General features: G+C 42.8%; 4 protein-coding genes and 1 non-coding gene across 5 annotated transcripts; 2 read left to right on the top strand and 3 right to left on the bottom strand.

Moving 5' to 3' along the window:
- Window positions 1–16,268: 16,268 nt before the first annotated feature.
- On the top strand, window positions 16,269–29,562 carry LOC132898273 (monocarboxylate transporter 12-B-like). The gene is made up of 6 exons (XM_060939766.1): window positions 16,269–16,935; window positions 18,499–18,602; window positions 21,539–21,682; window positions 21,840–22,422; window positions 24,894–25,153; window positions 25,852–29,562. Exons 1-6 carry the CDS (start codon window positions 16,706–16,708, stop codon window positions 26,037–26,039), a joined length of 1,509 nt encoding a protein of 502 aa, XP_060795749.1. The 5' UTR covers window positions 16,269–16,705; the 3' UTR covers window positions 26,040–29,562.
- On the bottom strand, window positions 29,513–31,393 carry LOC132898274 (interferon-induced protein with tetratricopeptide repeats 5-like). The gene is made up of 2 exons (XM_060939767.1): window positions 31,261–31,393; window positions 29,513–31,135 (listed from the first exon to the last, which is right to left on the bottom strand). Exons 1-2 carry the CDS (start codon window positions 31,335–31,337, stop codon window positions 29,794–29,796), a joined length of 1,419 nt encoding a protein of 472 aa, XP_060795750.1. The 5' UTR covers window positions 31,338–31,393; the 3' UTR covers window positions 29,513–29,793.
- A 324-nt stretch (window positions 31,394–31,717) lies between these two features.
- trnal-aag (transfer RNA leucine (anticodon AAG)) lies at window positions 31,718–31,799 on the top strand. Its single transcript has one exon. It is a non-coding gene; the product is annotated as a tRNA-Leu (tRNA).
- A 6,387-nt stretch (window positions 31,800–38,186) lies between these two features.
- LOC132897616 (interferon-induced protein with tetratricopeptide repeats 5-like) lies at window positions 38,187–46,783 on the bottom strand. Its single transcript, XM_060938858.1, has 5 exons — window positions 46,479–46,783; window positions 45,259–45,870; window positions 45,019–45,160; window positions 44,264–44,396; window positions 38,187–39,643 (listed from the first exon to the last, which is right to left on the bottom strand). The coding sequence occupies exons 1-5, from the start codon at window positions 46,781–46,783 to the stop codon at window positions 38,187–38,189; spliced, it is 2,649 nt and encodes an 882-aa protein (XP_060794841.1).
- Window positions 46,784–59,470: 12,687 nt separating this feature from the next.
- On the bottom strand, window positions 59,471–60,940 carry LOC132897615 (interferon-induced protein with tetratricopeptide repeats 5-like). The gene has a single exon (XM_060938857.1). It carries the CDS (start codon window positions 60,938–60,940, stop codon window positions 59,471–59,473), a length of 1,470 nt encoding a protein of 489 aa, XP_060794840.1.
- Between the last annotated feature and the right edge of the window lie 10,277 nt (window positions 60,941–71,217).

The raw sequence follows: 71,217 nt of genomic DNA, 5'->3' as shown, positions 1-71,217 counted from the left end.
CAACCCACTCGCTCCACCTCTTTCGGAAAAAGCCAACCCACTCGCTCCGCCTCTTTCGGAAAAAGCCAACCCACTCGCTCCGCCTCTTCTCCTCTTTCGGAAAAAGTCAACCCACTTGCTCTGCCTCTTCTCCTCTTTTGGAAAAAGCCAACCCATTCGCTTCTCCTCTTTTGGAAAAAGCCAACCCACTCGCTCCACCTTTTCTTCTCTTCCGGAAAAAGTCAACCCACTCGCTCCGCCTCTTTCGGAAAAAGCCAACCCACTCACTCCGCCTCTTTCAGAAAAAGCCAACCCACTTGCTCCGCCTCTTTTGGAAAAAGCCAACCCACTCGCTCCGCCTCTTTTGGAAAAAGCCAACCCACTCGCTTCACATCTTTTGAAAAAGCCAACCCACTCGCTCCGCCTCTTCTGCTCTTTCAGAAAAAGCCAACCCACTCGCTGCGCCTCTTTCGGAAAAAGCCAACCCACTCGCTCCGCCTCTTTCAGAAAAAGCCAACCCACTCGCTTCACCTCTTTCGGAAAAAGCCAACCCACTCACTCCACCTCTTCTGCTCTTTCGGAAAAAGCCAACCCTCTCGCTCCGCCTTTTCTTCTCTTCTGGAAAAAGCCAACCCACTCGCTCTGCCTTTTCTTCTCTTCCGGAAAAAGCCAACCCACTCGCTTCTCCTCTTTCGGAAAAAGCCAACCCACTCACTCCGCCTCTTCTGCTCTTTCGGAAAAAGCCAACTCTCTCGCTCCGCCTTCTCTTCTGGAAAAAGCCAACCCACTCGCTCTGCCTTTTCTTCTCTTCCGGAAAAAGCCAACCCACTCGCTCCGCATCTTCTACTCTTTTGGAAAAAGCCAACCCACTCGCTTCTCATCTTTCGGAAAAAGCCAACCCACTCGCTCCGCCTCTTTCGGAAAAAGCCAACCCACTCGCTCCGCCTCTTTCGGAAAAAGCCAACCCACTCGCTCCGCCTCTTTCGGAAAAAGCCAACCCACTCGCTCCGCCACTTTGGGAAAAAGCCAACCCACTCGCTTCACCTCTTTCGGAAAAAGCCAAGCCACTCGCTCCGCCTCTTCTCCTCTTTCGGAAAAAGTCAACCCACTTGCTCTGCCACTTCTCCTCTTTCGGAAAAAGCCAACCCACTCGCTTCTCCTCTTCTGGAAAAAGCCAACCCACTCGCTCCACCTTTTCTTCTGTTCCGGAAAAAGCCAACCCACTCGCTCCGCCTCTTCTCCTCTTTCGGAAAAAGCCAACCCACTCGCTTCTCCTCTTTTGGAAAAAGCCAACCCACTCGCTCCGCCTCTTTCGGAAAAAGCCAACCCACTCGCTCCGCCTCTTTCGGAAAAAGCCAACCCACTCGCTCCACCTTATCTTCTGTTCCGGAAAAAGCCAACCCACTCGCTCCGCCTCTTTTCCTCTTTCGGAAAAAGCCAACCCACTCGCTTCTCCTCTTTTGGAAAAAGCCAACCCACTCGCTCCGCCTCTTTCGGAAAAAGCCAACCCACTCGCTCCGCCTCTTCTGGAAAAAGCCAACCCACTCGCTCCGCCTCTTTCGGAAAAAGCCAACCCACTCACTCCACCTTATCTTCTGTTCCGGAAAAAGCCAACCCACTCGCTCCGCCTCTTCTCCTCTTTCGGAAAAAGTCAACCCACTTGCTCTGCCACTTCTCCTCTTTCGGAAAAAGCCAACCCACTCGCTTCTCCTCTTCTGGAAAAAGCCAACCCACTCGCTCCACCTTATCTTCTGTTCCGGAAAAAGCCAACCCACTCGCTCCGCCTCTTCTCCTCTTTCGGAAAAAGCCAACCCACTCGCTTCTCCTCTTTTGGAAAAAGCCAACCCACTCGCTCCGCCTCTTTCGGAAAAAGCCAACCCACTCGCTCCGCCTCTTTCGGAAAAAGCCAACCCACTCGCTCCACCTTATCTTCTGTTCCGGAAAAAGCCAACCCACTCGCTCCGCCTCTTTTCCTCTTTCGGAAAAAGCCAACCCACTCGCTTCTCCTCTTTTGGAAAAAGCCAACCCACTCGCTCCGCCTCTTTCGGAAAAAGCCAACCCACTCGCTCCGCCTCTTCTGGAAAAAGCCAACCCACTCGCTCCGCCTCTTTCGGAAAAAGCCAACCCACTCACTCCGCCCATTCTCCTCTTTCGGAAAAAACCAACCCAATCGCTCCGCCTCTTCTCCTCTTTCGGAAAAAGCCAACCCACTCGCTCCACCTTTTCTTCTCTTCCGGAAAAAGCCAACCCACTCACTCCGCCCATTCTCCTCTTTCGGAAAAAACCAACCCAATCGCTCCGCCTCTTCTCCTCTTTCGGAAAAAGCCAACCCACTCGCTCCACCTTATCTTCTGTTCCGGAAAAAGCCAACCCACTCGCTCCGCCTCTTTTCCTCTTTCGGAAAAAGCCAACCCACTTGCTTCTCCTCTTTTGGAAAAAGCCAACCCACTCGCTCCGCCTCTTTCGGAAAAAGCCAACCCACTCGCTCCGCCTCTTTCGGAAAAAGCCAACCCACTCACTCCGCCCATTCTCCTCTTTCGGAAAAAACCAACCCAATCGCTCCGCCTCTTCTCCTCTTTCGGAAAAAGCCAACCCACTCACTCTGCCTCTTCTCGTCTTTCGGAAAAAGCCATCCCAATCGCTTCTCCTCTTTCGGAAAAAGCCAACCCACTCGCTCCGCCTCTTTCGGAAAAAGCCAACCCACTCGCTCCGCCTCTTTCGGAAAAAGCCAACCCACTCGCTCCGCCTCTTTCGGAAAAAGCCAACCCACTCGCTTCACCTCTTTTGGAAAAAGCCAACCCACTCGCTCCGCCTCTTCTGCTCTTTCGGAAAAAGCCAACCCTCTCGCTCTGCCTTCTCTTCTGGAAAAAGGCAACCCACTTGCTCTGCCTTTTCTTCTCTTCCGGAAAAAGCCAACCTACTTGCTCCGCCTCTTCTCCTCTTTTGGAAAAAGCCAACCCACTCGCTTCTGCTCTTTCAGAAAAAGCCAACCCACTCGCTCCGCCTCTTTCGGAAAAAGCCAACCCACTCGCTCGGCCTCTTTCGGAAAAAGCCAACCCACTCGCTCCGCCTCTTCTCCTCTTTCGGAAAAAGTCAACCCACTTGCTCTGCCTCTTCTCCTCTTTTGGAAAAAGCCAACCCATTCACTTCTCCTCTTCTGGAAAAAGCCAACCCACTCGCTCCACCTTTTCTTCTCTTCCGGAAAAAGCCAACCCACTCGCTCCGCCTCTTCTCCTCTTTTTGAAAAAGTCAACCCACTCGCTCTGCCTCTTTTACTCTTTCGGAAAAAGCCAACCCACTCGCTTCTCCTCTTTCGAAAAAAGCCAACCAACTCACTCCGCCTCTTTCGGAAAAAGCCAACCCACTCGCTCCACCTCTTTCGGAAAAAGCCAACCCACTCGCTCCGCCTCTTTCGGAAAAAGCCAACCCACTCGCTCCGCCTCTTCTCCTCTTTCGGAAAAAGTCAACCCACTTGCTCTGCCTCTTCTCCTCTTTTGGAAAAAGCCAACCCATTCGCTTCTCCTCTGTTGGAAAAAGCCAACCCACTCGCTCCACCTTTTCTTCTCTTCCGGAAAAAGCCATCCCACTCGCTCCGCCTCTTCTCCTCTTTTTGAAAAAGTCAACCCACTCGCTCCGCCTCTTTCGGAAAAAGCCAACCCACTCGCTCCGCCTCTTTCAGAAAAAGCCAACCCACTTGCTCCGCCTCTTTCGGAAAAAGCCAACCCACTCGCTCCGCCTCTTTTGGAAAAAGCCAACCCACTCGCTTCACATCTTTTGAAAAAGCCAACCCACTCGCTCCGCCTCTTCTGCTCTTTCGGAAAAAGCCAACCCTCTCGCTCCGCCTTCTCTTCTGGAAAAAGCCAACCCACTCGCTCTGCCTTTTCTTCTCTTCCGGAAAAAGCCAACGCACTCGCTCCGCCTCTTCTCCTCATTTGGAAAAAGCCAACCCACTCGCTTCTCCTCTATCAGAAAAAGCCAACCCATTTGCTCCACCTCTTTCGGAAAAAGCCAACCCACTCGCTCTGCCTCTTTCGGAAAATGCCAACCCACTCGCTCCGCCTCTTTCGGAAAAAGTCAACCCACTCGCTCCACCTTTTCTTCTCTTCCGGAAAAAGCCAACCCACTCGCTCCGCCTCTTCTCCTCTTTTTGAAAAAGTCAACCCACTCGCTCTGCCTCTTTTACTCTTTCGGAAAAAGCCAACCCACTCGCTTCTCCTCTTTCGGAAAAAGCGAACCAACTCGCTCCACCTCTTTCGGAAAAAGTCAACGCACTTGCTCTGCCACTTCTCCTCTTTCGGAAAAAGCCAACCCAGTCGCTTCTCCTCTTCTGGAAAAAGCCAACCCACTCGCTCCACCTTTTCTTCTGTTCCGGAAAAAGCCAACCCACTCGCTCCACCTCTTCTCCTCTTTTGGAAAAAGTCAACCCACTCGCTCCGCCTCTTTTCCTCTTTCGGAAAAAGCCAACCCACTCGCTTCTCCTCTTTTGGAAAAAGCCAACCCACTCGCTCCGCCTCTTTCGGAAAAAGCCAACCCACTCGCTCCGCCTCTTTCGGAAAAAGCCAACCCACTCACTCCGCCCATTCTCCTCTTTTGGAAAAAACCAACCCAATCGCTCCGCCTCTTCTCCTCTTTCGGAAAAAGCCAACCCACTCGCTCCACCTTTTCTTCTCTTCCGGAAAAAGCCAACCCACTCACTCTGCCTCTTCTCCTCTTTCGGAAAAAGCCAACCCAATCGCTTCTCCTCTTTCGGAAAAAGCCAACCCACTCGCTCCGCCTCTTTCGGAAAAAGCCAACCCACTCGCTCCGCCTCTTTCGGAAAAAGCCAACCCACTTGCTCCGCCTCTTTCGGAAAAAGCCAACCCACTCGCTTCACCTCTTTTGGAAAAAGCCAACCCACTCGCTCCGCCTCTTCTGCTCTTTCGGAAAAAGCCAACCCTCTCGCTCCGCCTTCTCTTCTGGAAAAAGGCAACCCACTTGCTCTGCCTTTTCTTCTCTTCCCGGAAAAAGCCAACCTACTTGCTCCACCTCTTCTCCTCTTTTGGAAAAAGCCAACCCACTCGCTTCTGCTCTTTCAGAAAAAGCCAACCCACTCGCTCCGCCTCTTTCGGAAAAAGCCAACCCACTCGCTCGGCCTCTTTCGGAAAAAGCCAACCCACTCGCTCCGCCTCTTCTCCTCTTTCGGAAAAAGTCAACCCACTTGCTCTGCCTCTTCTCCTCTTTTGGAAAAAGCCAACCCATTCACTTCTCCTCTTCTGGAAAAAGCCAACCCACTCGCTCCACCTTTTCTTCTCTTCCGGAAAAAGCCAACCCACTCGCTCCGCCTCTTCTCCTCTTTTTGAAAAAGTCAACCCACTCGCTCTGCCTCTTTTACTCTTTCGGAAAAAGCCAACCCACTCGCTTCTCCTCTTTCGAAAAAAGCCAACCAACTCACTCCGCCTCTTTCGGAAAAAGCCAACCCACTCACTCCACCTCTTTCGGAAAAAGCCAACCCACTCGCTCCGCCTCTTTCGGAAAAAGCCAACCCACTCGCTCCAGCTCTTGTCCTCTTTCGGAAAAAGTCAACCCACTTGCGCTGCCTCTTCTCCTCTTTTGGAAAAAGCCAACCCATTCGCTTCTCCTCTTTTGGAAAAAGCCAACCCACTCGCTCCACCTTTTCTTCTCTTCCGGAAAAAGCCAACCCACTCGCTCCGCCTCTTCTCCTCTTTTTGAAAAAGTCAACCCACTCGCTCCGCCTCTTTCGGAAAAAGCCAACCCACTCGCTCCGCCTCTTTCAGAAAAAGCCAACCCACTTGCTCCGCCTCTTTTGGAAAAAGCCAACCCACTCGCTTCACATCTTTTGAAAAAGCCAACCCACTCGCTCCGCCTCTTCTGCTCTTTCGGAAAAAGCCAACCCTCTCGCTCCGCCTTCTCTTCTGGAAAACGCCAACCCACTCGCTCTGCCTTTTCTTCTCTTCCGGAAAAAGCCAACCCACTCACTCCGCCTCTTCTCCTCTTTTGGAAAAAGCCAACCCACTCGCTTCTCCTCTATCAGAAAAAGCCAACCCACTCGCTCCACCTCTTTCGGAAAAAGCCAACCCACTCGCTCCGCCTCTTTCGGAAAATGCCAACCCACTCGCTCCGCCTCTTCTCCTCTTTCGGAAAAAGCCAACCCACTCGCTCCGCCTCTTCTCCTCTTTTTGAAAAAGTCAACCCACTCGCTCTGCCTCTTTTACTCTTTCGGAAAAAGCCAACCCACTCGCTTCTCCTCTTTCGAAAAAAGCCAACCAACTCACTCCGCCTCTTTCGGAAAAAGCCAACCCACTCGCTCCACCTCTTTCGGAAAAAGCCAACCCACTTGCTCCGCCTCTTTCGGAAAAAGCCAACCCACTCGCTCCGCCTCTTCTCCTCTTTCGGAAAAAGTCAACCCACTTGCTCTGCCTCTTCTCCTCTTTTGGAAAAAGCCAACCCATTTGCTTCTCCTCTTCTGGAAAAAGCCAACCCACTCGCTCCACCTTTTCTTCTCTTCCGGAAAAAGCCAACCCACTCGCTCCGCCTCTTCTCCTCTTTTTGAAAAAGTCAACCCACTCGCTCCACCTCTTTCGGAAAAAGCCAACCCACTCGCTCCGCCTCTTTCGGAAAAAGCCAACCCACTCGCTCCGCCTCTTTTGGAAAAAGCCAACCCACTCGCTCCGCCTCTTTTGGAAAAAGCCAACCCACTCGCTTCACATCTTTTGAAAAAGCCAACCCACTCGCTCCGCTTCTTCTGCTCTTTCGGAAAAAGCCAACCCTCTCGCTCCGCCTTCTCTTCTGGAAAAAGCCAACCCACTCGCTCTGCCTTTTCTTCTCTTCCGGAAAAAGCCAACCCACTCGCTCCGCCTCTTCTCCTCTTTTGGAAAAAGCCAACCCACTCGCTTCTCCTCTATCAGAAAAAGCCAACCCACTCGCTCCACCTCTTTCGGAAAAAGCCAACCTACTTGCTCCACCTCTTCTCCTCTTTTGGAAAAAGCCAACCCACTCGCTTCTGCTCTTTCAGAAAAAGCCAACCCACTCGCTCCGCCTCTTTCGGAAAAAGCCAACCCACTCGCTCGGCCTCTTTCGGAAAAAGCCAACCCACTTGCTCCGCCTCTTCTCCTCTTTCGGAAAAAGTCAACCCACTTGCTCTGCCTCTTCTCCTCTTTTGGAAAAAGCCAACCCATTCACTTCTCCTCTTCTGGAAAAAGCCAACCCACTCGCTCCACCTTTTCTTCTCTTCCGGAAAAAGCCAACCCACTCGCTCCGCCTCTTCTCCTCTTTTTGAAAAAGTCAACCCACTCGCTCTGCCTCTTTTACTCTTTCGGAAAAAGCCAACCCACTCGCTTCTCCTCTTTCGAAAAAAGCCAACCAACTCACTCCGCCTCTTTCGGAAAAAGCCAACCCACTCACTCCACCTCTTTCGGAAAAAGCCAACCCACTCGCTCCGCCTCTTTCGGAAAAAGCCAACCCACTCGCTCCAGCTCTTGTCCTCTTTCGGAAAAAGTCAACCCACTTGCGCTGCCTCTTCTCCTCTTTTGGAAAAAGCCAACCCATTCGCTTCTCCTCTTTTGGAAAAAGCCAACCCACTCGCTCCACCTTTTCTTCTCTTCCGGAAAAAGCCAACCCACTCGCTCCGCCTCTTCTCCTCTTTTTGAAAAAGTCAACCCACTCGCTCCGCCTCTTTCGGAAAAAGCCAACCCACTCGCTCCGCCTCTTTCAGAAAAAGCCAACCCACTTGCTCCGCCTCTTTTGGAAAAAGCCAACCCACTCGCTTCACATCTTTTGAAAAAGCCAACCCACTCGCTCCGCCTCTTCTGCTCTTTCGGAAAAAGCCAACCCTCTCGCTCCGCCTTCTCTTCTGGAAAACGCCAACCCACTCGCTCTGCCTTTTCTTCTCTTCCGGAAAAAGCCAACCCACTCACTCCGCCTCTTCTCCTCTTTTGGAAAAAGCCAACCCACTCGCTTCTCCTCTATCAGAAAAAGCCAACCCACTCGCTCCACCTCTTTCGGAAAAAGCCAACCCACTCGCTCCGCCTCTTTCGGAAAATGCCAACCCACTCGCTCCGCCTCTTCTCCTCTTTCGGAAAAAGCCAACCCACTCGCTCCGCCTCTTCTCCTCTTTTTGAAAAAGTCAACCCACTCGCTCTGCCTCTTTTACTCTTTCGGAAAAAGCCAACCCACTCGCTTCTCCTCTTTCGAAAAAAGCCAACCAACTCACTCCGCCTCTTTCGGAAAAAGCCAACCCACTCGCTCCACCTCTTTCGGAAAAAGCCAACCCACTTGCTCCGCCTCTTTCGGAAAAAGCCAACCCACTCGCTCCGCCTCTTCTCCTCTTTCGGAAAAAGTCAACCCACTTGCTCTGCCTCTTCTCCTCTTTTGGAAAAAGCCAACCCATTTGCTTCTCCTCTTCTGGAAAAAGCCAACCCACTCGCTCCACCTTTTCTTCTCTTCCGGAAAAAGCCAACCCACTCGCTCCGCCTCTTCTCCTCTTTTTGAAAAAGTCAACCCACTCGCTCCACCTCTTTCGGAAAAAGCCAACCCACTCGCTCCGCCTCTTTCGGAAAAAGCCAACCCACTCGCTCCGCCTCTTTTGGAAAAAGCCAACCCACTCGCTCCGCCTCTTTTGGAAAAAGCCAACCCACTCGCTTCACATCTTTTGAAAAAGCCAACCCACTCGCTCCGCTTCTTCTGCTCTTTCGGAAAAAGCCAACCCTCTCGCTCCGCCTTCTCTTCTGGAAAAAGCCAACCCACTCGCTCTGCCTTTTCTTCTCTTCCGGAAAAAGCCAACCCACTCGCTCCGCCTCTTCTCCTCTTTTGGAAAAAGCCAACCCACTCGCTTCTCCTCTATCAGAAAAAGCCAACCCACTCGCTCCACCTCTTTCGGAAAAAGCCAACCCACTCGCTCCGCCTCTTTCGGAAAAAGCCAACCCACTCGCTCCGCCTCTTCTCCTCTTTCGGAAAAAGCCAACCCACTTGCTCCGCCTCTTCTCCTCTTTCGGAAAAAGCCAACCCACTCGCTCCGCCTCTTCTCCTCTTTTGGAAAAAGCCAACCCACTCGCTTCTCCTCTATCAGAAAAAGCCAACCCACTCGCTCCGCCTCTTTCGGAAAAAGCCAACCCACTCGCTCCGCCTCTTCTCCTCTTTCGGAAAAAGCCAACACACTCACTCCGCCTCTTCTCCTCTTTCGGAAAAAGCCAACACACTCACTCCGCCTCTTTCGGAAAAAGCCAACCCACTCGCTCCGCCTCTTTCAGAAAAAGCCAATCCACTCGCTGCGCCTCTTTCGGAAAAAGCCAACCCACTCGCTCCGCCTCTTTCGGAAAAAGCCAACCCACTCGCTTCTCCTCTTTCAGAAAAAGCCAACCCACTCGCTCCGCCTCTTCTGCTCTTTCAGAAGAAGCCAACTCTCTCGATCCGCCTTTTCTTCTCTTCTGGAAAAAGCCAACCCACTCGCTCTGCCTTTTCTTCTCTTCCAGAAAAAGCCAACCCACTCGCTCTGCGTCTTCTCCTCTTTTGGAAAAAGCCAACCCACTCGCTTCTCCTCTTTCGGAAAAAGCCAACCCACTCGCTCCGCCTCTTTTGGACAAAGCCAACCCACTCGCTCCGCCTCTTTCGCAAAAGCCAACCCACTCGCTTCACCTCTTTTGGAAAAAGCCAACCCACTCGCTCCGCCTCTTCTCCTCTTTCGGAAAAAGTCAACCCACTTGCTCTGCCTCTTCTCCTCTTTCGGAAAAAGTCAACCCACTCGCTTCTCCTCTTCTGGAAAAAGCCAACCCACTCGCTCCACCTTTTCTTCTCTTCCGGAAAAAGCCAACCCACTCGCTCCGCCTCTTCTCCTCTTTTGGAAAAAGTCAACCCACTCGCGCCGCCTCTTTTCCTCTTTCGGAAAAAGCCAACCCAATCACTTCTCCTCTTTCGGAAAAAGCCAACCCACTCGCTCCGCCTCTTTCGGAAAAAGCCAACCCACTCGCTCCGCCTCTTTCGGAAAAAGCCAACCCACTCACTCCGCCCATTCTCCTCTTTCGGAAAAAAACAACCCAATCGCTCTGCCTCTTCTCCTCTTTCAGAAAAAGCCAACCCACTCGCTCTGCCTCTTCTCCTCTTTCGGAAAAAGCCAACCCACTCGCTTCACCTCTTTCGGAAAAAGTCAACCCACTCGCTCCGCCTCTTCTCCTCTTTCGGAAAAAGTCAACCCACTCGCTCCGCCTCTTCTCCTCTTTTGGAAAAAGCCAACCCACTCGCTTCTCCTCTTCCGGAAAAAGCCAACCCACTCACTCCACCTTTTCTTCTCTTCCAGAAAAAGCCAACCCACTCACTCCACCTTTTCTTCTCTTCCAGAAAAAGCCAACCCACTCACTCTGCATCTTCTTGTCTTTCGGAAAAAGCCAACCCACTCGCTCCGCCTCTTCTCCTCTTTCGGAAAAAGCCAACCCACTCGCTTCTCCTCTTTCAGAAAAAGCCAACCCACTCGCTTCTCCTCTTTTGGAAAAAGCCAACCCACTCGCTTCACCTCTTTCAGAAAAAGCCAACCCACTCACTCTGCATCTTCTTGTCTTTCGGAAAAAGCCAACCCACTCGCTCCGCCTCTTCTCCTCTTTCGGAAAAAGCCAACCCACTCGCTTCTCCTCTTTCAGAAAAAGCCAACCCACTCGCTTCTCCTCTTTTGGAAAAAGCCAACCCACTCGCTTCACCTCTTTCAGAAAAAGCCAACCCACTCGCTCCGCCTCTTCTCCTCTTTTGGAAAAAGCCAACCCACTCGCTCCGCCTCTTCTCCTCTTTTGGAAAAAGCCAACCCACTCGCTCCGCCTCTTCTCCTTTTTCAGAAAAAGCCAACCCACTCTCTCTGCCTCTTCTCCTCTCTTGGAAAAAGGTAAAAACTTCTTCCTGAACTGGTCCTGTTGTTACAGTTCACTACACAACAATAAGGCATGGGGTTTTTCTTTGGAAATTCCTGAATGCACGTCTGCACTCAAGCCGAATGGCAATGTAAGTAAATGGAAGTGGACTCAACTCAAGCGGTTTGTTTAGCTTAAATGACGTCACGCGCCAAGTGGTCACGAAAATTGCCAAACAGAAATTCGCCATGATCCGCGCTAACTTATTTTAATTATTACTTATTAACAATACTTCTTTGGACCAGAAGAAAATTACAGTTTTTTTTTTTTTTTACATATAAAGTTTCAAATGTGCATAAAATTAAAATCATTGCCTATGAGCTTTAGGGTCTATTGTTTTGTGTGATGTATTTGTCTTTTTGTGTTCCATGCCAGTGCCAAAGAAATTTTTCCATTTTATGTAAGTTTAATGAACAATAAAGTAGTCTGATTCTGATATTATTATTCTATTCGGGCTGATTTTGTGCCCTTGTAAATATTTTGGTCATACCTGTTACATATCTTTACTCTAGGCAAGGGAAGGCAAGTTTATTTATATAGTGCATTTCATACACAGTGGCAATTCAATGTGCTTTACAGAGGTAAAAGCAAAACAGTAAACAATAGAAAATAAATTACATAAAATAAAGGGGGAAGAAGAGAGAAAAAAATACTAAGAATTAAACAGTAGTAGAAATACAATAATAAAATGAAGTAAAAGTTCAGTAAAAAACAGCAGAATAAAATAGAATAAAAGTTAAGTAAAGTTTAAAACATGCAGAGACTGTAAAGTTTAAAACATGTAAAGATGATAATATTTATCAGTTAGCAGAAAGCATCTGAGAACAGCTTGGTCTTTAATCTAGATTTAAAGCTGCCAACAGCAGGAGCATTTTTGATGTCCTCTGGGAGTTGGTTCCATAGCTGTACTGCATAGTAGCTAAAAGCTGCTTCACCACACTTTGTTTTAACAACAGGTTTTACCAGTAAATTTTGCTGCTGCGATCTGGTAGATCTGATTGGGTTAGGCCGCTGCAACATATCAGAGAGGTAATTGGGCCCTGTACCATTTAGAGATTTGTACACCAGCAGCAATGCTTTAAAGTCAATTATGTAGCTTACTGGAAGCCAGTGAAGGGACCTTAGAATTGGAGTAATGTGCTCTGTTCTTTTTGTTCGTGTGAGAACCCTAGCCGCTGCATTTTGAACCAGCTGAAGTCGTTTGATGGTCTTTTTTGGCAGGCCTGTGAAAAGGCCATTGCAGTAATCAACCCTACTACACTCTAAAAAATAATGGGGCCAGTACCGGTTCTTCAGGGCAATGCCATGGAAGAACCTTTTTCAGGGCTTCAAAGAACCGTTCATGCAACAGTTCTTTAAAGAACCATTTAAACCATTTGTTTGAGCTTTGGAGACAGATTTGTGTAAACATAGCCTATGTGCATTGACCAGCAAATGGTAAGAGAATGCCAGGCTCTGAAGAACCATTTCCAATGTGAAGAACCTTTCGTATAATGTAATGGTTCATCACAGAGTTTTGACTCTCCATGGAACCATCCAGAGATTTGAAGAACCACTGAAGCACCTTTATTTTTTAGAGTGTAGAGATGAAGGCATGTATAAGTTTTTCCAGATCATTTTTTGACATAAGTCCTCTTAGTTTGGAAATGTTTTTAGGTGATAAAATGCTGAGCAGGAGCATTCTACCCCTTCTTCTTGTAAGAAGAAGAGAGGAGGAGGAGGAGAAGAAGAAGAAGAAGAAGAAGGTCCGTAGAAGTTTGGTCATAACTGTTCCATATCTTTACTCTACCCCTTGTTAGTTATGATTCTACCCTCCTGGGTTGTTTTCAGTCCAGCATTTTGTTGTAGAGTACAATATGCTGACCCAGTGCGCTCCCAGCACTGACCACTGAGGGGTGTCATACTGTTTCGTCAGTTAGTATGCAGGTTGGGAAGTGGTCCGGGAAACGCGCGAGCTCGAGTCGTGGAGTCCCACATCCGTCCCACACCATGTCCTGTGGAGTCGGCTGGACACAGCGGCATGTTTCCGCTGCTGAAAACTCGGGCGCCAGAGGAAAGCTGAGCACTGCGATAAAAGGATGGGGAATCTCACATGTTACACGATGTTGAGCTTGTGTATGAGGTGTGGTTTGGTTCCTCTAGAGCGGTTTGTGTTGTGGAGCCCGATGAGGAATCGGCGCACTGTTTAACTGCACCAGGCTGCGGTGTGTTGCGATGGTAGGCACATCACTTTGTTTTCATCCAGTAAAGTCAGATCTTACCAACTCTGAATGAAACAAATGTTATTCACAGCAAAGACTGTAATTTGTCTTAATTTGTTCATTTCAATCCAGGCAAAAAGGAGACTTTTTATATTGGACAAGGAATAATATAATAAGAAAGATTAGTTCAAATAAATACTTAATACTTCACTATAGAAAATTTCGTTGTACATGAAATGTCCAAAGACAGTAAAGGCATTCGATTCTACTCCACAGTGGTGCTTGAAAGTTTGTGAACCCTTTAGAATTGTCTATATATTTCTGCATAAATATGACCTAAAACATCATCAGATTTTCACCCAAGTCCTAAAAGTAGATAAAGAGAACCCAGTTAAACAAATGAGACAAAAATATTATACTTGGTCATTCATTTATTGAGGAAAATGATCCAATATTACATATCTGTGAGTGGCAAAAGTATGTGAACCTTTGCTTTCAGTATCTGGTGTGACCCCCTTGTGCAGCAATAACTGCAACTAAACGTTTGCGGTAACTGTTGATCAGTCCTGCACACCGGCTTGGAGGAATTTTAGCCCATTCCTCCGTACAGAACAGCTTCAACTCTGGGATGTTGGTGGGTTTCCTCACATGAACTGCTCGCTTCAGGTCCTGCCACAACATTTCGATTGGGTTAAAGTGCATATCACGGGTAAATTCAGGAGCAAGATCAATGCAATTCTCCTATTTTATATTAAACTTTGGTCAAATGTCTGTAACATTCTGCATTCTCTGCAATTTTTTTTACCTTGCGCAATACCAGAAAAATTCAGTTGAAATCAAGCCATTTGAGGCGAATTGGTCCGCCTCTGAAAAAACTTGGCATTTGGATTTCCCGGCAAACATTGATTTTCGTGACGTCGTGTGCGGGACGCCTCCCTCTGAATCCTACGTCAGCGCTGGTTTGTTTATGAGAAAACAACCTTGTGGTTTTCTGCAAATTTCTTCAAAGTTATTGCGTAATTATTAAAATGATTAACAGATGTATCGTAGGAGGGTGTAGCAACACCAATCTTGATGGGATTAGTACTCATTGTTTTCCAAAAGACCGGACAATGAAAGAGAAATGGGAGCGCTTGGTCTACACAGGCTGTGCACTGAAACTGTACAAGTTCGCGCAGCCTGCTGGCGCTTCCGCAGATAACGTCACGAATCTGGCTCCAGACTCCCTTGGGATTTTTACAGACGCGTTTTGTTATTTTATTTTTTTCTGCTGTAGACAGATGGCCTTGTGCAAAATTACCCTTCTGGATAAGTGTGTAAAGGGACATACTTTCATATAAAAAAACACGAAATTGGTCCAGAATATGCACTTTAAGATCAGGACTTTGACTTGGCCATTCCAAAACATTAACTTTATTCTTCTTTAACCATTATTTGCTAGAATGACTTGTGTGTTTAGGGTCATTATCTTGCTGCATGACCCACCTTCTCTTAAGATTCAGTTCATGGAGAGATGTCCTGACATTTTCCTTTAGAATTTGCTGGTATAATTCAGAATTCATTGTTCCATCAATGATGGCAAGCCATCTTGGCCCAGATGCAGCAAAACAGACCCAAACTATGATACTACCACCACCATGTTTCACAGATGGGATAAGGTTCTTATGCTGGAATGCAGTGTTTTCCTTTCTCCAAACATAATGGTTCTCATTTAAATCAAAAAATTATATTTTGGTCTCATCCATCCACAAAACATTTTTCCAATAGCCTTCTGGCTTGTCCACGTGATCTTTAGCAAACTGCAGGTGAGCAGTAATGTTCTTTTTGGAGAGCAGTGGCTTTCTCCGTGCAACCCTGCCATGCACACCATTGTTGTTCAGTGTTCTCCTTATAGTGGACTCATGAACATTAACATTAGCCAATGAGAGAGAGGCCTTCAGTTGCTTAGAAGTTACTCTGGGGTCCTTTGTGATCTCGCCGACTATTACACGCCTTGCTCTTGAAGTGATCTTTGTTGGTCAGCCACTCCTGGGGAGGGTAATAATGGTCTTGAATTTCCTTCATTTGTACACAATCTGTCTGACTGTGGATTGGTGGAGTCCAAATTCTTTAGAGATGGTTTTATAACCTTTTCCAGTCTGATGAACATCAACAACGCTTTTTCTGAGGTCCTCAGAAATCTCCTTTGTTCATGCCATGATCCACTTCCACAAACATGTGTTGTGAAGATCAGACTTTGATAGATCCCTGTTCTTTAAATAAAACAGGGTGCCCATTCACACCTGGTTGTCATCCCATTGATTGAAAACACCTGACTCTAATTTCACCTTCAAATTAACTGCTAATCCTAGAGGTTCACATACTTTTGCCACTCACAGATATGTAATATTGGATCATTTTCCTCAATAAATAAATGACCAAGTATAATATTTCTGTCTCATTTGTTTAACTGGGTTCTCTTTATGTACTTTTACGACTTGTGTGAAAAGCTGATGATGTTTTAGGTCATATTTATACAGAAATATAGAAAATTCTAAAGGGTTCACAAACTTTCAAGCACCACTGTACTTTATTCTACTATACTATACTGTAGAAAATTTCGTTGTACATGAAATGTCCAAAGACAATAAAGGCATTCTATTCTACTATACTTTATTCTACTGTATGTTACTATACTATACTATACTATACTATACTATACTATACTATACTATACTATACTATACTATACTATGTACATTGCAAGTGCATGCTAATAGCCTGCCCTCCATAAGACCTGATTCAAAACCTTCCATAGAAATTTCAGGCATATACACATTACTTTTCCTGCAACTGATAAGGCCTAAAATGCTGCTGCTGCAGAGAAAGAATTGAAATTAAGAGTAGAGAAAGGTTAATGGAAGCCATAATAAAAAAATAAATAAAATAAAGTGATGTTCACTTCGATGAACCAATATTACAAAGTTATACTAATATTTACACAATAGGAACACAAGAATGCCAACCCAGTTATAAATAAAACCAGATATTTAATTTTGTCCAAGTTGTGTACATAGAAGAATGGCCAAAAATTTGACACAGTTGCAAGAGTAAGCTCATTTTTGCTGACGTCGGCTGTTTGCAAAATCCTGCCCTTTGTGTACAAATCATTGGAATTGATTATCCATGTATTGTCGAGAAAATGTTTGTGGTGGAGTTGGGTAAGAGGAAGCTGAAAGTCACTAAAAGTGTTGTTTCAAGAATGGCATATCCAAACACACATCAAGCTTTCATCAGGGTTAGGAGTACTGGCTGGCGAGGACAATGTATTTCAAAGTAAATAAGGCAACTCCTGAGTTAGCACAGCCTCTGTGTTCATAAACACACATTATGAGGAAACATCACCTTTCTCAGGCCAGCTGTGAATCATTAGTGTGAACCATGTGCTGAGAAAACAAATGGGCTCCACTTCACCCAATTCTGTAGGATGACACAGGGCTATTGGCTAGATGTACGTAAAACACTGTCTGTTAATCATTGTAGCTCACCTCGTTACTTGTTTCCAGACTTTCTTCTAGTAGTGACATCCTGTGCTCAGCAGAGTTACTGCATGTCTCACACGACTGCAAAAGGAACTCCAGCACCTCCCCAGTGTGCTCGATGCCAGGTGTGAAAAGTTTCTGTGGGTGTGTATTGTGTGTGTGCATGTATGAATGCATGTGTTTTGGACTTGCTGTTAAGGAGCAAGAAGTGGATGTAGGTGCAGCTTCCATGGCTCAGGAAAAGAAGAGAAAGAAGACAGCAGGAGTGCTTCCTCCAGATGGCGGCTGGGGCTGGATGATCGTGGCCGGCTGTTTCATGGTCACTGTCTGCACTCGTGCTGTAACAAGGTAAAATCAGTTTGCATCACATTACTGTGGCTTGCTGTTGTGTTACTGTGCATTTTTTATATACCAACATAGCATTTTCTGTAAACTTTAAACCTTCTTACATTTTTAAACTAAAGACTCCGAAATTATATACAATGACAAACACAGTATATTAATAATTATGTGTTATTTTCTGTTGAGGGTGAGTGTTTGTTTCTTATGTCATTATTAGGTGCTCAAACTTACACATAGATACAGCAGATACTTTACACAACACTATTTAGTTCAGTCCACAGTGAGAATTCTTGAAAATAAACTGAGCACAGCAGGTATGTGGGGTTTATGTTATGGCCAGTTCAGGTTACATTTGCAATGTGGATAATCAATGTTTCAAGCTGTCAGACAAGAGGACACAGTTCTGACTGTCATACAAGCTTTACAGGTAATAGTTCACTGTCCACTATAATTAACACTAATGTACCTGGGATTGCACAATTTTATCTCTTTCTGTTTCATTGTGTACCGAGAACACCTTGTGCTTTGTGCCCTGTATTGTGAAATTTAGAGTTGTTAAAATGTTGTTACTGATGCTATATCTCTATCTGTGATACTGTGTACCACAATTAATGATGGGGTAATTACAGACTGTAGTTCATTAGCTGCAGGCCATGACTATAACCTGCACTTTTCTGAAGTTTTTCCATCTTGCAGAATTTGCCTATGATGCCACTGTTTTGCTTATGTGGTTGAGAAAAAATAGGTTGTTCCATTATAGTGCAAAGCAGATGAGAGAAGCAGGTTGATAATGCAAAACTACTGTCATGGTATCGCTCACCTTTAAAAAGTAAGAAACTGATCCCATAAGATGTCAGTATAATTTAAAAAAAACTTTAAAAGTGGAGAAGGAATAAATGAATGACAATAAGAATTGTCATGGCCTCTCACCCTATACAGAGATACCAGAGATATGTGGTAATAAACAACCTCATCTGGCTTAAATAATTCCTTGGTGAAAGTCCTTTTAGAGGTGAAAGGGCAACCTGACACATTTTTTTTTCTTCTTTTAGCCAGCTTTGCATGGTTGTGGTTAGGAACCTGAAGAAACACTTCGCACTAATCTGGCTGGCTCTAACCAACCTGAACAATAGAGTAAAAGACATCTCTCCCTCCGATGGCCCCCGGTTAGCTTTGCATGTGTGTTCTTTGGCCAGTCATTGAGTATGTGAGAGTGTGAGAGTCACCGACTGTCATATTCACTCTCAGTGATTTGACCCTGGTCTCCTGCCTGGTGCTTTCACCGTGTTTGTTCAGGTGCAGGCAGGCTGTGGTGAGGCTTGTGCCTCATTAGCCCTTTCCTAGCTCTCCAACTCAAAAGACCCCCTAGGACTCAAAAGCCCAACTTTTTACTGTCCAGCTAAGCAGCAGTAATTGCAGGATTCAGCGTCTCCTCTCATTTGACTGAAACTAATTACCGAGTGTGATATTTCAAGGGGAATAAAGCAGTAATCAGGGAGTATCATATGCTTTGATTTTATTGCTTGTATTAGACTTCTAATTATCATATTTGTTTTTGTTTTTTTCTAGATGCATCTCCATCTTTTTTGTGGAATTTCAAATGCATTTTGCACGTGATTACTCTGGGACAGCATGGATCCACTCGTTAGTAGACTGCACCACCATGCTGTGTGGTATGTGATATTTTTTGGAATTTAGTTACTGTATTATAGCCTTTTTAAACGATTAAGAGAAACTTGGCCCTCTATATAGATATGGCAAAATGACTTTATTTTGTCTGAAACCAGTTGAGTTCTTTTATTCCCGTTCAAGTCATAACGTACACAAATGTATTTCTCTTGTTTAGTGTTCATCATGTTTACCTGTTATTTCTCCTTAGATATGATGTTGTCATGTTGAGCTTATTTTGCATACCTTAACCATCTCCAATTATGCCATTCTTTTGCATACATTTGCAAACGAAGCAAACCCTTTACTGTGTGTGGCTTTCATTTGAATAAGACAATAGAAAGAAGATGACAGGAGGCTCAAACCCCTTACTTTCTTGAAAGTTAGCAAGACACAGCTTGATCTGAAACAGCAGGCCATTTTGTTTTGGTTCTACTCCCTAATGTCTGCTGTCACAACACAGAGCAGTTGTAGGGAACTTATTGCTTCCAAAAATAAAAACTGAACAACCCGAATCAATTCTGTTTACGTATTAACATAAAGTCTTCTTTTGCTGACATTAGCTGACATGATAATTTTCTTATCAGCAATCTGATAGTGTAGCTTTTGCTGGCCAAAATCCTTGTGAGTTCAATGAGTTGAGAAAAAAAAAAAAACCTGCAAGCTTTACAGTTAATATTAACAAGCGTCAGCAGTTAAATAGGAAAGGCCTTTGGCATGTGTCTCTTAAAAAAATATATATTTTAAGGCTGTGAATATATCTTCAGGTTTTGGTATCAACATATTTTATATACAGCAAAACCCAATTCTGGTCAAAACCTGATTTTTCATCATTTTAACTGTTTCCCAGAATTCAGATACAGTGAATTCTGCCAAACACACTACTAAATACAGTACTAGTTGTCCCACACTACTACATACAGTTGAGGCTGAAAGCTTATATCTAGGCTAAAGATATTCAATTTCAGTTTTTCCACAACTCCATGCATTTCCTGTTATCATACATTTTGTCTGGCAAGTCAATTAGAGCATCTACTTTGTTCACATCAGAGGGAACAAATAAAATAATCAATTAGAAACAGTTTATTTTAGCTTAACTCACTATATCACAATTCCAGAGGGTCAAAAGTTTACATACACCAAGTGTATTGTCTCTTTACGCTGTCTAGAAGTTGGAGGCATTAGGCAACAACTATGTACATCGGGCATCAAGAGAGACCTACAACACCATGACCTGAAAGGCTGTTTTGCAAATCTAAAAGTCAGAGTGAAGTTTGAGGTTACTAACCTTTTGGATGAGTGTTCTTTGGTCAGATGATACAGAAATTGAACCATTTGTCCATGATGATCAATGTTGTGTATGGAATTCAAAAGGTGAAGCTTTTAATTTGAAGAACACCATCCCAAGTGTGAAACATGATGGTGGCAGCATCATGATTTGGGGGTGTTTTGCTAGAAAAGGGACTGGAGCACTTCAGAAAACAGATGGCATAATGAGTAAGGAGGATAATCTAGAAACACTGAAAAAAACACCCCAAGACGTCAACCAAATAGGTAAAACTCAGTGATCTTAATCTCATTATCTCTAGCCGCTTTATCCTGTTCTACAGGGTCTCAGGCAAGCTGGAGCCTATCCCAGCTGACTACGGGCGAAAGGCGGGGTACACCCTGGACAAGTCGCCAGGTCATCACAGGGCTGACACATAGACACAGACAACCATTCACACTCACATTCACACCTACGGTCAATTTAGAGTCACCAGTTAACCTAACCTGCATGTCTTTGGACTGTGGGGGAAACCGGAGCACCCGGAGGAAACCCACGTGGACACGGGGAGAACATGCAAACTCTGCACAGAAAGGCCCTCGCTGGCCACGGAGCTCGAACCCGGACCTTCTTGCTGTGAGGCGACAGTGCTAACCACTACACCACTGTGCCACCCAGTGATCTTAATCAAAGTTATAAAAAAAAAATGGCTTAAAGGCAACAAAGTGAAAGTATTGGAGTGGCCATCATCCTGGTCAAAGCCCTGACCTGAATCCAACAGAAGATTTGTGGACTTGTCTGAAAAAGTGTGTCTGAGCAATGAGACCCTCAATCCTGACTGAGTTACACCTTTTCTGTCGGGAGGAATGGCAAACATATTGTGAGAAGCTTGTGGAAGACTACCCCGAACTTTTGATTCAAGTTCAAGCAAATAAAAGGCAACGGCTCCTAATATTAACAAAGTGTATGTAAACTTTTGACCCAATGAAAATTTCATTCATCTCATTACCTCTAGCCACTTTATCCTTCTACAGGGTTGCAGGCAAGCTGGAGCCTATCCCAGCTGACTACGGGCGAAAGGCGGGGTACACCCTGGACAAGTCGCCAGGTCATCACAGGGCTGACACATAGACACAGACAACCATTCACACTCACATTCACACCTACGGTCAATTTAGAGCCACCAGTTAACCTAACCTGCATGTCTTTGGACTGTGGGGGAAACCGGAGGAAACCCACGCGGACACGGGGAGAACATGCAAACTCCACACAGAAAGGCCCTCGCCGGCCCCAGGGCTCGAACCCAGGACCTTCCTGCTGTGAGGCGACAGCGCTAACCACTACACCACCGTGCCGCCCCAATGAAAATTTGATGATGTAAATAAAAGGTGAAATGAAGCTCTCTCTTAGCTATTATTTTAAAATTACTGCTTATGGAAATAAAGTAGATACACTAACTGACTTAACACAGGAAATGTATACTAACATGAAATGCCTGAATGCCCAAAATGTATATAAACATTTGGCCTCAAATGCATAGAATAATTTGAAATTTTATATCTTAATTCGCACCATGCAAATTGAGTTAACAAAACCATCAGATTAACTTTGATACTATGTTTGGCTTTATCAGTGCTTTGCTATGTTATTTGACTATTTTTATTCTAATGGCAGCTCCTCTGGGCAGCCTGCTTGGGAATCAGCTCTCATGTCGTGTTGCTGTGATACTTGGAGGATTCCTGGCCTCTATTGGAATGGTGCTTAGCTCTTTTGCCACCAGTTTAGAGTACCTCTACCTCTCTCTAGGTGTCTTAACTGGTAAGGCACCATAAATTAATACAGATTCATTCAGTCTCAGCTAATTTGAAAGTCTTTTTCGTTACTAAAGCCCAAGAAATGATGAATATATTATAAATGGGATAATATTATAAATGGCTGGCTGTTGTTACAGGGAAAGTGTTGCTTTTATTTGCAGGACTTGGCTTTGCTCTCTGTTACACACCAGCCATCGCTATGGTTGGCGTTTATTTCTGCGAGAGGAAGGCTTTGGCTTATGGTATTGCTATGTCTGGCAGCGGCATCGGCACGTTCGTGCTGGCCCCTGTGGTGCAGCTACTGATTGAACACTACTCTTGGCGCGGTGCTCTACTTATCCTGGGAGGCTTGGTGGCCAACCTGTGTGTGTGTGGAGCTCTGCTACGGCCTATCACTCTCAAAGAAGAGGAAGCCGTCCCCTTACCAGTGGACTCCGAGTGTGGATACAATTCAGCACCTCTCACAACTGATCAGAAAGAGACAAACAGCAAAGAGCCGAAAAACAGCAAGGAACGCTGCATGCATTTCATGCAAGACTACCATTTCCTGCTTATGCCTGACTTCCTGGTCTTGGCAGGCTCCTTCCTGTTCCTGGCTAGTGGCTGCAGCCTGCCATTTGTTTACTTGGTGCCCTACGCCCTAGATGTGGGTGTCAGTCACCACCATGCTGCCTTTCTTATGTCTGTTTTAGGCATCATTGACATTGTGGGCAACATTACTTTCGGCTGGCTCACAGACAGAAGGTGAACTAAGTGGATGCTTGCACAATATATACAGTAGAAATAGTTCTGAAAACAACAGATTTTGCTGAACTTAAACATCTCCTTTTACTTTTGAACATATTTCAACCATAAATTACAGTATTGCAATATCTGGTTACCTCAAACAATGAAAAGGGGGGGGGGGGGGGATTATATTTAAAGATTTTAGGTCCATCAGAGACATTTTGACAGCTGGCATCTCATCACAAACTCAATTGGCTTATGTATATTTTGACTTATGTCCATTTCACTATACAACAACTTGATCAAAGCATGACATTCATTTTCATCTTGAAGCAAAATAACTGTTTTTACCATCACATTTTTTAAGCTGACATCTTGTCCAACATGATCTTTGCAGGAAAGCCAAACCAAGTTTAAAAAGTTAATAAAAGCATTTCTGTGTCATTTTGGTAAAATATATTATGGCTTCTTAAAGTTTCTCAAAGTATGTTAAAAGTGGCTTTTTGACCACAGTTACATCCGATGGGTTTTCCCAGACCACCATACAATTAAAGTGTCTTTTTCTTATTAGCCAAGAAGCTGATTACAGTGTCTATACTTGTGTCATTCGTCTCAACTGATAGATTAATAGGTCACTTATGTCTAGTTGTAAGAGTAGTCCAAGGATTTATGATATATCATTGATACAGTGTCTTGAAAAAGTATTCATACCCTTTGAACTTTTTCACATTTTTCCACCTTACAACCACGAACTTAAAAGTTTTATTGAGATTTTATGTGATAGACCAACACAGAGTAGCACATAATTGTGAAGTGAAACGAAAATGATAAATGGTCTTCAAAATTTTAAACAAATAAAAATCTGAAAAATGTGGTGTGCATTAGTATTCGGCCCCCTGTACTCTGATACCTCTAAATACAATCCAGTGCAATCAATTGCCTTCAGAAATCATCTAATTCGTTAATAGAGTCCTACTGTGTGTAATTTACTCTCAGCATAAATACACTTGTTCTGTGAAGGCCTCAGTGGTTTGTTAGAGAACACTGAAGAACAAACAGCATCATGAAGACCAAAGAACTCACCAGACAGGTCAGGGATAAAGTTCTGGAGAAGTTTAAAGCAGGGTTAGGTTATAAAAAAAAAAATCCCAAGCTCTGAACATCTCAAGAAGCACTGTTCAAGCCATCATTCAAAAATGGAAAAAGTATGGCACAACTGCAAACCTACCAAGACATGGCCGTCCATCTAAACTGACAGAGCGAGCAAGGAGAGCACTGGTCAGAGAAGCAGCCAAGAGGCCCATGATCACTCTGGAGGAGCTGCAGAAATCCACAGCTCAGGTGGGAGAATCTGTGCACAGGACAGCTATAAGTCGTACACTCCACAAATCTGGCCTTTTTGGAAGTGTGGCAAGAAGAAAGCCATTGTTGAAAGACAGGCATAAGAAGTCCCGTTTGCCAGAAGCCATGTAGGGGACACAGCAAACATGTGGAAGAAGGTGCTTTGGTCAGATGAGACCAAAGTTGAACTTTTTGGCCTAAATGCAAAGCACTATGTGTGGCGGAAAACTAACACTGCTCATCACCCTGCACACACCATCCCCACTGTGAAACATGGTGGTGGCAGCATCATGCTATGGGATGCTTTTCTTCAGCAGGGACAGGGAAGCTGATCAGAGTTGATGGGAAGATGGATGGAGCTAAATACAGGGCAATCCTGGAAGAAAACCTGTTGGAGGCTGCAAAAGACTTGAGACTGGGAAGGAGATTCACCTTCCAGCAAGACAGTGACCCTAAACATACAGCCAGAGCTACAATGGAATGGTTTAGATCAAAGAATATTCATGTGTTAGAATGGCCCAGTCAAAGTCCAGACCTAAATCCCATTGAGCATCTGTGGCAAGACTTGAAAATTACTGTTCACAGACGCTCTCCATCCAATCTGGCTGAGCTTGAGCTATTTTGCAAAGAAGAATGGGCAAAAATTTCAGTGTCTAGATGTGCAAAGCTGGTAGAGACATACCACAAAAGACTTGCAGCTGTAATTGCAGCAAAAGGTGGCTCTACAAAGTATTGACGCGGGGGGCTGAATACTAATGCACATCACATTTTTCAGATTTTTATTTGTTTAAAATTTTGAAGACCATTTATCATTTTCGTTTCACTTCACAATTATGTGCTACTCTGTGTTGGTCTATCACATAAAATCTCAATAAAAAACTTTTAAGTTCGTGGTTGTAAGGTGGAAAAATGTGAAAAAGTTCAAGGGGTATGAATACTTTTTCAAGGCACTGTATTTTGCCACTTACTGTATATGAGATGCTTTTTAGTTCCAAAAGTGGTTGTGAATTCCAAATTTCCAAGTGATTTTTAAAAATAACCTGACTGAAAACCTTCATGGACTAATCAGTCACTAATTAGACACAGAAAATAAATTATGAATGTACATTATATTTACATCATCCTCTTCCATCCTATATCCTATGCAGGTGCCTGAAGAAATACAGGAGCATTTGTTACATGGCTGCTGTGGGGATGGAAGGTCTCTGCTGCTTCCTCATTCCTCTCCTACATACATTCGCCCTGCTGGTGCCCTTCTCAGTGCTTTATGGCTATTTTGATGGTGCCTATGTTGCCCTTATTCCCGTGGTGACATCAGATGTAGTGGGGACCACATGCCTGTCGTCTGCACTTGGTGTTGTGTACTTCCTACACGCTATTCCCTACCTGCTTAGCCCCCCTATTGGAGGTGAGTCTCAGCACGTATTTACTTACATGTATTACATTGCATCACATTAATGGCACCTATAATGTAATGTAATACATTACATGCAGGTTAGGCTAATTGGTGGCTCTAAATTGACCGTAGGTGTGAATGTGAGTGTGAATGGTTGTGTGTCTCTGTGTCAGCTCTGCGATGACCTGGCGATTTGTCCAGGGTGTACCCTGCCTCTCGCCCATAGTCAGCTGGGATAGGCTCCAGCTTGCCTGTGACCCTGTAGAACAGGATAAGCGGCTACAGATAATGGATGGATGGATGGATGGATACATTAATGGCATTTAGCAGATGCTTTTATCCAGGGCGATGTACAACATACGCAGACCAGCCTGGGGAGCAGGTGGAGGTTTGGTGCCTTGCTCAAGGGCACTTCAGCCATTCCTGCTGGTCCAGGGAATCAAACCAGCAACCTTTTGGTCCCAAAGCTGTTTCACTAACCATTAGGCTTCCCCTAATATTACATACACTCTCCATTTTAAACCACTAGCTGTTCTGAATTTGATCCATTGGTACTGTTTTACTAGAAAACAAGTGCCACAGTAATAGACATAAAAAACACTGGAGCAGATGATGAAGAAACATAAGGTTAAAGCTATATTTTTGTTACAGAATTAAGATTTTGACCTGAATTTGTACTAATACATTTGTTTGATTCTTATTTTGCTCAGGCTGGTTGGTGGATACCACAGGCACCTACACAGCAACGTTCTTCCTCAGTGGCTTTGCGCTTATCTCCAGTGCTCTCCTGCTGTGCGCCATCACTGTGGTCCGCCACTGCCAGAGAATTCAGAGGATCTCCACACCAGAAGCTTGTGAAACCAAACAGGCAGAGTTTTATACTGCAAAAATCTTATAGTGCTGGACCTATCATTTATATGATCTGTTATCTTTTATTTTTGTACAAAATGCAGGCACATAAACTTCAGTATTTTTTTTCGTGTGTGTGCGTGCATGTGTGAGTGTGGAAACAAATGTAATATTACCAGCACAGTTCCACAGTCTCAAATCCCATTAATGTGCCTTTTCTATCTGGTAACTTTCTGTTAGATTGTTAGAATAAATCTTTCTAGATTGTAAATGAAAAGTGACAAACCCCATTTTCAGAAAAGTTGGGATATTTTCCAAAATGCAATAAAAACAAAAACCTGCCATTTGTTAATTCATGTGAACCTTCCTCTAACTGACAAAAGTCCAAAGAAAAGATTTTCAATAGATTTACTGACCAACTTGATTGTATTTTGTAAATATAAACAAAGTTAGAATTTGATGCCTGCAACACACTCAAATTTAGGACAGAGTCATTATTACCATTGTATTACATCAACTTTCCTTTTAATAACACTTTAATCATATGGGAGCTGAGAATATTAACTGTTGCAGTTTTGCAATTGTTGTCCATTTTTGCTTGATACAAGACTTCAGCTGCTCAACAGTCCATGGTCGCCGTTGTCTGATTCTCCTCTTCATGATGAGCCATACATTCTCAATAGGAGACAGATCTGGGCTGGCAGCAGGCCAGTCAAGCACACGCACTTTGTGTCTGTGAGGCCACACTGTTGCCTGGCATTGTCCCGCTGAAATAAGCATGGACTTCCCGGGAAGAGACATCACCTTGATGGCAACATATATCTCTCCAAAATTAAAATATCCACCTCTGTGTCAGTGGTACCCTCACACACATGCAACTCACCCATGCCGTGGGCACTGATGCACCCCATGCCATCATAGATGCTGGTTTTTGCACCTTTCTGTGATAACAAACTGGATGGTCATGTTCACCTTTGTCACGGAGAACTTGATGTCCAGTATTCCCAAAAACAAGCTGAAATGTGGACTCATCTGACCACAGCACACGTTTTCACTGCCTTTTGGTCCATCTGAGAGGAGTTCAGGCCCAGAGAAATTGGCGGTGTTTCTACATAGAATTAATGAATGGCTTCATCTTTGCGTAATACAGTTTCAGGAAATTTTGGTACAAAGGGGTGAGCCATGACCCATCCTTTCTTGCAAAGACTGAACCTTTTGTGCATGCTCCTTTTATACCCAATCATAATACCCTTACCTTTTTCCAGTTTACCTGCTTATTGTGGAATCTTCCAAAGTAGTGTTACTTGAATATCCTATAAACTTTTCAGTTTTATTTTGCCTCTGTCCCAACTTTTTTGAGTGTGTTGCAGGCATCAAATTCTAACTGCATTAATATTTACTTGCTTTTTGTATTTTGATACAACTGAGTTGGAAAGTAAAACTATTTAAAACCTTTTACTTGTATTTTTGTCAGTTAAATAAAGGTTAATGTGACTTAAAACAGATTTTTTTTCATTGCATTTTGGAAAATATCCCAACTTTTCTGGAAATTGAATTTGTAGTAACAGAAAAGGTGACTTAGAGTTGGTGCATATTGCATCAAGTTTTTTTTAATATATAAATATATATATATATATAAAGTATGTGTCCAAAAGTGTCATATAATGTTTTACACTAGTATCAGTGTCCTTAGGTAAAAATATTTTCTTATGAACAGAATTGTGCAAGACTAAATCAGTTTCATGACTTTTCTTTAAGTAGGCAAGACCAAGATTTTAATTTACATCAGTCAGCTTGAGCCCTGTGATGACCTGGCGACTTGTCCAGGGTGTACCCCGCCTTTCGCCCGTAGTCAGCTGGGATAGGCTCCAGCTTGCCTGCGACCCTGTAGAACAGGATAAAGCGGCTAGAGATAATGAGATGAGATGAGATCAGTCAGCTTGGAAAATAAATTAGTGCCACAAGAGGGCAGTGCTGATTTAACTCATTTCAGTCTTGGTTGAGTGTTGGCGGGGCAGTACAGTGGTGTAGGGGTTTGCACTGTTGCCTCACAGCAAAAACGTCCTGGGTTTGAGCCCAGTGGCTGACAAGGACCTTTCTGTGCGGAGTTTGCATGTTCTCCCTGTATCTCTGTGGGTTTCCTCTGGATGTTCTGGTTTCCCCCAAAGGCATGCAATTAGGTGAATTGGCTACTCTACATTGACCATAGGTGTGTATGTGAAGGGTTGTTTCCCAAGACGAGAAATGGGAGGGTTGTGGCAAGAAGGGCATTTGGCATAAAACTATGCTCCAATTAATATGAGATGTGGATCAATAGGGTCCACATGGACCCTGGCCTGATAACAGTGCTGAAAAAGTCTTGATTGTTGGAAGCTGCCATGTTGTCACACAATGTTCATGCATTGACAGATTAAGCAGTTAGATAAGAGCTAGTTTTACATATCTGTATTTGATGAAAGAAGAAAGAGTTGAGCCATTCCACCGAATCGGTGCCATTTCCGTCCCTAGAAAATTATATGTATAAATGCACATAAAAATGTACTTTAAAATACATTTCCTTATAACACAGAACGTCCTGCACATTGATCTGATTTCAAATTTAAGATATATAATTGTAAGGATTAATAAAAACTACCTAAAACACTGAAAAATAGCATGTGTTACCTGTCCCCGCACTCTAACTTTATACTTAACTCTGAAATGTCATGATTAAAATCCTTCAGAAACAGTATTTCTTTTGAACTGTTGTGTGACTCCATATCCTATCCATGGCTTAAATATTATTTTTTTCATAAGAAATCCACAATATCTTAGTTAAAATACACATTTTAGTCGTGTCCCTGGGTTTTCACTCAGTCCTGTTACCCAAACATATTACCTCATCTGACAAATTTGGAACATTCCATAAATCACATGCTCAACAGGAAGTTACATCAGTTGTGTCTTCTGAAGGCCATGGGAAGACCAAAAGTTAGTTCTCTCATTTACTTTTCTGTATATTTGATTATTTTTTAACTTTGACTGATAAGGTCAATGTCAACATACTGTCCTGTTACTTAAATTATTTCTTAGATGATATTTGTTTATTTTAAAAATACAGATTTTTGGTAAATCACTAGAATGTGCTAAGTGTGGTCATGCTATTAGCGATGACGCCATGTGGCTTAATTCCATGTATTAGCTAATCCTAGGCTAAAAACTCAGTCCTGTTACTTTCAGAGTTTTGGTAACATGACTGAAAAAATGCAGCCATCTTTGACTTCCAAACCTTGTAACGTAGCCTGAGGTTGACCAATACACATTTTGAATAGTTAAATACTGTATGTGTGTTATTATAATCAGTGTTGAAAAGATATAACAAATTAAGTTTAATTTGGGAGTGGTACAACAAGCAAATGGCACCCATTCGGTGGAATGTCCCAGTTACAATGTCTTTTATAATAAACATGTTTTAACTTATGGTTAATAAAAGATTAGCACAGGGAAATAAATCTTCTCTACTGATCCAATGCTGTTATCTTGAATGGTCATTTATTTCTGTTAAATTAATAAAGTGTACATGTTTAACACTGCCCATCTTTAAAAATATCTGTTAAACAAAAACATGTCACTTTTTTATGTTCAACTGTTTTACTTTAGCAATGTATTGCTAATTAATAAAAGAATTATCAGACTCAGAATGATAGTGAGAACCATTGTAGCAGAATACAATTACACTGTTACAAAAACAGAAACAACATACACAGATTATTAAGATATTCATAAATGCAAGTACTGTATTTTGAAGAAATTCCTCAAACCCTCTATGGCCCTGCATGTCTCTCCTCTTTCCTGGCAGAGGTCCTGTGGGCTGGTCCACCCCCAGGGCTTTTAGATGAAGGTTTACCCATTATCTTCTTTAGCTGTTTCGCACTTTTCTTCCCATCTTTTGTGTCTTCGTCTATCTTCAGGCATTTCATATAATTAATGATAGCTTCAGTTGGGCATCTCCTTCTGTACTGCTGAAACTCCCCATAAAGGCAATACACTGTTTGTAGGCTCTCGTTTTTCTCTTTAGCTATCTGCAGAGTGTGCTGAAACAGCTCTTCTGCACGATCAAGTTTCCCATCCTCACTGTACTGAACTGCCAGCTCAGTCATAGCTATAATAAAGCCAGTCTTCAGTTCGGTGGCCTTGTCTAAATGATAAATGCACTGGTTGCGAAGCCTCTGAATCTCAACAGCAGCACTTGCAGAGTTTTGACTTCCTTCATGTCGCAAAGAAATTATTTTCGCCTTGTAGCAGAGAGCTAGCTGATGGTGTATGAAAGCTGATGTGGGTGACTTCTCGAGAGCTCTTTTTAGCAGGGCGATGGACCTCTCCACAGAGCCATAGGTCCTCAAGAATTTACCCACGTATCGAATGACATTAGGAGCATTTGGGGAGCCCTCCAGAGCTTCTTCCACCAATCTCTCCCCTTCATCAATCTCCAGGGATTGACCAAGCCTTAGTGCTAGGATAGTTTTAAGCTCATCGTTATCCGGATTTGTGTTTATTGCCTGCCGCAGTTGTTTAATTGCTGGTGAGTCGGTTCCACTGGAGCACTGTGCTTCTGTTCTGTGGAGTACAAAGGCATAACCACAATTCCACTGAGCATTCATGGGCTCTAGCTCCAAAGCCTTCTCAAAGCACTCTTTAGCTTGGCTGTAGTACTTGCGGGAGAACTTAAACAAGGCCCAGGCCTTTTCTCCAAGCACTTCATGATGAAGACCCAAAGTAGAATCAGGGACTTTCTGTGTAATGCTTCTGATCTTCTCCAGGTAACGCTCACATTCACTAAAGCATTTCATGTGGTATTGTAGCCAGGCCAGATTCCCATAGGCCACTATGAGCCACTTGTCACAGTCATTCTCCCGGTACTCTTGAGTGAGCTCTATGCACTTCTGCAGGAAGGCAAGTGCATCTTGAGGAGACCCTAGAAGGTACTTCACAAATCCCAAAGAGTTGTATGTCTGCGCAAGTCCCGCTTTTCCCCCAAGGTTAAAGTCAGCATGCTGTTCCAGCCTGTTTAAAAGATCTGTGAGATCTACGTCTTCTTTTTTCAGCTCCCAGGTGAAGTGACAGTCAAGTTTGCATAGCTCTTCGAGCAGTGTGGCTTCTGTTGAACTGGATCACAGCACAACAACCGCTTAATAAAGTTACCATGATGTGGGCCTAGGACTCATTCTAACCCACATGCACAGTCAAGCGTACATTTAAAAAAAAAGTGCTATTTATTTTTAAATACCTACCTCATTGTGATCGTCTCACGAGATTCGGGGGAATTTTCTGACGGGGTGGTGGGATTTGAGGCGGGATTGACAAACATCAGCTCAGCGGAGGTCCAAGTGTAACCGCTTGGTTATGTGATATCGTCTTCACGGTCGAAATCGAAACTGATGGAGATGATGGGCGTGCATTTAAAGGGAAACAAACAATTCCTTCTTATCGTAGGGAACTGGAGTCCAGCTGTCCTTTATAAAACTAATCTACACAGGCTACAGATGAAGATGAGGTCCGTATGAACATATGATATGAAGCCCTGGGATTTAGTAAGCAGTTTCAAGAGCAAGAAAAACACAACAAATCAGTTTCACTCCGTGGTTTTAAGTCTGATTTTTCTCAGTTCGTAATTCTAGTACAGGCAAATACCAGTTAAACAACAAGTTTAGTTTCTATTCATTCGATTAAGGAGGGCCCAGTTTCCATGGTAGCGTGGCCGAGCGGTCTAAGGCGCTGGATTAAGGCTCCAGTCTCTTCGGGGGCGTGGGTTCGAATCCCACCGCTGCCAAATCAGGGTTTTGAGCAAGACCATATATGTTTCTGGTGGGAAAGTTAATGAGAAGATAGTAAACCTACGGTTCGCTTTTCTGATGTTTTAAAAGAGGAGTCACTGAGACGAATGAGAAATTATGAACTACTCTGATCTTACTGATTTCTGTTTTTCCCCCTCAGAGGACCAATGAGGTAGTGTTATTGGATGCTTTTACAAGTAAGATCAAACACTGTAAAGTGCAAATAATATAAAACAAATCAAGTCAAAAGGAAAGAAAATAAATACAGGACTACAGACATACATGTAAATATTGATAACAATGAATAGTTACATTATTAGTGATAATCTACAACACCAGTTATTGATTATTGAATCATTTGGTGTGTGTGTGTGTGTGTGTGTGTGTGTGTAAATGTTTTAATGAAAGTCTGCATAAAATCCATTATATCCCTTCACTTTTCCTCTCTCCACATATTTTAATATACTACCAATTAACCTCAGTTACAGTCATAGTTTGGTCATTTAAGACACCTTTTCAGAAAGTATATGTACATGATTTGAACTACTTTATGTTCATTTTCTGACAATAGAACATCCTAAATTTGTATCAATCATAAATATGAAGAGCATATTCATTTCCTAACATAAGATTTTAGAGTCAGCTTCCTGCTTGATGCTGATCACACCCTTTTATAAAATGTCACATCAATGAAGTCATGTTATTTCTATCTCAGTTGCAGGGCAAGGATCTCATCTTATCTCATTATCTCTAGCCGCTTTATCCTGTTCTACAGGGTCGCAGGCAAGCTGGAGCCTATCCCAGCTGACTATGGGTGAAAGGCGGGGTACACCCTGGACAAGTCACCAGGTCATCACAGGGCTGACACATAGACACAGACAACCATTCACACTCACATTCACACCTACGGTCAATTTAGAGTCACCAGTTAACTTAACCTGCATGTCTTTGGACTGTGGGGGAAACCGGAGCACCCGGAGGAAACCCACGCGGACACAGGGAGAACATGCAAACTCCGCACAGAAAGGCCCTCGCCGGCCACGGGGCTTTCTGTGCGGAGTTCTGTGAAGCGACAGCGCTAACCGCTACACCACCGTGCCGCCCAGGGCAAGGATATAATAACATAATTTTAGACTTTCAGGGCAAAAATAAATTAATGCTGTTAAGTTTAATCGTGCCAATTTACCTGAACTCACCTCATATTATAGAGTTAGTGGGTCACTGATATCTGTAGATGATGAGTGCTATTCAGCTAGAAGCTGGGTCAGGGTTTTTGTTTTAGGTTTCCTGTTTCTTAGAATAGATTTACTGTGAGAAGACCTCTGCTGCTTTACTTAGTGATATTAATGTTTGATGTATCTCCAAAATCTTCTGATTTTATTGCCTTTACCATACTTAAACACAGATAAAGTGTCCTGTTCACTTTCATTTCCACATTAATCATGTCTGTGTGTATATCCACTCTCAACACATTCATCATTCCCAAATGCACTGTATAAGTGTCTTGTATTTAGCCATCAGGGTGCAGTATATGAGCATGTACAACTTGGTAAACAGCTTTGTTTATTAGACATCCACATTTCACAACCAGGTGTAGCTAACCCTTTATCGAGTTTCATACAGCTGTATTTGCTCCACAGGAAATATATCAAACCAATTGAATACACTTTAGTTACAGTAATCAGAAAGCGGTTCTCAAAATTAGAAAGGAAAGGGAGAAGAAGAAAAAACACATTTAGTTGCAATTGTATCAAATGTGTTGAAAAGATAGTCATGACATACATAAAAAGGACTATACCACCCACTTTGGATCCCTTACAGTTTGCATATAGACAGAACCGGTCCACTGATGATGCTGTTAACACTGCCATCCTTACAGCCCTCACTGACTTATGCCGCTTTTCCACTACCGATGCGGCTGAGTCGGGCTGAGCCGTGCCGTGCTGAGTCGAGCTGAGCGGGGCTGTTGGAGTTGCATTTCGACTACAACCGCGCTGAACCGTGCTGGCTGGAAGTGGGTGGACACATTGGGTGGAGTTAGCGAAAGTGGGTGGACGTCAGGTGATGTCGTTAGGCGGCGCAAACAGTGACATCAGTGGTCTTTTAAGCGGTAGTCTCACGACCCGGAGAGTAAACAATAAACATGGAGGACATGGAGTCGTTAGTGTTGCTGGTCTTGGTGCTGTGGCTTGTTGTCACCGACAACGCCAACAGATACTGGCAAGAGCGTATAGATGAGGCGAGGCGCATAAGGCTTCATAATTCTCGTAATTCGTAATTCTCCTTCTTCTGGGTTTACGGTGTTTACAGATCCCAGCGTGCTCGCGGGGCGTGTGTGGGCATGTGAGGACACTCCTCCTCACCAATCAGTGCACAGGGGAGTGTCTGCTCACGCCCCTAGCCTCACTCAGCTTGGTTTGGCTCGCTTCAGCCCCACTCCAAAACCGTGCGAGTTTTGGGGGCTGAGCAGGGCTGAAGCGAGCTGAGTCGTGCTGTTCTTAGATAGTCGAAACGCGAGCTGTGTCGGGCTGAAGTGAGCTGAAAAAGGGTAGTGGAAAAGGGCCATTAGTGGCCAAGTGTCAGTCTGTGAATGGAGGGCGGAGTCAGGGAAGGTAGAGTGGGGCAAAAAAGTATTTAGTCAGCCACCAACTGTGCAAGTTCTCCCACTTAAAAAGATGAGAGAGGCCTGTAATTTTCATCATAGGTACACTTCAACTATGAGATACAGAATGGGGGGGGGGAAGAATCCAGGAAATCACATTGTAGGATTTTTAATGAATTCATTGGTAAATTCCTCGGTAAAATAAGTATTTGGTCACCTACAAACAAAGATTTCTGGTTCTCACAGACCTGTAACTTCTTCTTTAAGAGGCTCCTCTCACAGGGCTGACACATAGACACAGACAACCATTCACACTCACACCTACGGTCTATTGAGGTATTTCACCTGACGTCACAGGGTCACGTGACGCCCCGGTGTCCGCCATTTTGAACGTCAAGCTACATACTAATGCTGCAGACAGAGAGGGAGAACCAGCTTGAAAAAAAACATTACAGACACCTAGAATAGATTAATTTGTCAGTAAGCACTCTATAAATAGCCATGGTGTTTGCTTGTTGTGCTGTGGGCTGCCACAACAGACAGGGACAGCGTGCAGGACGCTCCTTTTACTGGTTTCTAGTGATGGGAATTTCGGCTCTTTTTCGGGAGCCGGCTCTTTTGGCTCTTCTTACTATAAGGAGCCGGCTCTTTCGGCTCCCAAACGGCTCCTGAGATTTTATTTTTTATTTAATTGCTGCAATTAACTAGTTAATTAATTACATTATTATTTATATTTTATCAATAGGATGTTTTCCATTTTATTTTTTAGTTTTTGTAGCCATTGTAAAGCTTTGTAAAGTATAGCAGTGTAACAATGTTCTAGCTATAGAAATAAAACTTACTTACCAATTAATAAATTATTTTCTCACAAACATAATGCAAAACTGTGTTATATTACCAATATAAAATACACAGCTGATTTTCCCCTCCTCAGGTGCCTCACAGACTCCTCTCCCCTGCGCTCCACAGCTTTAAGCATTACACCAATTTTCGTATTTTCGCAGCTGTGAATGACATCAACCCCCCCAACCAAAAAAAGTAGGCGTACACCATGCAACTTTTTTCCTTTGAATGGTAATAGACAAAACAAAGACGCAATCGGACAGCAACTTTTTTTGTGAAAGTCTCTCTCTCTGAGGCACCTAAGGACAAAAAACTAATTCGGCTCCCCAACTCGGCTCCCACCAAAGAGCCGGCTCCCGTCGTTCACTTCAAAGAGCCAGCTCTTTGAACCGGATCGTTCGCGACCGACACATCACTACCGGTTTCCTACTGACCCAGACAAGAGGGCCAAATGGATTACAGCTGTGAAGAGACAGGATTGGGAGCCAACAGAGTACTCCAGACTTTGCAGTGATCATTTCATTTCAGGTTAGTTTATCAGTTAATGCAATTTTGATAAAATATATAGCAAAAAGTAAATGGGTCAGTGTTTGTTAACCTATCTGAGCAGTGAAACAAGGCAGTGTTAATTTGTCTAGGGTTGGATGTAGCAGACATCAGATATAAAACGCAATAACAGAGGCTAGAAAGAAACGGGACACAGAAATAAATAGGGCTCCATACCAAGGCTGGGTACAGTGTTTGTGATAAAAGGCAGATCCAATTTAACACGAATCACAGCTTACTTTCTTGTTAAAATGTGCAAAGGTCTCCACCATCTCATACCGCCTTGCACTGAAGGACTTATGCTGCGTTCATGTGCTATGGGAATTATGGTAAATACCAAACGCCGACATGGAAAACACACATGAACGCCCCCTCTTGTGGTATTTTCCACTGGGCAACTCGTAGAAAATTTTGATACACGAGTTGCCGAGATGAGATGAACTTTAACCTTTTCAACATGGCGGCGAGCGGTACAAGACACTTGAATGCTAAGCATTGTACGCTACTAAAGTTTTTTTTTTACTAGTACTAGTGGGTAGTTTTTGGTGTCTATGCAATGTTGCGTCATTAACAAGTGTAATATAATACATTAGAAATCCGTTTCCTTTAAAAATGCGTTGTTATGGTTTGTTTTTACCTATCCAGAGCAGACGCTATTGCTAACGATAGCTAACTAACTATTGCTAACTTGAATCTGGTCCACCATCTTTAATTTGTCAACCACAACAAAAGCATGTGAACACAACACACTGGTAAATACCACTTCCCAACTGGAAAATATCATCTTCCCAGAGCACATGAATGCAGGGTTAAGCGTGCCGTCCAAAATGACTGCGTCACGTGGGTGAAATACCTCAATTTAGAGTCACCAGTTAACCTAACCTGCATGTCTTTGGGGGGAAACCGGAGCACCCAGAGAAAACAGATACAGAGAGAACATGCAAACTCCACACAGAAAGGACCTTGTCGGCTGCTGGGCTTGAACCCAGCCCAGTGAGGTGACACTGCTAACCACTACGTCACCGTGCGACCCATGCATCCACTTTTCCAAACGTAAAAAGATGGGCTTTAATTATCAAATCCGCTAGGTGGCGATATTTAGCCTACTTTTTGCAATAGGGTTCCACACTGCCACATTTTAATTAGTTATGCTCAAGTTCTTCAGCTCTATAGTACAGCAGATCTTAGATCAGTAATCTTTGACATTCAGCTCTTATACACACTCAGAAGAAATGGTGCTAAACTGGACCTTTCTTTGTCACTGTACGTTCAAGAGCACATTTAGTTTTCACCTGGTGATAGTGCACCTTTAAAAATAATTAAATGACTAACAGGTTTTATAGTAAAGATTTAAATATACAATATGCGCACATTACTCGATAAAGGATATATACCAAAAAGAAAAATATGTACTTTTGAGGGTAAAATCTCAGTGACAGGGGACGGTACAGTTTAATGCTATTAGGGTTGGGTTTTTTTTTTTTTTCCTGAGATTTTATTTATTTATTTTTTTGCTTTTAATAATTATGTCTAAACACTTTACTCCAGGCTTTCACTACATTTAAACACAAGTTTATGAAAAGTACTTTTAGTTTATTGTATTATAAATTAATTATTTTGTCATTTCCATTTGGCTACAGTGACTTACTGCAAACTACAGAAACTATATTAGCCATGTCAAGCCTATGTTTTAGAGTAACAATTTCCTGTTTCAAAGCAAGATTATGGCAGTCAAAGAACTTGAAATATTTCAAGTGATTAGCAAAGCAAGACCAGGCAATTCCAGCCGGAATAAAGACTGGAGAGAGGGAAAAAAATTAATGTGATGTTTGAGTGGAATTTCCATGGGAAGTTTGCTTCAGAAGTTCCAGGGTGTGACTACACGTTTAAAACCTCAAGCAGCAGCTCACAGATTCACACAGACAAGGAACATGCCCGCGACCCTGTACAGGATAAGTGACTGCAGATAATGGATGGATGGATGGTTTTCCGATTTAAAGAGGGAAAAAAATACACTTAGTTGCAGTTGTATCTAACATGTTATTTAGTCTATGGCTGTATTTGTTGTGCAGGAAACATAACACAGGTCATGATTTCTCATTTAAAAGTACTTTAATTTTCATTAGAAGAAAGTGCTTTTCACAGAACAAAGTGCAGGACAACTTTAATAATAAAACACTAATGGGGAGTAAAGCAGTCATCTTCCATTACTACATTTAATATTAATAACATATTGAACTAATGATCTAAAGATCAAATCATGACAATAGTAATTTTAATGTCTTATCCACAGTATGTATATATTATTTGAGATATTTCTACAGTCACCATTAAATCTCATGAATGTTCAAATAATCGGCTATATATCAAACAGGATATTAACTAATAAATATTACTGTAATGAAATCCGAAGTTCACAAAGATCACGGAGATAATCCTCATTGTCTTCACAGCTCAGCGCTTTCTCAAAGCACTCTATGGCTTGTTGCTTTTCTCCTTGTTCCTTATGAATGATTCCGAGTATTCCAAAGGCCTCTCCATCCTCTGGGTTGTTCTCAATTCTTCTCTTTGCAATCTTTTTCAGACGTTCAGCACTTTTCTTCCCATGATATATATTTGGATTTATCTTCAGACATTCAATGTAGTGTTTGATGGCAGCAGGCTCACATTTCATTCTGTACTGCTGGAATTCTGCATAACAGAAATTAACATAATGGCAGTTCTCATTTCTTTCTTTAGCTGTCTGAAATGCATTCCGGAACATTTCTTCTGCTCTCTGCATATCCTGCTTCACCCCATACTGGAAAGCAAGATCACTCATAGCAAGGATGAAGCCAGTCTTCAGTTCGGTTGCAATCTCCAAATGGTAGATGCACTGCTCTTGAGCTTGCTTAATTTCAGCACTTGTTCTATAGTGGTTTCCTGCAAGCCTCAGATTCAGGAGCTTTTTCTTATAGCAAAGCCCCAGCTGATAGTGTATAAAGCCCGCATTGGACACTTTCTCTAACACTCTCTTTAGGAGGGCAATAGACCTGTCCACAGACCCTTGATTCCGCAAAAACTTTGCAACATATCGAAGCACATGTGGATGTTCTGGAGAGCTCTCTAAGGCTTGCTCCACTAGGCTCTCTGCCTCGTTGTGCTTCTTGTGAGCAGCTAAACTAAGAGCAAGCAGAACCTTAAGAACATCATCATCTGGGTTCGTGGCTATGGCCCGTCTAAGCTGATCAATTGAATTTTCAGTTGAAGTTTCAGTTGACACTGCTGGATTTTGGAGCATATAGTCTATCCGATACAGAGCAATGGCAAGGCCGGCATTCCATTCACCCTTCTCTGGTTCCAGCTCCAGGGCCTTCTTGAAGCACTCTTTAGCCCTTTCATAATATTTCTGAGAAAACTTAAGGAATGTCCATCCTTTTTCTCCAAGCACCTCAGCGTATGGGACAGATGGATATTTTGTTTTAATCTCGCTCAGTTTATTCAAGTAGCTTTCACACTCTGTGAAATTACCCATGTGATAGTATAACCATGCAAGATCTCCATAAGCAACAACAAGCAACTTGTCACAGTCATTTCCACAAGACTTAGTGAGCTCTACAGATCTCTCAAAGTTGCTGAGAGCCTCAGTATTGGATCCAAGAAGAAATTTCACAAATCCCTTATAGCTGTGTGTGTGTGCAGCTCCTGTCTCCCCTCCAAGATCCACGTTAAACTGTTCTTCTAGCCTGTTCAGAAGGTCAGTGAGATCTACATCATTTTTGTTCAGAGCCCAGGTAAAATGGCATTCCAGCTGAAGAAGTCTGGTTTTGAAAATTGTGTCTTGTGTTGAACTGGTAGAGAAAGAAATAACTGAGTCATGCATGAATGAAACTCACTAAAACAATATAATTCTCAGGAAAAAAAAAACAATATAAACCTTTTACATCAATAAAGTACATGTAAAGCATTCCTCTGTGGTAGAAGAGTGGTTCATAAGGTCCAATTATGCACCTTCAATTATTTTTGTAACATTAATTCATATTCGGTTAGAAATACAGACTAAAGGTAGAAACAAAATGTACCCTTATGGGTAACTCCAGTGAAAGGGAAGGTTTAGTATTCAGGCAGAATGACAGCACTTACCTCATTGTGGTCAGTCTCTGTGTATCTCACACTGTGAAAACAGATCAGGGAGACTACAGTGATACAGATGTATAATGATTTAAATCCCCACCCATTTGTTCAGGAAAGGAAACCGAAAGTGTTTTCATTTCAAATGCAGCCTCAACTACCATTTGGATGACATCATCAGCAAATAGCAATGTAAATATCTGGATTGAAATCGTAAATGAAGTTACTGAGTCTCAAATATCAAGTCATACTCATTTTTAAAAACATAATTTACAAAGCAGCACATCATCCATTATGCAGTATTAAACAGAAGCAGAAGATAATAATCTCCTTTCTTTAACTTTCATTTCCTTTTCTCTACCCACAGCACCACACTGGAGTCACAGAACATAATCAATCAATCAATCAATCAATCAATCAATCAATCAATCAATCAATCAAATGAATCCAAAATTAAAGGCAGAAATAAACATTAAAAAAAAGAAAAGAAATTTTTTTTTGGACAGACCTCCTGTACTTTACCACACATTTTTGTTTTATTTCACTGAATGTGGACTTTTAGGGAGCAACAGCCACAGAAATGAACAGTGTGAATGTGTGATGGGGGGCATGCATGTGTTTTTGACAGTGTAAATTATTTTGAGTTGAATAACTAATGGTGTCCTTTAATGTAACCATGCAGGCAAAACAACATAACTGCCAGTTAAAGGTGGGGTACGAGATTTTGGAATAACGGTTCCCGCAAGCCATATTTTGAAAAGAAACACGCCCGCCCTCGCCATGCTCCCACCCCCCGCGTCTCCACCCCTCCTCCCCCTTATAAAGCCTGAGAAAATCAGCCTTTATAATGGGTGTCTATTGCGTTACACACCAGTGGAGTTTGTTAAGTTAGAGTGTAGAGAGCTTGGAAAAATAGCTCAAACTTTCTCATTTAAACTGTTTTCAGCCCCAATTTTCACTCCACACACAATTTTCTCAAAAGTAGTAGCCACACTTGTCCTGATTCACACAATGTGTCTACCTATACCAGGGGTGGGCAATTATTTTTTCCATAGGGCCACATGAGAAACAGAAAATTGTGGAGGGCCGGACTATAAGGCTGAACTAAATTCTGCATAATATTAATTGTATTTCTTTATATAAATCAATAAATATAATTGTTTTTACAAGCTGCTAAGACTGGTAAGAGTATGGAAAAAATGAGGTTGCCTTACAAAAAATGTAATTTATTCAATCAAATTTCCCAAAACAATGGTTAACAAAATGTGAACGTTTGTACCTTTTTTTTTTCAGTCACATTCACCCCAAAACACAGTAAAGACATCACAATATTGTCTTTCTACTCCAAATATCAAACAAGATACATCATATTATAATAATGATGCCCACATTTGTAGTCTAATCACCTCATTTGGTGTTTTTTATTTGTTCAGTGAGAGAAATCTAGTCTCTGTTGGTCTTTAACGAGTGCATCAGAGTCAGGTTGAATGTCTGAGGTGGAGATGCGAAGCACAGCTGACAGATGATCATCAGTCGATTCGGTGTAGGTATCAGATCTACAGATTGGCTCGGGCTCCGGCGCCTGCTGGTGACGTCACACTATGTGATTGGCTGGACCGTTTGAAGGATGACGTACAAGTTTGTGGTTGGTCTTGACAAATTACGGAAGTAGTTATCGCGGGATTAGGTTTCGTGGGATTTCATGTCATGTTCATGTCGCGCGCATTGCGTTTTTGTTGAACACAACTTCAAAATAAAAGCAATGCACATTCAGTCCATGCATGAGGTAAAATTAGAAAATACGTTTATTTTGTAATTTCTAATTAACCTTACGAGGGCCGGTCAGAATGAACCAAAGGGCCGGATGCGGCCCGCGGGCTGGGAAATGCCCAGGTCTGATCTATACGATAGGACTTGCAGTTTTTGAATGAGAAGCCTGAAAGTGAGGAGAGGACAGGCGCTCAGCCACATAGACTGCCATTATAAATGTGGCTGCACTGTGACTGCAAAATCAGAAAAGTCACTTGTTTTTAACTTGCTCTAGTGACCTCATTTTTTACACTACAGACAAAAAAATTACATCAGTGTGTTCAGGAGAGCCTTGTGGCGCTCACTGTGAAAGAATTTTGTGAATACCTTCCGTTTTTGTGTAAATCCCCGTTGTTTGGAGGGAGCGCACTGAGAAAATCCTGCACTTTCTGTGTGACACTCTGCTTGCAGCGCGCGGGTTGGGGGAGGGGCTGCTTGCTCTCTCACACATACACACAGAAGGGACGGGCTGCTTGTGGGCTTCAGTCTGATTGACGTGTCAGTATCCAATCATTTTGAGGTGGTACCTCGATATGATTGGATGGCGTTTTTCCTTTATTTTACACTGTAGACTGGATTAAAATATTTCGTTTTTGGGTCAAACCTTCTATTGTACTGCTTACAACATGGGTGTGAGGAGCTTTTCAAGCAATATGGTAAAAAATACTCCTGAAAAAATGTCATACCCCACCTTTAATGTGTGTACAGTGTCAAAGAATAAACCATGATATAAGACGCACTGTCTGGGTCTCTCTGGAGAGCCTTGAAAAAGTCAGAAGTCCTGTTTTCTAATGGACAATCGAAAAGGTGTCGAGAGCCTGACACAGCTTTCTCTAGGTAAATGTCCACATGTCTAAGTGATAGTGTACCACTGCAAAGCTATAGATGGGTCACTACATGGTGGATTAATTGGTTGTCTTTCTTTTTTTATTCTAAAAATTTTCAGACCTGCAGCCACTTTTCCATCCATCCATCCATCCATCCATCCATCCATCCATCCTCTGTAGCCGCTTATCCTGCAAACTCATTGCCTCAAAAAATTAAGCAAAGTAATCTTAAGATTAGTGAGTTAGAAAAACTTGTTTATTTTAAGTGTGCAGTACTAAATCAAGTAGTACAACTAAAAAAAAATAAGTTCATGTAACTTAATAGCCATGCTTAGTGTTAACTTAATTTTTTCATTTTGTGTGGACTGCTTGATACAAATTTAACCCCACTTAGAATTACTAAATACCTACAACTTACTACTCACTCATTTTTCAAGTTCACTTAAATTAAACAAACCAATTTCCTTGAATGGCTCCTTGTTGCAGTGGCCAGGTTTGGGTCCAATATCTCTCTCTCTCTCTCGCGCTCTCTCTCTCATTTCTTGTCTATTTTAGCTGTTACTATCTAATAAAGGCAAAAACACCACAAAAATATACTTTAAAAGAACACTCACTGGGTCGATTCAGCTGCATTACAACATTTATTAAAAAAAATTGCATCATTGACAGATCTAGGCTGAACAATAAATGTTTGATATTGTTATTACTTTTGATTCCAATTCTCCAATATAAAATGTTTTATTACTAATGTAATAACCTTACAATAATCAATAAAATTTACTGTTCTCCATCCTCTTGTCATATTTAATATGTATTTTAAAGCTAATTGTAAAATTGCTCATAGTGTGATCTATGTCTGTTAGGCTATTGTAATAGCAATATGCACCAAATCTATTATTCAGCCTCAAGTGTTCTGTTCCCAAGTATCACTTTCTTGTACATTCAAGTACAAAACAGCAGCTAAACAACAAACTTGTGGTTTGATTTGACTGTAGAACATGACATGGACAAGGCAAAAATAAAACCCCATTTTTGTGAGCTAATTCTATGCATGTAATAGTCTCGCAATATTAAACAGGTAAACACCTGATAACTACAGGACTTCAGTGCATGCAAAATCATTGCATTTCTGATCAAAACTGAAAGTACAACAAATGCTTTTGTGTCCCAAAGCGAACATCAGTCCAAGGTTTAAACCAACACAAAGAAAAACATCACTCCTTGGGTTTTGTATTTGTACTGCATTACAACTATTAAAAGTTTTCCCAAAACACAAATGTAAACAGGTCAACCTTGCTAGGTTCCTTTCTGACAACATTATCTAACAACTCTTTGCAACACAAAGTGGCACTATTTCCACCATTAGCATACCAGCATAACATGGTACAGACTTTAATGAACTTTTTTTTAACTGAGATCATAAACAAGCCAGCTCAGTTGCATGAAAGCATCAAACTTTCTCTGATAACAGGAGAACATTAATAGCTGCATAACTTACAAAGCGCTATCTGACAGCTGATGGCTCTTTACTGGTCTAACTCAGTAGACTGTTCTTCAGAGTTAACAGTTTTGGTGGGAGGCTTTTCTTTCCCAGTCCAAGCATCACGGTCTGAATGAAGTTGAGTGTATTCGCCATGCATTTTGGGTAATCCAAATGCAAAGGTAAGCCCAAATAACAGACAAATTGCCTCAGGCAAGTTTTTAATACGATCCATGACAATACCTCCCTCCAGAATGATGGCAGTGGAGATGGGCTGGAGGGCCACTGAACTTGGACCCTCGTGAGGACTATCTTCACTGACAACTGTCAGCACACCAACAGTGATGCATTCTAGGGCCTTGTCTCTCGCTGTATCCTACAAAGTCACACACACATTCTTCAGCATGGTAATTTTTGCTCTTCTAAAACATTCATTTTTAGTGTTGAAAGCATTTGCTAGCAGGGCTTGAAATACATTTTTGGGTTAACTTGCACTGGTGCACATGAAAAAAAAATTACTTGCACCAAAAAAAAATTACCTGCACAACCAAAAGTAGTGTTAACTGTTAACCTTATATGTCCTTTTCTGATGCTTCAGACTGACTCTCTAAGTCTTGGACTTCCTGTACATGTCGTACTCTAGGCCCGTAAGGTGTGGTTGAAGGCCGTCACTTTACTCCAGCCCACCACAACCTTATTGCTGGCAAGGGGTCGAATGTTTGCACATTGTTGTTGTCAAGAGAGATTGTCATTAGGCTTGTCAGAGTTGTTGGGTCCAGGCTAGTCCTCCAGTCTGTCTTTACCCTGTTCATCAAAGAGAAGGAATGTTCGCATTCAGCTGTATGAATCAGAATGACTAGGACCAACCGCAGAATGGTGAAGATGTGTATGAAATCTTCCTCCTGTTCCCTAGTTAGAACTGAAGTGCAGAAGGTGCTGAAGGGTGGTAGTTTACGCATAGTAGCAAGCTGTACACAGCACAAAGATTTCAGTTCTACCCATTCTCTGATGCACCTGTCAATGTCAAAGTCCCTCTGCTCGAGCAACGCATGGAAGTGTTGATGCAAAGCTTTGATGTTGTTCTCTCCAAAGTCATCATCTTCCTCTTCTTCTGGCCATGTGGAGAACTGGAACAACACTCTGGCAGAGGAGAACACCGGGTTGCTAAGGATGACTTCGAATCTGCGTCCCAAATGATGCAATGTGCGGTCGAATATGCGCTGACAGTCTTGCAGTACTTCCTCCTTGTATGTAGCAAGATTTCCTGCTTGTCCACGTCCACGCTGAGGTCTACCAGTGTTTCTTTCCACATAAATGACCCACCTCTCTCTTCTGGGCCTTCAGACAGGATATTGTTCAGCTTTAGAGGGCTAGCCAATTTGGTCAATGATCTTACAATGCTATCAACTCTTCTGAATACAACCTCTATGGTACTGTCATTGTCCTGGAAGACCTTTGATACTGCACTGATCAGTTCCAGGTATGGCATCAGGAAATTGAGAAACATTACAAATTTCACTGTCTTCACTACTTGAAGGATTCCTCTTGCTTTGTCACAGCTTTCCTTGGTTCCTGTGTCACCAATCTCCTCTAGATGCCCAAGATGCTGCACTAGGGTGGGAAAGTCGTGGCAAACAGCTCTGACAGCATGCTCCAGATGTGGAAGCCACCATGTACCTGTTGCTCTCACTAGTTTTAGCACAGAAATGTTCAGTGCTTCGGCAGCATTCCGTAGCCCTTGCCAGTTCAATGGCAAATAATGGTAGAACTTGTACAGGTTGATCAACATATCCTGCACCATAGAGAAATACTGAACTTCCCCCAGCACATCCTTAAATACTAACTCAAGTCTATGTGCGCAACATGAAAGAATCAGAAGATGAGGACACTCTTCCTTCAGCCTCATCCCTATCCCACTTACCTGAAACAGGCCATGCTCTTTGTTTATTGCAAAGATGCTATGACATTGTGTAGTCTTGCTAATGTCATATCAACTGAGTATTGATTTAAATGAAACAAAACCTTTTTTTGTTGATGACAAAAATATTTGTGCTAGTTGTTGTAAACAGACCCAGCCCTGCCCCGAACATGGCAGTGTATCACTTTACAGTAATCCCCCATTCAAGGATCCTCCCACAGATTAATATTGTAACTTGTGCAACTAAAATTCACGCCAAGTGGCGGCACCACAGTGTCTAAGTCACATGTCCCAGGCGGCGACAGTCAAAGAGCCGCTCCAAGAACTTAATTAAGTTACTTTGAAACAAGCGACCAACCACGTAGAAAGCTGGGTTTTCGCGGCTTCATTAAAAACTTTAAAGACATCTACAAAATGATGCATTAGACTAGTTAGTTTTTGATACAAAATTCATACAAAGCAATAATTCGAGGCAAAGCTTTTATTAATCAATTCAGAAAGCAAAAATTCCCCGATATTCAAATTATTTAACCTACGGACAGTTTTGGCTTCTTGGGGTTGGTCGCGTCGTCATCGTGTGAATCAACAGACGACTCGTCCGAGAATTCTGGAGTCCGCGACTCGGATGCCAAAGTTCTAGCTATAGATGGCCCCGGTTGTGGCTCGATGCTCTCTTCATGTGTGGACAAGGTTTTGCCGCTGGGTTCGCAGCACACTTCTGGCGTGGATTGCGCCACCTGGTCACTGGGTTTGTCACTGGGCCCCCTGTCATCTCGTCCTCGATCTCCTGCATGGTCCTTGGGTGCTGAAACATCGTGCTTTCCGGTCTTTACGAGGAATCCCATGATGGATCACTGATTTTTAGACATACTCTACTCTTGTTGTTGTTGTATTTATATGATTACTTTCAACCTGTCACAAATACTAGACCTTATCACTTCTTTATTGGCCATTTCTACTGTTGGTTACAGTGGGTAAAGCAACTTGCACCAGTGCAAGTCAGGTCTGAAATTGCATGCACCGCTCCAATTTTACGTGCACAAACTTGCACATGCACGTGGTATTTCAAGCCCTGGCTAGAGAATATGGATGTGTTCACACTGGTTTGTTACAATATAGCCAACAAAATAAATTTGGTATGGTTAAACTAAAGCTATGGTCCACAAGGTCCATATATTCTTGAACAGTGACACTGACTTTTCAACCTAGACTCCTGCTCCTTAGATTTAAAATGAATTAATGTGTTTAATTAACATGCTTAATTAACGTTTATGTAGCAAATTTCATTTCTATTTACTGGCTGTTTTAAATACCTCTCAGATTAGCTGTGGAGGAATTGCTGTACAAAATGTATATTGTATATTGTGCAGATAGAATTACATCTTCTATGTCAGCACAGATATAGTTCTATATTAATGCAGACCAAACTTTTTCTTATGTGCAAGTACTTACAGAGCATGTCTTGAAGAATTCACTGGAGTCGTCACCAAGTAAAATGGGAATGCCTTTGAGGACAACAGAGCAAAGTAATGTCACATCTGGCGTCTAATGATACACAGAGAGAAAAGACCAGTTAACAGAGTAATTTGCAAGGCACAAGCACAAGTCAGACAGGAAATAGAATAGGTTGGTCTGGATCATCTCATTTAGAACTTGATCGATGAACTATCATACAGATCAAAAGCAAAATGAACCTACTTACCATCCAGCTCATGTGCTGCATCAGCTCACTGAGTTTCTGGCCAACAGTTCCCTTTTTTGTTTTGAAAAGTTCGATGAAACACGGGGCCTACTGGTCCAGAGCCTCAAAGAAATCTCCCTCAAGATTCTTACTGGCAATTCTATTAAACTCAGCAAACACCTGAAAAAGTAAAGACACCATAAAGCAAAGAATTGCAATAGTCCACATGAGATGTTACAAAAGCGTGTTGGTGGCATCCTGTGAGAGAAACTTTCTTATCTGCCTTATTTTGTAAAGTCCAAAGAAGGCTTTACTGCAGACCTTGCCAACATGCGCATCCATAGATATGTTCGAGTCAAACCAAACGCCAAGATTGCGAACAGACGAGGCTGACATAATTTCAGACGCACCGACTTGTACTGATCCAACATTAACTTTCGCAAGTTGCTGACGGGAACCAATTATCAGAAACTCAGTCTTGCTGTCATTCAGCATCAGCATATTATGACCCATCCAAGCATGGATGTCAGCGATGCACTCCTCCATGGCTCGGATGGCGTGGTCTTCAGAAACTGATGACGTAGGACGAAATGAGAGATAGAGTTGAGTATCATTGGCATATCCTTGAACTGAGGGCAGGTGCTTTTCCACCACATGAAACAGCCGAGAAGCGTATATTATGAATAATAAAGGTTAGAGATGAAAGTGGAGCAAAGAAAAAAACCCTGAACTTTTGAAAGTCAAACTAAGATTGGGGCGGGCACGTCCCCCGAAAATATTTTAATAACATAACATGCAAAACCCTGCATTCTAGTGCATTTTAGTACTTATTTTCACTAAAACAAGTTATAACTTTTAAGCCTTTTTCTTTCATGTACATTAATGATTAACATGTCAAAAATATCAAATTTAATTCCCCTAGTTAATGAGTAATTTTCAGGAGTGCATTTAGAAAACGCGGTGATTTTCCTGCCTACACAGTTCATTACTTTGAAAAAAATCAGACCGTTGAAGGTAAACTCAGCAAAATCCCAAAACAGTACTGTTAAAAAGTAAAGGTCTGTTAGAGTTTCTAAAGCTTTCAGGTTTCAATGTTGGGGACATTGAGCCTCGTTTATCAATCTTTTAGTAGAGTTGTGCGTTTGCATAAACTAAAGTGAACTAAAAATTTCTAATTCATATTTATGTGAGTTGAAGCCAATTGTTTACATTAGTTCATATTGTCTGTAAATTTAAACACACCAATGAAAACCAAATTTCTCATGCAAATCAGGGGCGTAGCTAGGATTTTTCGGGGGGGGGGGGGGGGGGTCACACACTGACTGGCAGCCTGAGTACATTATGTAACAAAAAATAATTACCATTGCTAGTTTTAGGCAGCTTAGAAACCGGCTCTTCCATTATTGCTGTTTCTTCCACATTTTCTTGATGTTGCGTTCTAGAGACGGCACTAAAACTTAGCTTCGAAACCACAAAATGCAACTTTGATGGAAAAAATATATATAATAAATTGCTTGCCTCTCTTCACATCGAAAGAAGGAGGAAAGTTTTGCTTGTTTTGACATGGCGAATTATTAACACGAGGAAATACTTGTAATGTGCAACTAAAAAGACTGCAGCTATGCTGGCAGCTTGAACATGCTTTCTAGTGCGATTGTGTTGCATTTGCACAGAACGGTGTCAGTTCTGCGCGCCTTAGCACGTGCACTTGAAGGCGCGCCTTGGGCGTGCGCACCTAACGAGCTCCGGCACGCACGCCGTTAACAAAGAACACCTGTCTAATCAATGAACTATGTTTGGGCTATTTAAGGACCACGCCCATGCAAGGATGATGCGAAGTATTATGCCACGTCTAGGAATGTGAAAAATCTGAAAAATAAATTTCTCCATTCGGAAAACCGGAGATTTTCAAGTTTTGTCAAATATCCGGATTTCCGGGTAAATCCGGAAGACTTTCATCCCTGAAAGGTCCTAAACAACTACCTTGTGGAACTCCACTTAGGAGTGAAAAGACCCTAGACTGTTCCTGTCTGATGGTTACACATTGCCTCCTCCCACACATAAACGATTTAATCCAAGAGAGAGCAAGGTCACTGATGCCAAAGTCACTCTCTAGAAGATCTGCCAAGATTGAGTGATCAACAGTATCAAAAGCCGCGCTAAGATCTAACAGGACAAACAATGTAACTTCCTGCCTGTCCATACTGAGAAGGATATCGTTCTGTACTCTAAGCCAGTGGTTTTCAAAGTGGGGGCCGCGGGAAAGTTGGAAGGACAATAACAAAAAAATTGCGAAAAAAAAAACTTTTTAAAAATAATTATTATTAAATATATTGTAATTAGTTTTTTAATCATTATTATAACATATAATTATTAATAATAATACATCATATCGAAACGTTGTTTGCCATGCTCATCTCTCCGATTGCCTGTGACGTTGCGGTTTGCGCCATTTATCAAGCTGCTTTGCTCCTCAAGCTAGCGTATTGCTAGCGCAAAATGGACAGGTTTTTGAAGAAGAGACCGAAGGAACAAACCAACAGCCCTGCTGTGGAGGACACTGCTGCGAAAAGAAACTAAGAAGTCCTGGCCAACTAAAATCCGAAAATATGAGGCAGCATACATTAAGTATGGCTTTACAGCCATACAGAAAAATGGCCATGATTGCCCGAAATGCGTCCTCTGTCTGGAGACCCTGTCAAACGAGTGCTTAAAACCTTCGAAACATCAGCGTCACTTGGTACAAAAACATCCGACAGATGCCGAAAAAACAGTAGATTTCTTCAGACGCAAAGAAGAGCATTTGGTCAGGCAATCTGCTGCATTCACCCAGCAAGCTACTGTCCCTGAGCAGGCCCTGAAGGCATCATTTTTAGCCTCGTACCACATTGCTCATGCTAAAAAACCTCACTCAATTGGAGAAGATTTGATTTTACCAGCCCCCAAAGACATTGTCCGAGAATTGCTTGGTGAGGATGCTGCCAAAAAAAAAATCGATGCTGTCCCACTCTCTGATAACCCCGTGAGCCGACGGATTAGTGACATGGCTCAAGACATATCTGCTCAGCTGTTGGAGCAGGTGAGAGCCAGCGAATACTTCGCACTTCAGTTGGATGAGAGCACAGATTTATCCAATGAAGCCCAACTGCTTGTGTACATCAGATTTATTTCACAGGAAAGATTTCTGGAGGAAATACTATTTTTTAAAGCACTTGAAAGAAGAACTACTGGGAAAGACATTTTTCAAGTTTTGGACGATTACATCGAGTCTAACGGATTGGACTGGACCCATTGTGTGGGGGTGTGTTCGGACGGAGCCGCGGCAATGACCGGGAAGATCAGTGGAGTGACCGCTCTCATTAAGCAGAAGGCCCCGCATGTAGTGGCCACACACTGCATGCTCCATCGCGAGGCACTGGTCGCAAAAAGGATGGATAACAAGTTGAATCAGGTACTACAGGAGGTTATACAGTTTATTGTTCAGTGCGAAAATATTTGTGTTGAAAACGTTAGTTAATAATATTCTTATGCTAAACAAATGTAACAATTATTGACTATTGAATAAAAGTAAGAGAAAACATTCTAAAAGTTGATGTTTCTTTACATATTTTGTAGCATTGTCTGTGGGTTTGCAAAGGGGGTCCCCGGCCAGAAGCTAATGCTGTTTGGGGGGGCTTGGCATGGAAAAGTTTGGGAACCCCTGCTCTAAGCAGAGCTGTCTCAGTAGAATGATGTTGACGATATGATGACTGATTACTAGGCAGTAATTACTAGACTGATTACTACATGTGGTAACCATGGAAACGCACAGCTACGAATATGGACTAGTGTTAAGTGAGGAGGGTTAAATAAAATAACATTAAGTTAGTTGACTGTGGTGATAAGGGTGGCACGGTGGTGTAGTGGTTAGCACTGTCGCCTCACAGCAAGAAGGTCCGGGTTCGAGCCCCGTGGCTGGCGAGGGCCTTTCTGTGCGGAGTTTGCATGTTCTCCCCGTGTCCGCGTGGGTTTCCTCTGGGTGCTCCGGTTTCCCCCACAGTCCAAAGACATGCAGGTTAGGTTAACTGGTGACTCTAAATTGACCATAGGTGTGAATGTGAGTGCGAATGGTTGTCTGTGTCTATGTGTCAGCCCTGTGATGACCTGGCGACTTGTCCAGGGTGTACCCCGCCTCTCGCCAATAGTCAGCTGGGATAGGCTCCAGCTTGCCTGCGACCCTGTAGAGCAGGATAAAGCGGCTAGAGATAACGAGATGAGATGAGATTAAAAGTAACACACTCAATGGAGGAAAATGGCTCTTGTGATTATTATTATATATCACATATGTATTATTACGGGGTGGCACGGTGGTGTAGTGGTTAGCGCTGTCGCCTCACAGCAAGAAGGTCCTGGGTTCGAGCCCCGGGGCCGGCGAGGGCCTTTCTGTGTGGAGTTTGCATGTTCTCCCCGTGTCCGCGTGGGTTTCCTCCGGGTGCTCCGGTTTCCCCCACAGTCCAAAGACATGCAGGTTAGGTTAACTGGTGACTCTAAATTGACCGTAGGTGTGAATGTGAGTGTGAATGGTTGTCTGTGTCTATATGTCAGCCCTGTGATGACCTGGCGACTTGTCCAGGGTGTACCCCGCCTTTCGCCCATAGTCAGCTGGGATAGGCTCCAGCTTGCCTGCGACCCTGTAGAAGGATAAAGCGGCTAGAGATAATGAGATGAGATGTATTATTACACATGCAGTAATGTAAAAAGTACAATATTTCCTTCTGAAATGTAGTGGAGTAAAAGCAGAAAGTAATATGAAAAGAAACAAAAAACTCAAGTAAAGTGATTACAGTACTTTGTACAATACTAGTGCAGGATTGAGTAATTCCAACACAGAAAAAAAATCACAATTATCAAAAACTTAGTTTTTCTAAATGAATCCAGCTCAAGTAGACTAAGCTGGTAAGATTTTTCAACCACAAATTACAAGTAACTTACTAAAAGCGAGTGTTAATAGCAAGTTGATAAAAACTGATTTAGGTCAATTTACTATTTTTAATTAAATATCATGTTTGCATTTACAGTGCACTTTTTTTTTTTTTTTAGTAAGGTCAACTAATTAGATTTTACAGTGTACAGGGTCGCAGGCAAGCTGGAGCCTATCCCAGCTGACTATCGGTGAGAGGCGGGGTACACCCTGGACAAGTCGCCAGGTCATCACAGGGCTGACACATAGACACAGACAACCATTCACACTCACATTCACACCTATGGTCAATTTAGAGTCACCAGTTAACCTAACCTGCATGTCTTTGGACTGTGGGGGAAACCGGAGCACCCGGAGGAAACAGATACAGAGAAAACATGCAAACTCCGCACAGAAGGGACCTTGTCGGCTGCTGGGCTTGAACCCAGCCCAGTGAGGTGACACTGCTAACCACTACATCACCGTGGCACCAGTGGCGATCCTAGAGTGATTTACTCCCCGGGCGAAACCCCCTGCTGGCGCCCCCCCCGGCCCAACCCGACAACCACCTCCCACCCACCACCTAAGAAAACACTAACTTCGTCCAGAACACACACGACCCCATACACAAACTCACAACAGCTATTTTCAAGAACAAATTTCCAGTTTTAATGACTAGTGCAATAAAAAATACAAAGATAAACAATAAAAGATAAACAATAAACAAAAAGACTCAATGACTTCGCATTACAGCTATCCACAGCTATTTAAGAAAGCACAACTGCACTACAGCACCACCCGATGGTCAAAATATTGCACAAGTCAGTCAGTTTTACCAACAGAGTGCACAATGAATTACCATAGAGTACCATTCACCATTATTATTAACAAGAAGACTTAAACCTCCATTAAAGTCGCACCATATAAATAACAAAAGAAGCTAAACAGTTAAACAATCACAATTACAGAATAACATGAAGTGACAAAAGATCTAAAAATACTATACATTAAAGTGGCAAAAATGGTAAAATGCAATCATGTATCATAAATAAATGAACTAACGACAGAGAAGAGGTAAATCTTATACATATCCATGGGCGCCGCCAGGGGGGGAAAGGTTAGAACAATTCTAGGGGCCCAGCACTGCCATGGGGCCCTTTAAGGGGCTGATAATATGCTTTTAATGATTTTAATAAGACTTTTGAAATAACAACAATGCAATATTCCATCTGGTAAAATGAGCTAATTGAACAAGGTTGTCTATTTCTTGAGTTCTTCAACATATTGTCATTTAACCCTCCCCCTTTTGCGAAATGGTACGGTCCAGTTCTGGTAGAAGCGCGATGCGTTAAATCTGTGTGCTGGTGCAGCCAGCCAGCCAGCAGTGGAGTGTGTACAGTCTATGATCGCTAAATATGAAGAGTGGCTGTCAAAAATGTAAAGAAAGGCAGCTGAAAGCTGAGAGGGACCGGAGAGGCAGGCAACTGGTCACTCAGTTTTTCCCAAAGAAAGGTAGCGATCACTCACATGTGTGTTCAAAATATTAGCGAATGGTAAATGAACAGTATGAACGTGGTTGGATTAGCCTATCAAGAGAACACTTTTACAGTTTGTACAGTGACATTTTTTCCATTTTAATAACTGAACTGACTTGTGTGATAAACAAGATGAAATATTACGTTATGCTGGTGCTAATAACTAGTGCTAATAACCAGTTTCATAACTAATGGGGTGCCCTAAATATGCACAGATTCAGCCTCAGGGGGACCTCCGCCCTACCAAACCACTGAACCCCCCTTTGGAGAAGGAGGTAAGCAGCAATACAACCCATAAATGCTTTAGGGTTGAAGTTTTTAATGAGCGAGCACCATATACAGTTTGCTAGATTAAAGTGTTGCTAATAACAGACACCAGTCAAGTGTTTGACATGGTTACGTGTGTGGAATGTTCACACGTTCTAAACCATTGGTTTAGAACGTGTCACATCACACATTTCACTACCAATTATCCTAGCACAAGAAGACATGTGGCAAAATCTTGAATTTTCATTTGTGATTGTAAATGCACCAGAATTAGTCACTAACCAGTTTTCATCTATTCCCTGGTAGGTTAATACATAAAATGTAATAACAAAGTCACAAACTCAAGGTCCATGGGCTATCAAAAGTCAAATAATGACAATAGTGCAATTGTGACGAGGGTGGGCAAAGTTGGGGGGTCCAAAATTCTAATCTTTCATGGGGCCCAAAATTTCTGACGGCGCCCCTGTACATATTACTGTACACATAAGAAGAAATAAACACTATTGTGTATCATAAATAACAAGAAGTAACAAATGAAGTTAACACTCTTTAAAGTGGCAAAAATGGCAAACCACTATAATTTGTCATAAATAACAAGACATGCAAAAGAAGTAAGAGGAAAACAGTCTATATACATTTAAGTGGCAATTATATTCAGGATGCAAAAGTGAAAGCACAACCTAAAAGTTGGCTTTTCTGGCCTTCCTGGATGCAAATTCTTCCACAATGTCTTCATATGAGATTTGTTCCCCTAAGGCGTGGTTTATGCTGATCACAGCAAGGCCACTGAACCGTTCCTGTTGTTGACCTTAGGTAAGTCTTGATCAGTTTTAGCTTCGAGAAGCTCCTCTCTGCCTGAGCCACAGTGACAGGCAGAGTGGCAGCAATTCTGAGTCCAGTCCAGAAATTGGGGTAGATCTCTGATAGCTCCGCGACGTACAACACACGACGAGCAATGTTTAAACGACCATGTAAAGCTGTTAACATTCTGTTGGCTAATACAGAGCCCAATGTTAACCCAAGGCAATGACAGCAATAACTTTTAAACATTTTTTTGCAAAGCCTAATCGTTATGCTGAAATTAATTTCGTGTTGGGGGGCAGGCCAGGCCAGGTCGTCCGACTTAGCAAGCATCAATAATATAAGGCTAATTAGGGCACTAATTCATGTCACTCACTGAAATTGATTCATAAAGCATACCTTTTTCTTTTGCTCGTTTCTCCTCCTCTTCTTTCCTTTTCTTCCGGAATTGGGCACCTGATGGCTTTGACCTTTTCCTATCCATTAGATCTATCTCTGAGTACGACTCCGTTTATTTGTCATTTGACCTCCTCCTGAATGATTCCCCCTTCCCCCAACACAAACTCACCGTCAGTGTGTAGTGGTGATCACCTAACGCGAGAGGTGAGACTGAACCATTTCAACTTGACCAATAAAGTGCTCCGAGATGATGCTAAAAATAGATAGTTTTCACTGACGTCACGGCATTCCGGGGAACGCCCCCCCCAGCTGCCATCTTGGACGTCACAGAGTCGGGGATTCCCTGGTGGCGGCCATCTTGGAGGGCCAGCTTACTGTACGGGTCACTGAGCACACATTGTAGCACGCGAGTTACATTCATTTATATATTATTTACATTTCTACTATTTAAAGCTAGCAATGGTGCACACCTGTTGTATTCATAGCTGTCGTAATAGGTCAGATGATGAAGTCAAGCGGAGCTTTTATGGAATTCCCACTGTACGGGAGCACTAAGGCAGCAAACAAACTCAGCATACAAAGGAGAAATCTATGGCTTGCGAGAATCAACAGCAAGGATTATCAGCCTTCCAAACCCAGCAAAGTCTGCTCCGATCATTTTATAAGTGGTAAGTTGTTTAAATAAACAATCAATTGTGTTTAAGTTTGTTTTTGGAAACCAAAACATCATGTGAACAATCTCTGGAGACTGCCTAACTGGAGCCGCTGCGTGTACGTTTAGATTGTAATGTACACTTAATATCGCTCGTTTGTCACGTTTCTATTTGACACTTGTCATTTCACTCACGCAAGGGTCATTTTTGAAAAACATTTTAGGTCTATTCTGTATGATTTGATTTGTGTTTGGGATGCAAACAGCGCGCTTTTTGGCGGATGCCACCTGAATCGCGCAGATCCGATTTTTTTTTTTAGGGGGGGCGTTGGAGTGTCTGATTATAATTTCAAAGTAAATTCTGTATTAAAATTACTAAATAAGCAAATCCGTTACAGTCCATGAAACAGGAAGTACAGTATAAGGATGAGAAAAAAACAGTTTAAATCGGGAAGCTGTGCACATTTGTGCAGCCTGAGCGGTGTGCAGGACTGCGCAAATGTGCGCAGCTTCCCGATTTAAACTGTTTTTTTTTTTTTTTCTGCGAGATTCAGGCGGCATCCGCCAAAAGGTGCGCTGTGAATATCTAAAGTTGTATATATCAGACAACCTTTAAAGTTTGATGAAGTCAGTTTCAGGCTTTGGAGCAGGCTTTGGCAGTTTCAGGCTTTGGCAGTTTCAGGCTTTGGCAGCCCTGCAATAGTCACTTGAAAATGCATCTTTGTCCACTTCGTAGGGGTCAGTTCCCCCAATCAAGGCCAGTTTGGCTGCATACCATTGTCGTGAGATGTCGTCTAATGCATCTATATACTTATGTTTGCTTGATTTGGCTTAATTATCAAATCCGCTAGGTGGCGATATTTAGCCTACTTTTTTTTTTACTTTTGCTGGCCTCTTCTGCCCCTCGGACCTGCTTGGTCCATCCTGGTGCCCTGTGTCTGGTCGGGGTTTTATCGCATCGCTCCTGTGAAGGACGGCCCCATGAGGACAGTTGAGGGTTATACCTGGAGGATGCTCTGGACTCTTACAGTAATGCTTTCATGGCTGAGGACTCCAGTTGTCTTGCTAACTTTAGGACTGCAGTTATCATGAACAGTTTTGCACTCAAGTTTCCATCAATGAAGAGTTATAACATCAACGAAACTGACTTCATGTTAAAACTGTTAATGTTATAGTCATGTTGTCTGTTGTTGCCCAAATGAGGATGGGTTCCCTTTTGAGTCTGGTTCCTCTCGAGGTTTCTTCCTCATGCCGTCTGAGGGAGTTTTTCCTTGCCACTGTCGCCACAGGCTTGCTCATTGGGGATAGATTAGGGATAAAATTAGCTCATGTTTTAAGTCGTTCAAATTCTGTAAAGCTGCTTTGCGACAATGTTTATTGTTAAAAGCGCTATACAAATAAACTTGACTTGACTTTTTGCATTTGGGTTTCACACTGTCACATTTTAATTAGTTATGCTCAAGTTCTTCAGTTCTATAGTACAGCAGATCTTAGATCAGTAATCTTTGACATTCAGCTCTTATACACACTCAGAAGAAATGGTGCTAAACTGGACCTTTCTTTGTCACTGTACGTTCAAGAGCACATTTAGTTTTCACCTGGAGATAGTGCACCTTTTCACCAGCTGACTATGGGTGAGAGGCAGGGTACACCCTGGACAAGTCGCCAGATCATTGCAGGGCTGACACACACAGACAAACAACTATTCACACTCACATTCACACCTACAGTCAATTTAGAGCCACCAATTAGCCTAACCTGCATGTCATTGGACTGTGGGGGAAACCGGAGGAAACGGATACAGAGAAAACATGCAAACTCCACACAGAAAGGACCTTGTCGGCTGCTGGGCTTGAACCCAGCCCAGTGAGGTGACACTGCTAACCACTACATCACCGTGCGACCCATGCATCCACTTTTCCAAACGTAAAAAGATGGGCTTTAATTATCAAATCCGCTAGGTGGCGATATTTAGCCTACTTTTTGCAATAGGGTTCCACACTGCCACATTTTAATTAGTTATGCTCAAGTTCTTCAGCTCTATAGTACAGCAGATCTTAGATCAGTAATCTTTGACATTCAGCTCTTATACACACTCAGAAGAAATGGTGCTAAACTGGACCTTTCTGTCACTGTACGTTCAAGAGCACATTTAGTTTTCACCTGGTGATAGTGCACCTTTAAAAATAATTAAATGACTAACAGGTTTTATAGTAAAGATTTAAATATACAGTATGCGCACATTACTAGATAAAGGATATATACCAAAAAGAAAAATATGTACTTTTGAGGGTAAAATCTCAGTGACAGGGGACAGTGCAGTTTAATGCTATTAGTTTTTTTTTTCCCTGAGATTTTATTTTATTTTATTTTTTGCTTTTAATAATTATGTCTAAACACTTCACTCCAGGTTTTCACTACATTTAAACACAAGTTTATGAAAAGTACTTTTAGTTTATTGTATTGTAAATAAATTATTTTGTCATTTCCATTTGGCTACAGTGACTTACTGCAAACTACAGAAACTATATTAGCCATGCCAAGCCTATGTTTTAGAGTAACAATTTCCTGTTTCAAAGCAAGATTATGGCAGTCAAAGAACTTGAAATATTTCAAGTGATTAGCAAAGCAAGACCAGGCAATTCCAGCCGGAATAAAGAATGGAGAGAGGAAAAAAAAAATTAATGTGATATTTGAGTGGAATTTCCATGGGAAGTTTGCTTCAGAAGTTCCAGGGTGTGACTACACGTTTAAAATCTCAAGCAGCAGCTCACAGATTCACACAGACAAGGAACATGACCGCGACCCTGTACAGGATAAGTGACTGCAGATAATGGATGGATGGTTTTCAGATTTAAAGAGGAAAAAGAGAAAAAAAACACTTAGTTGCAGTTGTATCTAACATGTTATTTAGTCTATGGCTGTATTTGTTGTGCAGGAAACATAACACAGGTCATGATTTCTCATTTAAAAGTACTTTAATTTTCATTAGAAGAAAGTGCTTTTCACAAAACAAAGTGCAGGACAACTTTAATAATAAAACACTAATAGGGAGTAAAGCAGTCATCGTCCATTACTACATTTAATATTAATAACATACTGAACTAATGATCTAAAGATCAAATCATGACAATAGTAATTTTAATGTCTTATCCACAGTTTTTGTATATTATTTCAGATATTTCTATGGTCACCATTAAATCTCATGAATGTTCAAATAATCGGCTATATATCAAACAGGATATTAACTAATAAATATTACTGTAATGAAATCTGAAGTTCACAAAGATCAAGGAGATAATCCTCATTGTCTTCACAGCTCAGCGCTTTCTCAAAGCACTCTATGGCTTGTTGCTTTTCTCCTTGTTCCTTATGAATGATTCCGAGTATTCCAAAGGCCTCTCCATCCTCTGGGTTGTTCCCAATTCTTCTCTTTGCAATCTTTTTCAGATTTTCAGCACTTTTCTTCCCATGATATGTATTTGGATTTATCTTCAAACATTCAGTGTAGTGTTTGATGGCAGCAGGCTCACATTTCATTCTGTACTGCTGGAATTCTGCATAACAGAAATTAACATAATGGCAGTTCTCATTTCTTTCTTTAGCTGTCTGAAATGCATTCTGGAACATTTCTTCTGCTCTCTGCATATCTCGCTTCACCCCATACTGGAAGGCAAGATCACTCATAGCAAGGATGAAACCAGTCTTCAGTTCGGTTGCAGTCTCCAAGTGGTAGATGCACTGGTCTTGAGCTTGCTTAAGTTCAGCACCTGTTCTGTGGTGGCTTCCTGCACGTTTCAGATTCAGGATGTTTTTCTTATAGCAAAGCCCCAGCTGATGGTGTATAAAGGCTGCATTGGACACTTTCTTTAATGCTCTCTTTAGGAGGGCAATAGACCTGTCCACAGACCCTTGATTCCGCAAAAACTTTGCAACATATCGAAGCACATGTGGATGTTCTGGAGAGCTCTCTAAGGCTTGCTCCACTAGGCTCCCTGCCTCATTGTACTTCTTGTCAACAGTTAATCTAAGTGCAAGCAGAACCTTAAGAACATCATCATCTGGATTCATAGCTATGGCCCGTCTAAGCTGATCAGTTGAATTTTCAGTTGAAGTTTCAGTTGACACCACTGAATTTTGGAGTATATACTCCAGTCGATACAGAGCAATAGCAAGGCCAGCATTCCATTCAGGGTCCTCTGCTTCCAGCTCCAGGGCCTTCTTGAAGCACTCTTTAGCCCTTTCATAATATTTCTGAGAAAACTTAAGGGACGTCCATCCTTTTTCTCCAAGCACCTCAGCGTATGGGACAGATGGATATTTTGTTTTAATCTCGCTCAGTTTATTCAAGTAGCTTTCACACTCTGTGAAATTACCCATGTGATAGTATAACCATGCAAGGTCTCCATAAGCAACAACAAGCAACTTGTCACAGTCATTTCCACAAGACTTAGTGAGCTCTACAGATCTCTCAAAGTTGCTGAGAGCCTCAGTATTGGATCCAAGAAGAAATTTCACAAATCCCATATAGCTGTGTGTGCGTGCAGCTCCTGTCTCCCCGCCAAGATCCAGGTTAATCTGTTCTTCTAGCCTGATCAGAAGGTCAGTGAGATCTACATCATTTTTGTTCAGAGCCCAGGTAAAATGGCATTCCAGCTGAAGAAGTCTGGTTTTGAAAATTGTGTCTTGTGTTGAACTGGTAGAGAAAGAAATAACTGAGTCATGCATGAATGAAACTCACTAAACCAATATAATTCTCAGGAAAAAAAACAATATAAACCTTTTATATCAATAAAGTACATTGTGGCAGCGGGGGCGTGGCCAAGCAGCAGTCTGTGAATGGAGGGCGGGGTCAGGGAAGGTAAGTGGCTAGGTCATTACACCTGATGTCAATTTGTGTGTGTGTGTTTGTTGCAGGGATGGAGTTTAAAGGGAGGGGGAGAGGAGAGAAGAAGGGCGCTCCCCGACCACAATACTTGTGTGAGTGAGTGCGTAAAAGAAAGAAAGCTCAATAAAGTGTGTGTAAACACGAACTCTCGCCTGCCGTGCTTCTGTGCTCCACCCACATCTGGGATTACTACAGTGATGCCGAAACCCAGGACGCACAGAAGGGAACCGCCCCATGGAGTCCTCCCCGTTCAAAGAGCTCATCCTTGCCCTCGCTACCGCCCAGCAGAACCAGCATCAAGAGCTGATCACCCTCCGGAACGAGCAGCAGCAGCGCTTCGAAGCCTTGATGCTGGCCCAGCAGGAAGATCGCCAGGCGTTCCGGCACCTGCTCACGTCAGCAGGGCCGCCGGCCACCGCGGCCGCCACCCTCACGAAGATGGGACCGCAGGACGATCCGGAAGCGTTCCTCGCTCTCTTTGAGCAAGCAGCCGAGGCATGGGGGTGGCTGCTGGAGCAGTGCGCGGCTCGCCTCCTCCCGCTCCTAACTGGCGAGGCGCAGCTCGCAACGCAGCAGCTCCCTGCTGACAGCCGGCTGGTCTATGCGGACCTGAGGAAAGCCATCCTGCAGTTGCTCGGCCGCTCCCCGGAGCAACACCGTCAACGCTTCCGGATGCTGACACTGGAGGAGGTTGGCCGGCCGTTTGCATTCGGCCAGCAACTCCGGGACGCCTGCCGGCGGTGGCTGAGGGTGGAAGACCGCGACGCCGAGGAGATCATCGATCTGGTGGCACTGGAGCAATTTATCTCTCAACTTCCAGAAGGAACGGCGGAATGGGTCCAGTGTCACCGCCCGGCGTCGCTGGAACGAGCCATTGAGCTGGCGGAGGACCATCTGGAGGCGGCTCTGACGGCAGGCAAACGAGGCGTCTCCCCTCGCTTCTCTTCCCTCTCGCTCTCCTGTCTCTGGTCCCCCTCTCCACCCCGTTCCCCTGCCACAAAGGCGGCAGCTGGCTCCTCCCCAGCCGGCCCGTCGCACCCGTGGTGTCCTCCCATCTCCCTCTTCTGTGTCTGTGTTGTCTCCCCCTCAGGTGAGTGACACCCATAACACTCGTGCAGAGGGAAAGCCTGGGCCGGTGTGCTGGCGCAGCGGGGAATCGGAACATCTCCAGAATCAGAGCCCCGTAAGGGAGGTGGGGGCTGTTATCCGGATCCCTGACGTGCCAGAAACTGCCCCCGATTGGGCCGGAATGTATCGTGTACCGGTGAGTATTCAATGGGATACATATCACGCTTTGGTGGATTCCGGTTGCAATCAGACCTCAATTCACCAACGCCTGGTGCAAGGTGAGGCATTGGGGGGAGCACAAGCGGTGAAAGTGTTGCGTGTGTGTGCGTGTGTGTGTGTGTGTGTGTGTGTGTGTGTGTGTGTGTGCGCGCACGGGGATGTTCACCATTACCATCTAGTGTCTGTCCATATTCTATTCCGGGGCCAAACACATAAAATGAAGGCGGCGGTTAATCCTCGTCTTACCCACTTGTTAATCTTGGGTACTGATTGGCTGGGATTTAAAGAATTAATGGAGTATTTAACATGCAGTGGGTCCTGCCCTAGTAGGTCACAGGAAGATCCTGGTGTGGCATTGGCTGGAGAAGCTGTCACAGAGCTGTCTGCGTCAACACCGCATCAGAGTGAGGAGCAGCCCACTCCTCCTCTCTCTCTCGGGGATTCTCTTGGGGATTTCCCGTTAGAGCAGTCGCGAGACAAGACTCTGCGGCATGCGTTTGACCAAGTGAGAGTAATCGATGGTCAAACTCTTCAGCCGAGCGTGGCACCAACCTTCCCCTATTTTGCCATTATTAAAGATAGATTGTACTGAGTGACACAGGACACTCAAACCAAGGAACGAGTAACCCAGTTGTTAATCCCAAAGAGCCGTAGGGAACTCATATTCCATGCGGCTCACTTTAATCCCATGGCTGGACACTTGGGGCAAGACAAAACACTAGCCCGAATAATGGCCAAGTTCTATTGGCCTGGGATTCATGGGGATGTCCGTCAGTGGTGTGCAGCATGCCATGAATGCCAATTAGTAAATCCTGCGGCCACTCCAAAAGCACCATTGCGCCCTCTTCCTCTAATCAAGACCCTGTTTGAGCGAATTGGGATGGATCTCATCAGGCCATTAGGTCGGTCAGCGCAGGGATATCGCTTTATTTTAGTTCTAGTGGACTATGCAACGCGATATCCGGAGGCAGTGCCTCTCCGCAATATCTCAGCACGCAATATTGCGGAAGCGCTCTTCCGCGTTATCTCCCGGGTCGGGATTCCGAAAGAAATCCTGGCAGACCAAGGCACCTCGTTTATGTCACGCACACTGCGTGAGCTGTATGGGTTACTGGGGATTAAGTCCATCCGCACCAATGTACATCACCCACAAACGGATGGATTAGTAGAGCAATTCAACCAGACACTCAAAAACATAATCCGGAAATTCGTTAGTGAAGATGCGCGTAATTGGGATAAGTGGCTCAAACCCCTGTTGTTCGCAGTACGAGAGGTCCCGCAAGCCTCCACAGGGTTTTCTCCCTTCGAATTATTATATGGGTGTGTAAGGTAGGATGAATAATTGTAAGTATTTATTCTTGACCAAGAAGGCAGTAATTTATTTTGTGACAAAATTGTAAGGATTTATTCTGTTCAGTTAAAATGACCTTCTGTCTCAGCTAGACATTGTTTAAAAATTCCATTTAGAACATTCTGCTTATTTTGATATGAAATGTGTATTATTGATCAGAGATGTGTCTGGATGGCGCCAAGGTCTGCAATGATGTCAGACACACCCACACACACCCACAGCTGCATATCCAACGTGTATTTGAGATTTAATGTTAGATTTAAAGCTGCATTAAGTGATTCATGTTAGTTTTATAGATCTATATTAGCCTTATTGCTGCACAAAGTGTTAAGACTTTATGATTTTAATATTTTAGAGCTTTTTAAGATCCTTTATTATTTTAGAACAGTGATTTTAAACTATTCCTGTATAACCTGACCTTCGTCCAGTGGAGAAGAACACTTCTTTGTTAGACCAAACATAGTCGTTGTTTAAAATATTGTCGTAAAAATATCTCGTGCGCTTTGGCGTAAATGTTGAAATTGCTGAATTGCTGAAATATTAGTTTGCTTGTGATTGAAGGTTTCATTCACACATAGACAAATATCAAACAGTGATGTCATTTCATCAGATAACACTCACATATAATAACCCTCTGTATTCTTGTCTAATTGGGGAGACTTGTGAATAAAGATGTGAACTACCCTGTATACTTCCTGTCTTTTTTCTGCGATTCAACCCCCAGAGCTCTGGGTGACACGGGGGAACTGATCTCGAGATAGTGAGGGCCAGAGGTGAAGAAAACCTAACAGGGTGTAAGCCGCGTGGCATTCTGGATGTGCTGTGGGAAAATTGGGAGGAGGGACCTTCATTGAGTAAAAATGAAATCCAGTACGTTCTTGACCTGCATGCAAAACTCCACACTCTCACTAAAAAGGGGGCTCCAGATCAGGTCCAGTGGACAGAGCAATGCCAACAGGCCTTCTCGGAGGTAAAAGCTGCACTGTGTGGGGGGCCACTTTTACACTCCCCTGATTTCTCTCTCCCCTTTATTTTGCAGACTGATGCATCGGACAGGGGGCTGGGGGCCATTTTGTCCCAGGAGGTGAAGGGTGAGGAGTGCCCAGTGCTGTACATCAGCCGAAAGCTGTCGATGCGCGAAAGCAAGTACAGCACAATTGAAAAGGAGTGTCTCGCCAACAAGTGGGCGGTCCTCGCCCTCCGATACTACTTGCTGGGGCGCCCTTTCACTCTCTGTTCGGACCACACGCCCCTCCAGTGGCTCCACCGCATGAAGGATGCCAATGCGCGGATCACCCGTTGGTATCTCGCTCTCCAGCCATTTAAGTTCGAGGTGATCCACAGGCCGGGGGCACAGATGGTGGTGGCAGACTTCCTGTCCCGTCGGGGGGGGGGAGTCAGCTTCAGGCCGGACGGCTCCCCGGCCTGAGTCGGGCGGTGGGGTTATGTGGCAGCGGGGGCGTGGCCAAGCAGCAGTCTGTGAATGGAGGGTGGGGTCGGGGAAGGTAAGTGGCTAGGTCATTACACCTGATGTCAATTTGTGTGTGTGTGTGTGTGTGTGTGTGTTTGTTGCAGGGATGGAGTTTAAAGGGAGGGGGAGAGGAGAAGTGCGCTCCCCGACCACAACATTTGTGTGAGTGAGTGCGTAAAAGAAAGAAAGCAAGCAAGCTGAAAAGCTCAATAAAGTGCGTGTGTGTAAACATGAACTCTCGCCTGCCGTGCTTCTGTGCTCCACCCATATCAGGGATTACTACATACATGCAAAACATTCCTCTGTGGTAGAAGAGTGGTTCATAAGGTCCAATTATGTACCTTCAATTATTTTTGTAACATTAATTCATATTAGGTTAGAAATACAGACTAAAGGTAGAAACAAAATGTACCCTTATGGGTAACTCCACATTCAGTGAAAGGGAAGGTTTAGTATTCAGGCAGAATGACAGCACTTACCTCATTGTGTTCAGTCTCTGTGTATCTCACACTGTGAAAACGGATCAGGGAGACTACAGTGATACAGATAGAAGCGATTTACATCCCCACCCATTTGTTCAGGAAAGGAAACCGAAAGTGTTTTCATTTCAAATGCAGCCTCAACTATTTGGATGACATCAGCAAATAAAATGTACAGTGGTGCTTGAAGGTTTGTGAACTCTTCAGAATTTTCTACATTTCTGCATAAATATGACCTAAAACATCAGATTTTCACACAAGTCCTAAAAGTAGATAAAGAGAACCCAGTTAAACAAATGAGACAAAAATATTATACTTAGTCATTTATTTATTGAGGAAAATGATCCAATATTACATATCTGTGAGTGGCAAAAGTATGTGAACCTCTAGGATTAGCAGTTAATTTGAAAGTGAAATTAGAGTCAGGTGTTTTCAATCAGTGGGATGACAGCCAGGTGTGAGTGGGCACCCTGTTTTATTTAAAGAACAGGGATCTATCAAAGTCTGATCTTCACAACACATGTTTGTGGAAGTGTATCATGGCTAATGTTAATGTTCATGAGTCCACCATTAGGAGAACACTGAACAACAATGGTGTGCATGGCAGGGTTGCAAGAAGAAAGCCACTGCTCTCCAAAAAGAACATTGCTGCTCGTCTGCAGTTTGCTAAAGATCATGTGGACAAGCCAGAAGGCTATTGGAAAAATGTTTTGTGGATGGATGAGACCAAAATAGAACTTTTTGGTTTAAATGAGAAGTGTTATGTTTACGGAAAGGAAAACACTGCATTCCAGCATAAGAACCTTATCCCATCTGTGAAACATGGTGGTGGTAGTATCATGGTTTGAGCCTGTTTTGCCACATCTGGGCCAGGACGGCTTGCCATCATTGATGGAACGATGAATTCTGAATTATAGCAGCGAATTCTAAAGGAAAATGTCAGGACATCTCCCCATGAACTGAATCTCAAGAGAAGGTGGGTCATGCAGCAAGACAACGACCCTAAGCACACAAGTCATTCTACCAAAGAATGGTTAAAGAAAAATTAAGTTAATGTTTTGGAATGGCCAAGTTAAAGTGCTGACCTTAATCCAATCGAAATGTTGTGGAAGGTCCTGAAGCGAGCAGTTCATGTGAGGAAACCCACCAACATCCCAGAGTTGAAGCTGTTCTGTACGGAGGAATGGGCTAAAATATCCTCCAAGCCGGTGTGCAGGACTGATCAACAGTTACCTCAAACGTTTAGCTGCAGTTATTGCTGCACAAGGGGGTCACACCAGATACTGAAAGCAAAGGTTCACACACTTTTGCCAGTCACAGATATGTAATATTGGATAATTTTCCTCAATAAATAAATGACCAAGTAAAATATTTTTGTCTGATTTGTTTAACTGGGTTCTCTTTATCTACTTTTAGGACTTGTGTGAAAACCTGATGATGTTTTAGGTCATATTTATGCAGAAATATAGAAAATTCTAAAGGGTTCACAAACTTTCAAGCACCACTGTAAATATCTGGATTGAAATCATAAGTTACTGACTCTCAAATATCAAGTCATACTCATTTTTAAAAACATAATTTACAAAACAGCACATTGTGCATTATGCAGTATTAAACAGAAGCAGTAGATAAATATCTCCTTTCTTTAACTTTCATTTCCTTTTCTCTACCCACAGCACCACACTGGAGTCACAGAACATAATCAATCAAATAAATCCAAAATTTAAGGCAGAAAAACATTAAAGAAAAGAAAATATTTTGAAAGTTTTGGACAGACCTATTGTACTTATCTACCACACCTTTTTGTTTTATTTAACTGAATGTGGACTTTTAGGGAGCAACAGCCACAGAAAAAAGTGAATTGAATGGATGAACAGTGTGATGGGGGGCATGCGTGTGTTTTTGACAGTGTAAATTATTTTGAGTTGAATAACTAATGGTGTCCTTTAATGTAACCATGCAGGCAAAACAACATAACTGCCAGTTAATGTGTGTACAGTGTCAAAGAATAAACCATGATATAAGACACACTGTCTGGGTCTCTCTGGAGAGCCTTGAAAAAGTCAGAAGTCTTGTTTTCTAATGGACAATCGAAAAGGTGTCGAGAGCCTGACACAGCTTTCTCTAGGTAAATGTCCACATGTCTAAGTGATGGTGTACCACTGCAAAGCTATAGATGGGTCACTGCATGGTGGATTAATTGGTTTTCTTTCTTTTTTTATTCTAAAAATTTTCAGACCTGCAGCCACTTTTCCCTCCATCCATCCATTATCTGTAGCCGCTTTTCCAAACGTAAAAAGATGGGCTTTAATTATCAAATCCGCTAGGTGGCGATATTTAGCCTACTTTTTGCATTTGGGTTTCAGACTGTCACATTTTAATTAGTTATGCTCAAGTTCTTCAGCTCTATAGTACAGCAGATCTTAGATCAGTAATCTTTGACATTCAGCTTTTATACACACTCAGAAGAAATGGTGCTAAACTGGACCTTTCTTTGTCACTGTACGTTCAAGAGCACATTTAGTTTTCACCTGGAGATAGTGCACCTTTAAAAATAATTACAAGTAAATGACTAACAGGTTTTATAGGAAAGATTTAAATATACAGTGTGTGCATCTTATTAGATAAAGGATACATACAAAAAAAAGTACTTTTGAGGGTAAAATCTCAGTGATGGGACTTTATTGGATTCTTTTGGCCTTATCCAACGCATCAATCAGCCAACCCATGTTCATGGCCACACTTTGGATCTCATTTTATCCTATGGGTTTTCCATTGATTCCATGTGCATCGAGGATGCATCTATCTCCGATCATATGCCTATTGTGTTCAGCGTAAAATTATTTCACCACCTGTTTATAACCAGATCTTCTGGTCACTACTCCCGTCATATTAATTCTTTCACTGCAAAGAAGTTCTCTCAATGTTATTTAATAAATGACATTACCACCTCTATTTCCACTGCACATCAGCACCTCTCCAGTCCAGAGGAGTTAATGCTCCTTTTCAATACCTCCTGTGTTGCCATCTTAGACACTGTGGCTCCTCTTAAATTTAGACGTCCCAATTTTAAATCCCAACAGTGGCTTGATGAGTCTACCTGCCTCCTCAGGCAGGTCTGTTGTAGAGCCGAGCGGAAATGGAAGAAGGACTACCTCATGGTGTCCCTAGAAATGTTCCGAACATCTCTGTCAAATTTCCAGGCTGCTGCTAAGAAAGCTAGAGCTAAGCATTACTCTGACATCATAGAAAAACATTCCCACCGGCCAAAAATTTTATTTAGTTGCATCAACTCAATTATTAACCCCCAAGTGTCCCCAGAGGTTGAGGCATCCACCGACTGCTGTGAGAAATTCTTGAAGTTTTTTTATTGAGAAAATTGACCACATTAGGGCACAGTTTTCTCCTGTTGTATCTGAAACCCCCCCATACCTCCCCAGTGCCACAGCTACCTTTGACCACTTTCAGGCAGTTTCATACATTGAGCTGTGGGACACTGTAAAACACATGAAAACTTCAACAGCCCCTCACGACCCTATCCCTTCCCTGATTATTAAAGATGTATTTGATGTTATTGGTCCAAGCATTCAAATCATTCTAAATTCCTGCCTTGCCACCCGTAGTGTTCCCACCTGTTTTAAGCATGTGGTAGTCCAGTCTCTGCTTAAAAAGCATAACCTTGATCCAAAATGTTTCAAAAATTTCAGGCCCATCTCCAGTGGTGATTAAGCCAATGCGGTGCCCCTGGGCACTATACCTCAAGTGCCCCCACCACCACCCTGCACGCACGAGTTCAGTAACCTCCTGCACACACTCATAAACCTTGCCCTTTGCTGTCAAAAATAGTAGCATATACATAAACAATAGTACACATAAACAAGGTCATTCTTCCTCATTGAAAATTTATTAAGTAGGCTACATCAGCCCATCAAATTCACTGAAAACAACCAACGATATGCATGTAGGCATATTGAAATCTCATCTCATTATCTCTAGCCGCTTTATCCTGTTCTACAGGATCGCAGGCAAGCTGGAGCCTATCCTAGCTGACTACGGGCGAAAGGCGGGGTACACCCTGGACAAGTCGCCAGGTCATCACAGGGCTGATACATAGACACAGACAACCATTCACACTCACATTCACACCTACGGTCAATTTAGAGTCACCAGTTAACATAACCTGCATGTCTTTGGACTGTGGGGGAAACCGGAGCACCCGGAGGAAACCCACGCGGACACGGGGAGAACATGCAAACTCCACACAGAAAGGCCCTCGCCAGCCACGGGGCTCGAACCCGGACCTTCTTGCTGTGAGGCGACAGCACTAACCACTACACCACCGTGCCGCCCCGCATATTGAAATGTCTTATTCAAAAATGAGCAGCATATATTTGTATGTCTCAATAAAAACCTTCAAAGCATCCATACTCTATTCTGTCCATATTAAAATGTCTCATTTCAAAATGTGTATCAATTCAAACAGCATCAGCAATTTAAACAGTATCCATCTATGTACAATACAGCATATTCAAATGTGTCAATTCAAAATGTGTATCAATTAAAATAGCATCGATCTAGGCAACATATTCAAATGTCTCAATTCGAAATATAAATTCAAATAACATCCAGTACGGCATATTCAGATGTACAATGTACATATGTGTATCTGTTCTGTATGAACCTAGACATGTCATACCAATAATCACCAGTAGATGGCAGACCGCCACTAGGGCATACTTTGTAACCACTAGAGTTCTACAGCAGAATAAAAGGAGTGAACCAGCAAGAAGCGTGTCCTCCCTGCTCTGTGTCGGGTAAATTGAAATTGTTTACTTACACTATAAGGAAGCAACATAACAGTAACCATCTAGGCTACATTTTCAAATGTATTAATTCAAAATCTGTAACAATTAAAGCAGCATCCATCTATATACAGTATGTAGGATTATTCAAATATCTCAACTTAAAATCAATCAATTCAATTCAATATCAATTCAAACAGCATCCATATATATATTAAAATGTACAGATTCAAAATGTGTATCAATTCGAAGAGCATTCATGTATATTGAAATATATCAATTCAAAGAGCATCCGAGGTCCGTGTATCATCCGATCATTCAAGTATTCCATTCAATCTGGCAAACGAAAAAACAAAAAAACGACTCAATATTTCGTTTTCCTGTTTTTCTGTATGACCAAAAAATGAGGGATTGGTGTTTGTTTTCCTTTTTTCAACTCAAAACAGAACAAATAATAAACAGGGAAACCAAAATGAAATAATAACTCTAATTTACGATTATTGATTTTCTCTATTCTCCACGCTACATTAGCCTTCCCATGATCCTCAGCGACAGTCCATCATCATCTCTGCGTCTATGAAACAGAAAAATTGCATGTGCATGTATATATCAAGTAATTTATTCATACATCCTATTCATTTAATATATTAAGCTGTTAATGTTAAGCTGATGATCTCTTTATTATTATTATCTCAATATAATAGTAATAATAAATAATGATAACAAT

This window comes from Neoarius graeffei, chromosome 14, assembly GCF_027579695.1.
Source record: "Neoarius graeffei isolate fNeoGra1 chromosome 14, fNeoGra1.pri, whole genome shotgun sequence".
NCBI lineage: Eukaryota > Metazoa > Chordata > Actinopteri > Siluriformes > Ariidae > Neoarius > Neoarius graeffei.
This window is presented reverse-complemented; position numbering and strand designations above follow the sequence as displayed.

Bases quoted from the DNA above. Each gene is read 5' to 3' on its own strand.
- LOC132898273 (XM_060939766.1), top strand. From the start codon at position 16,706: ATGCCAGGTGTGAAAAGTTTCTGTGGGTGTGTATTGTGTGTGTGCATG. The intron at 16,936-18,498 runs GTAAAATCAGTT...GTTTTTTTCTAG, and splicing joins TGCACTCGTGCTGTAACAAG to ATGCATCTCCATCTTTTTTG. The intron at 22,423-24,893 runs GTGAACTAAGTG...TATCCTATGCAG, and splicing joins GGCTGGCTCACAGACAGAAG to GTGCCTGAAGAAATACAGGA.
- LOC132898274 (XM_060939767.1), bottom strand. From the start codon at position 31,337: ATGTTTGTCAATCCCGCCTCAAATCCCACCACCCCGTCAGAAAATTCC. The intron at 31,136-31,260 runs GTAGGTATTTAA...GCTGTGATCCAG, and splicing joins CGTGAGACGATCACAATGAG to TTCAACAGAAGCCACACTGC.
- LOC132897616 (XM_060938858.1), bottom strand. From the start codon at position 46,783: ATGGGATTCCTCGTAAAGACCGGAAAGCACGATGTTTCAGCACCCAAG. The intron at 45,871-46,478 runs GTCCGTAGGTTA...TTGCGCACATAG, and splicing joins AACCCCAAGAAGCCAAAACT to ACTTGAGTTAGTATTTAAGG. The intron at 44,397-45,018 runs GTAGAACTGAAA...GTGACTTTGTAG, and splicing joins ACAGGTGCATCAGAGAATGG to GATACAGCGAGAGACAAGGC.
- LOC132897615 (XM_060938857.1), bottom strand. From the start codon at position 60,940: ATGCATGACTCAGTTATTTCTTTCTCTACCAGTTCAACACAAGACACA.